At 47.0% G+C, this 69313-nt stretch overlaps 3 protein-coding genes across 4 annotated transcripts; all 3 read right to left on the bottom strand.

The window, feature by feature from the left end:
- Positions 1 to 15908: 15908 nt before the first annotated feature.
- On the bottom strand, positions 15909 to 25654 carry LOC119520959 (zinc finger protein 211-like). The gene is made up of 3 exons (XM_037818847.1): positions 25495 to 25654; positions 20640 to 20766; positions 15909 to 19352 (listed from the first exon to the last, which is right to left on the bottom strand). The coding sequence occupies exons 1-3, from the start codon at positions 25522 to 25524 to the stop codon at positions 18121 to 18123; spliced, it is 1389 nt and encodes a 462-aa protein (XP_037674775.1). The 5' UTR covers positions 25525 to 25654; the 3' UTR covers positions 15909 to 18120.
- Positions 25655 to 27972: 2318 nt separating this feature from the next.
- Positions 27973 to 30210, bottom strand: LOC119520962 (zinc finger and SCAN domain-containing protein 4-like). Its single transcript, XM_037818863.1, has 3 exons — positions 29815 to 30210; positions 28926 to 29091; positions 27973 to 28835 (listed from the first exon to the last, which is right to left on the bottom strand). The coding sequence occupies exons 1-3, from the start codon at positions 30208 to 30210 to the stop codon at positions 28084 to 28086; spliced, it is 1314 nt and encodes a 437-aa protein (XP_037674791.1). The 3' UTR covers positions 27973 to 28083.
- A 19810-nt stretch (positions 30211 to 50020) lies between these two features.
- On the bottom strand, positions 50021 to 60209 carry ZNF550 (zinc finger protein 550). 2 transcript variants are annotated; one of them, XM_037818865.1, is made up of 4 exons: positions 59810 to 60209; positions 58145 to 58271; positions 55754 to 55849; positions 50021 to 52031 (listed from the first exon to the last, which is right to left on the bottom strand). In XM_037818865.1, the coding sequence occupies exons 1-4, from the start codon at positions 59840 to 59842 to the stop codon at positions 51016 to 51018; spliced, it is 1272 nt and encodes a 423-aa protein (XP_037674793.1). In that variant the 5' UTR covers positions 59843 to 60209; the 3' UTR covers positions 50021 to 51015. The 2 variants fall into 2 exon arrangements, with proteins under 2 accessions (XP_037674793.1, XP_037674794.1); XM_037818866.1 differs by lacking the exons at positions 58145 to 58271; positions 59810 to 60209 and adding an exon at positions 53188 to 53295 and having other exon boundaries at positions 55754 to 55842.
- Between the last annotated feature and the right edge of the window lie 9104 nt (positions 60210 to 69313).

The following is a 69313-nucleotide window of genomic DNA, read 5'->3' as shown; positions in this document are numbered from 1 at the left end:
GACTGTGTAGCTATGTAGCTTACACAGTATGACTGTGTGATTTCAAAAACCTTGTGGCTCACATTCCTTCTATCCAATGTATAGTCAGATGAACAGAAAAATAGGAACAAAAATTAAATGAATAATGGGGAGATGTAATGTTTTGGGTGTTCTTCTTTGGTTGTGTTTTTATTCCTATTTTTATTTTTTGTTTTTTGGAGTAATGAAAATGTTAAAAAATTGATTTTGGTGGTGAATGTGCAACTATATGACGGTACTGTGAACAACTGATTGAACACTGTGGATGACTGTAGGGTATGTGAATATATCTCAATAAACTGAATTAAAAAAAAGATTCTAGTGATAGTGACTGTAAGGAAGACAACTAACTCCTTAGTGACTTCATCTGCAAATGACTCCATGCTAGTTTGGTCAGCAGGCCCTCCTGCCTTTCACCCTCCTTGTCAGACACCCACTTGTGTTCCCCTAAACCCTCCCCTGATCACATCACCCACTCACCCCAGGCCTTCATGAGTGGCTTCTAACTGGGTGATCCTTGTGGCATGTTATGACATCTGTCCCTAACTTTCAGTTCCGTAAACCCACCTGAGCCTGCAATCTTCCTGTTTTAAATAAACCAATCAGGTTGTGCCCCACCACTCCCACCCCCCACTAACTGCATAAAAACTCCTGCTTCTGTGAACTGCTTGCTCTCCTTTCATCCTCCTCCACCAAGTGGTATGAAGCCCGTTTTCTCTGGACAACCCATGATATGAATGAACCTTTACAGTACACATCTCTGTGCTGTAATGCTATTGGCCCAGCTATCCCATAAAGTCCTGGGTGGGTTGTAGTCAAAACTCCTCTGAAAGGGTGATCTCCTTTCAGTCACACATCACATACTACAGCTTTACTAGATGCTACCATTGGGGGAAACCGAATAAAGGGTTCAAACATTCTCTCTGTATTGTCTTACAAATGCATGTGAATCAACCATTACCTCCAAATAAAATTTCAATTTAAATGACTGCAAACAAACCAAACACTTTTCAGACATACAAAGGCTGAAAGAATTCATAACCAGAAGATGTGCACTGTAAGAAGTATAAAAGGAAGTTCTCCAAGTAGAAGTTAAATCACACTAAATGGAAAAATGGATTTATACAAAGAAATGAAGAGCAAGAGAAGTGATAAATATATGGGCAAGTACCTTTTCATTATTTAAATTATTATAAGATAATCAATTAAAGAAAAATAGTAACAGTGTACTATGGGATTTAAAGAAAGAAAAATGCAAAACAATAGTACAACGGTCTGGAGGTAAAAAAGAAGTACACTGTTGTAAGATTCTTAAACAGGAGGTGATATATTGGATAAACAGAAAACAAATAAAAACAAAAATTTTTAAAAAGTTTAAACCCAAACATATCAATAATTACATTAAATATAATTGGTATAACCACTCTAATTAAAAAGCAAAGATTGTCAGATTGCATTAAAAATAAAAAATCCACAAATATGCTACCTACAAGAAACTCATTTTAAACATAAAAACCCATATAGGTTAAAAGTCAAAATATGGAAAATAAATATACCATACCAACACTAAGCAAAAGAAACCTAGAATCGCTATACTAGTATCATATGAGGTAGCTTTCAGAGCAAAGGATATTACCAGAAATAAAGAGGTCATTTCATCATGATAAAGGGATCAACCAATTAAGAAGACATAACCTTATTAAATGTTTATTTACCTAATAACAGTGTGAAACTATATGAACCCAATGACATTCCACGACATACCTGTTTAAAGACTGATCTTACCAGTGTTGGCCAGGATGTGGAGAAGCTGGCATACCAAGGCTCTGCTGCTGGGAACGGAAGATGGTACCAACTCGTTAGAACAGTCTGACAGTTTAAGTTAGACATTCACCAACCATGTGACCCTGGTGTTGCATGCCTAGGTATTAAACAAAGCCAATCTATATATTAATCTTGAGGAAAATGTGTATCCATCATGGACATTATTTAATAATGCATAATACTTTAGGAAAATAATTTTTCACTTTCTTTTTGCATATACTCTTTATTTGATAATGGGAAGTTAGCTTTTAAAAGAAATAAACTATGTCCATAAACCTTTCTGTCCATTAGCCACATGTAAGATATAAAATGATTTCTGACCATATGTTTTTTAATTTAAAAATTCAATGCTTTGAATACAATCTGTAACATTTTTAAAAATACATTAAATAAAAATAAAATAAATTAAAAAATACACCCCCTACGTGGGATCAGTCACCCAGGGGAGTGAATCTCCCTGGCAATGTGGAATATGACTCCTGGGGAGGAATGTAGACCTGGCATCGTGGGACGGAGAACATCTTCTTGACCAAAAGGGGGATGTGAAACGAAATGAAATAAGCTTCAGTGGCAGAGAGATTCCAAAAGGAGCCAAGAGGTCACTCTGGTGGGCACTCTTATGCACGATTTAGACAACCCTTTTTACGTTCTAAAGAATTGGGGTAGCTGGTGGTGGATACCTGAAACTATCAAACTACAACCCAGAACCCATGAATCTCGAAGACAATTGTATAAAAATGTAGCTTCAATAAAATCGATGGACCACTGGCTAGGCTAACAAAAAAAAGAGAGAGAGCAGATGCAAATAAATGCAATCAGAAATGGGAAAGGAAATATAACTACCGACCCTGCAGAAATTAAGGAGATAATGAGAAGATACTATGAGCAACTATATGCTAATAAACTAGACAACTTAGATGAAACGGACAACTTCCTAGAAAAGCATAAACAACCAACATTAACTCAAGAAGAAATAGATGGGAGGGGCAAGATGGCGACATAGAGCGGAGTGGAAGCTAAGCAGTCCCCCTGAAACAACTACAAAAAACCAGAAACAAGTAGTAAATAATCCAGAATAACTGCGGGGGGACAAACGAGACATCCACTCATCATACACCAACCTGAATTGGGAGGAATGCCCGAGAACACAGCATAAAATCTGTAAGTAAAACCTGTGGAACCAGGTCGGGAGACCCCCTCCCCCACAGCCCGAGCTGCAAAGCCTCCTGGTGCCAGAGAGAAGTTCTCTCCCAGCAAGCGAATACAGCTCAGCTGAGCTCCAACTGGGGTTTTAAGTAGTGAGTGTGAACTGCTCACTACAGGTACACATCCCCAAAAAACAGACAGAGGCTTTGGGTGACGACTGACCTTGGAGAGACGGAGGGTCGCCTTGGACTGGGTCTGAAGGGGACTATCTGTTTCTTTTTCAGCTCAGTGGAGAAAGCCCCAGTCATTTTAAGTTTCCAGGGCTGTGACTCGGGGAAGGGCGGAGACAGCACAAGCAGAGAGAGAGACCATTGAAATGCTAATGACCTCCACCTGGGGGGTCTCTCTTCTCTAGGAGGAAAGGGGTGGGGCCCTTTCCATTCAGAACCAGACCCCAGAGCCTGGGGGAACACGGCCATACCTCCTCACACCAGTCAAGAATTACAGGCTAACAGGCATCACCTGCTGGGCAGAAAAGCACAGTGACCTGAGGCATCAAAGGGTGGAGCAATTTTCTAAGACGCACTTGCAGGGAAACCAGATACTGAATATTTCTTCCCTCTGGGACCTGAGCCTGTTCTGGTCTGAGAAAACCTGATTTGGATAACCAAGGAAACCATGCCTAGACAACAGAAAATTACAACCTACACTAAGAAAAACAGAGTTACGGCCCAGTCAAAGGAACAAACGTACACTTCAACTGAGATACAGGAATTTAAACAACTAATGCTAAATCAATTCAAAAAGTTTAGAGAAGATATTGCAAAAGAGATAGAGGCTGTAAAGGAAGCACTAGACATATATACGGCAGAAATCAAAAGTTCAAAAAAACAACTAGTAGAATCTATGGAAATGAAAGGCACAACACAAGAGATGAAAAACACAATGGAAACATACAACAGCAGATCTCAAGAGGCAGAAGAAAACACTCAGGAACTGGAGAACAAAACACCTGAAAGCCTACACGCAAAGGAGCAGATGGAGAAAAGAATGAAAAAATATGAGCAACGTCTCCGGGAACTCAAGGATGAAACAAAGTACAATAATGTACGTATCATTGGTGTCCCAGAAGGAGAAGAGAAGGGAAAGAGGGCAGAAGCAATAATAGAGGAAATAATTAATGAAAATTTCCCATCTCTTATGAAAGACATAAAATTACAGATCCAAGAAGCGCAGCGTACTCCAAACAGAAGAGATATGAATAGGCCTACGCCAAGACACTTAATAATCAGATTATCAAATGTCAAAGACAAAGAGAGAATCCTGAAAGCAGCAAGAGAAAAGCGATCCATTACATACAAAGGAAGCTTAATAAGACTATGTGCGGATCTCTCGGCAGAAACCATGGAGGCAAGAAGGAAGTGGTGTGATATATTTAAGATACTGAAAGAGAAAAACCACCAACCAAGAATCCTGTATCCAGCAAAGCTGTCCTTCAAATATGAGGGAGAGCTCAAAATATTTTCCAACAAACAGACAATGAGAGACTTTGTGAACAAGACACCTGCCCTACAGGAAATACTAAAGGGAGCACTACAGGGTGATAGAAGACAGGAGTGCATGGTTTGGAACACAATTTTGGGAGATGGTAGCACAACAATGTAAGTACACTGAACAAAGGTAACTATGAATACGGTTGAGAGAGGAAGGTGGGGAGCATGTGAGACACCACAAGAAAGGAGGAAAGATAAAGACTGGGACTGTGTAACTTGGTGAAATCTAGAGTATCCAACAATTGTGATAAAATGTACAAATATGTTGTTTTACGAGGGAGAACAAGCAAATGTCAACCTTGCAAGGTGTTAAAATGGGGAGGCATTGGGGGAGGGATGCAATCAGCATAAACTAGAGACTGTAACTAACAGAATCATTGTATTATGCTTCCTTTAATGTAACAAAGGTGATATACCAAGGTGAATGCAGATAAGAGTGGGGGACAGGGAAGGCATGTTAGACACTTGACATTGGTGGTGTTGTCTGATTCTTTATTCTACTTTAATTTAAGGTTATTTTTCCTTTTGCTGCTTCCTAGCTGTCATTTTTTTTTCCTCTTTCTTTTGCTTCTCTACCTTCTTTGACTCTCCCTCCTGCCTTGTGGAAGAAATGTAGATGCTCTTATATAGATAGTGGTGAAGGTGGTGAACACATAAATGTATGACCATGCAGAGAACCATCGATTATTTACTTGGGATGGAATGTATGGTGAGTGAACAAAACCATATTAAAAAAAAAAAAAATGGGTTGATGACAAAACCTCGAGGGCAATATACTGAGTGAAATAAGCCAGACACATAAGGACAATTATGGCAGGGGCTCACTTATAGGAACTAATTATAATATGTAAACTCATAGACATGAAATATAAGGTACCAAGATACAAGACGAGGCTTAAGAATGGGGAGTGGTTGCTTAGTACGAGCAGAATGTTCAATTAGGATGAACTTAAATGTTTGGAAATGAACAGGGGTGTTGGTAGCAAGATGTGAGAATAACTAACAGTGCCGAATGGTGTGTGAATGAGGTGGAAAGGGGAAGCTGAGAGTCATATATGTCACCAGAAGGAAAGTTGGAGGTCAAAAGATGGGAATGTATAAAACTGAATCCTATGGTGGGCAATGTCCATGATCAACTGTACAAATACTAGAAATCACTTCCATGAACCAAAACAAATGTATGACAATACAATTAGAAGTTAATATTAGAGGGGCACATAGGGAAGAAATATATACCTATTACAAATTATATACTACAGTTAATAGTATGTCAACATTTTTTGATAAACCGTAACAAATGTACTATACCAATACTACGAGTCAACAATTGAGGCGGGTTGGTTAGGGATAGGGGAGGATTAGAGTTTCCCTTTTTTTCTCTTTTCATCTTTCACTTTATTTCTTGTCTGGAGTAATGAAAAGTTTCTAAAAATTGAACAAAAATTAAGTGTGATGGATGCACAGCTGTATGAGGGTACCCAGGGGCAAGTGATTGTACACTTTGGATCTTTGGATAATTGTATGGTATCTGAACAATCTCAATAAAAATGAAAAAAAAAAAGATATTAGTAACCAATACTGACAAAAACCTAAAGAGCCATTATCAAACTGGTTGCTCCTGTTTCATTTTGTGTTAAATCTTGCTAATATGTTATTTATAGTATTTTTAGATTTTTTCCAGTCAACCTCTGTTAGGCTTCACATGGGGAAAACCACAATGGACATTTGCTGTGCTTCCACAAGGATACCTTCAAATGTGGAAACCTCCAGAAGAGCCTGATTACTCTATCAAGTTCTTGGGTTTTGTGTGGTTGGATAAAACTAAGGCTATTTCTTCAGCTGTTGTTGTTAAAATGCAAAGTTATCCCACATTACCTACTTCTGAACAGTTGATGGCTTTTCCTGGTTTGTTAAGTTATTGGGAAGTGTTTATGCTCTATGTAGTACGAATTTTAAAACCTTTGTATACCCTAATTAGAAAAGGAGAGGTGTGGGAATGGGATTTTCCACAGCAGGCTGTGTTTAAAAAGACTAAGTGAACTATTATGCAAGCACAGGCTTTAAGGGGGGTGGACCCCGATATACCCTGTGATTTCGATGTGGCCAGTGCCAATATTGGCTTTGGGTGGGGTCTGTGGCAAAGGCAACAAGCAAAATGTGTACCTGTTAGATTCTGGTCCCAACTACGGAAGGGCACAGAACTCAGATAGAGCCCTTTAGAAGAGCAGTTGTGCACAGTTTGTAATCCTCTGTTGTGAGTGTTGAAGGTCTAACTCAGGTGCCCGGTGACCTTACAGAAAACCATACCCATACAGGTATGCAGATACGGGACACTATAAATGAGCCCTGTTTGGGGAGTGCTCAGGTGAGCACACTGACAAAATGGAAAGTCTACCTCCTACGACGTGGCATCCTTGCCAACAGCTCTTTAAAAACAGAGATGCATGAAATCTTAGGGCCAGCCTCCTATGTGAGAGAGCAGCATGTCATTTCCTGTTTATCCTCCTGGGGTGGCTCCTCCCATGCCCACCATGACAGACAAGGAAATACACCTGACTGCATGGACTGGCACATGGGCAACCTGCTCCCTGGGCAGCCGTGACTGTCCAGCCCAGCGCTGACACCGTCTGGTGGGAAGACATCTGGACTGCCTGCCACAAATGCAAGGTAACCGTTTTTCATGTCTCTGCCCATAACACCAATTCATTACCAGGTAACATAGAAGCGGACGCCCTAGCGAAATTCCACAGCCTAACACCAATGATGCATGAAGTGGCTGAATGGCTGTGCTGGAAGACTGGGCACCAAGGACACCAGATTCCTGTCACCTGGTGGCAAATAAACTATATTGGCCCCTTTCCTCTGTCCAAAGGGACAAAATGTGCCTTCACCGCTGTGGATACGGCTCAACACTTAAAGGATGATAGAAACAATGGACTCGAGGACTATATCAGCAATAACTCCAGGTAAAGGGGCCGGCTACCTTCAAGCCACAACAGGGCAATGATAATAACTCTCTCTTGTCTATGCCACAAACACTAGAAATTGGGGAAAATAAGGTCAGTTTGCTCTGGTTCTGGCCCATGCAGCCACGCTGGTGGAGACTCCTAAGCCCATGGTTATCAGAATCACATAGGGGAGTTCTGACACTGAAGGGCTACCTGCAAGGGGAAGAAATATGGTATTTAAAACCCCCTCACCTGGAACCCTTCTATCTACTATGACGACTCAGTTTATATATATATATATATATATATATATATATATAGTTAAAACCTCTCAGCTGTCCAATTTAGTGCTTACATGTGTTGTTAATTCTTATTTAAAAAATGTGTTACTATTTCAATAATGCATTGACTAAAATATTTTTCAACATTTAGCCTAACAAGTGTAATATTATTTGTAATATGTTGTGAAATCCTTAAGAACAATTTCCAAAATTATTTTGATAACTTGAATGTAGAGGGTATGAGGGATGTCTTTTTTTTATCATTGAAGGAAAGGGAAGCCTTTTTTTCCTAAATAACTGGTTGTACCAGAATAAAAAAATAGGGGATATGGAACAAAACCTGAACGAATATAGAAAGTTGCAGAAAGTTGGTGGAAAGGGAAATTTATTTCTGTGACCAAGGTTGAAAAAAATGGTAAAAACTAGATATAGAATAAAGCAAAATGCCTGGTAGCATTATCCTTTAGCTATTTTAGCCCAGGCAGTACTTGTGCTAAATGGTAAAACTCATTAACCGAGCCACAGCACCACTTGCTAATAGGTTTATTATCTCTCTGTACCAGTGTATTATTACTATGTTGTTTATTGTATTGTTGTTGTGAATTATGGATGTAAAGTCTGTCCTATGGTCAATGCAAACTGTTGTGCAGGGATGGACTGTGGCAACCCATGGCCTGAGCAAAACAGGCCTGCAGATCCTTGGTGCACAGCAGACTGCATGACCTAGGAGCTAAATGTTTAACCTATTGTCTTTCTAAGCCAGTAAAGACAAAAGGGTAAAATTGACCTTAAAATGTAACTTTATGCAAGAGGCAGGAAGTGAGAGCTCTTAGTCTCACAAAAAGAGCAAAATGTAATTGTTCAAGTGTTATTCTAGTCCTTCCTGCACCACCCCCCAGGTCAGAGTGACCTGTTCCTGCATCTGTGCTCCCCCACCCTTAGGAACGTCTTTGTCTTAAGCCTTATAAAAGTCCTTCTATCCGCTTTGCATCACTCGGTCGTCTTCCCTGCGAATGCGATGCCTGCCCAGCCTGAGAGAACTGTCATGATCTCTACACGACTTCTCACCCTGTAAGTAAGCCCTGAATAAAAGTTCATGTATCAGAAAATGCTTGCGGTGTTCTTTGGCCTCTGGACTGGCATGGCCCTCTTGGGCTGCGACAACCTGCCACAGCAGCTGGCATTAACCCAGCCTATCTTAAACACAGAGGCACAAGATCATGCAACTTCCCCAGGGTCCCAAGGTGGAGAGAAGAAAAGCCAGGTGATCACACCTTAGTAGCAGTGAGGCAGGTGATGGGATGGGAGGACGGAGGGATCAGAGGTTGAAGGGCTCCACGGCCACCAGGGAGGTCACAACAAGAAGCTTCCCTGGAATTCCAGAGGCGGTGCTCCCTCCTGATCTGCAGTGACCCCCACCTGCCTGGCTCTCGGCCACCCACCTGGCCAGGTGCTTGGGGAGAGGCTGCTCTTCACCAACCAAGCTCTTGCCTGTGCCCCAGCAGGTAGGTCAGTTCAGGCACCGTGTTCACAGAGAAAGAGGACATGAGTGTTCTGGTGAAGACAAAGAAGAACCTCTCTCTGGAGGACGGTATTTGGAAGGAGTAAGGTTTCAGGGTGATGCTGTTCCCATGCACGCAAGGCAGGTGCTGCCCTGTAACCCGGGAACCAAGAGCACAAACAATTCCTGGGCCCCAGGCACAGCGGGCAGTGCTGCCTGCCCACACAGTGCCGTTGCCCTTCAACTCTGTCCTACAAAACCCAACACTGTGTGAGTGTACACCCCTTTCACACACAGCCATGGATCCTCAGACTTGTGCATTTTAGGAAACCCACACCGTGACTGGGATAAATGAGGACATTTACACAGACATCAGCTATCACTGATTCCCAGGCTTCTACCACCAAGGAAGGCAGAGGAAAGCACTATGCAATGAAGGCGCATCTTCAAAAGTCAGCTAATTTAGCTTCTTGAGAAACTCATTGCAATGGCCCTGTTTGCCTTATTCTGCTGGCGACTGGCGAACAGGGCTTCACTGGCGCGTGCTAATCAAAGACCAGTGTTTATAAACTGTCTCATGATTCCTCATGCAGCTTCGATCTGTGAAGGTGCAAACTGAGGTAAAGGTAACCTGTATAAGCTAAGCTAGGCTTGGGACAGAAATTGATCCTTGCACCGGGAACCTCACAAACATGATGTTGCACGAAGGCCACCGGGCACAAAGCAGTGCACAGCGGTTGATTCCGCTTAATGGATGTTCAAGGGGCCGATCCAGTCCATGGGTGGGGAACGCAGGAGAGCGGTGCCTCTGGGAGGCACTGATGGGGAGAGGGCGGGTGGGGCCTGTGGGGGGCTGAGGATGCTCCAGGCATTGGTCCAGGTGGAGTCAAACAAGCGGGGACACAGGTAAAACATGCACCAAGTTGGGTACTAGAGATTGCACCTTACTAAACATTAGTTATATCTCAGTGAGCAAGCAAATGAAAAAAGAAAGACTGTTGCTCCAAGAGGATGATGTTGTCTTTGGATAGCAGCCTCCTAGAGGGGTGAGACCTGGATTCAGAGCCAGGCACCTACGCAGGGGAAAAACCACAGGGGGGTGGTGAGGGCTAAGTGAGCCGAGCAGGGCGGTGCCTGGAAAAGACCTGATGAGGAGTCAGTGCTCAGGGGAAGTCAGGTGTGACCATTATTATAAACTACTGTTCCTTCAAATTCACCCATATTGTTTACTTAAATGAGTTTCCTCAAACAGGAGTCTTGTATCATTCCACTAAATGGGAAAACAAGTTCCACTTGCTACAAATTGATGGTTACCAACAAAATGCTACAATGCAATGCAAATAACAGGATCACAGCAAGCTCATGCTGCCTGCTCAGGGCTGGGGTGGCAGGTTGCTCCCTTTGTGGAAAAGAAAAATTAGTAGTCTGGGAGGGATGGGTGAAAAATGGCAGTAAACCTGGACCTTTTCCTGATGACAGTCAGGAGGCAGGACAGGGAAGAGGAGAAAGGAACAGCTTTCCCAGGGACCCACCCATGCTGGTCACCTCCCTCACCAGCAGAGAAGTGTGGCCTGGGCCTTGGGAAACAAGGGACCATCGCGTAGGCACCAAGGGCCAAAGAAACCTTTTAACTGAGATTGTGGGGACACCTGAGCCAACTAAGCTCAGCTCGTCAGCTTCCCTCTGGTGGGAACCAGAATGAGGACCTCAGGCTACAGCCAGGCTCGGTGCTGGGGTGAGTGGTCCCGGGAAGGGTGGGCTCAAGTAGCCATCTCCTGCCACAAGGAAGCCCAGCGGAAAATGCTGGCTGAAGGGAGAGAGAGAGAGATGAATCACCTACACAGACAAGAAGAGAGGAATCTGGGGGTCTCAGAGAATAAGGACTGGAGCAGCCACTTCCTACTATGAACTGAGACAGAAATGCCCTGATGAAAAGACAGTGATACACGCAGACCCAGAGAAAGAGAGAAATCAGGACAAGAGATGGAAAAGGTAGGACACAACTGTGCTTCCACACACATCCTAGGGTCAACTGCTCATGGGGCATGGCTGGACGTCCTACCCTTGGGCCCTGCGAGGCACCCCCATTTCCGTGCAACACATTCCCTTCACCTGGGTCTGAGCGTTACAAGAAGGACTATGTTTCGTGCCCAGTGAAACCTGATAGAGACAAAGGGAGAGGAAGCAGGAAGAGGTGAGACTGGAACAAGACAGGAGCCACAGGGACGAGGGAGAGCCGGTTCCAAAGGCCGCCGCCACCAGCCAGGCCTCGAGGGAGAGGCTGGGGCCAAGAGGGAGTCTGCAGGTCCTTTACACGAGAGAGGTGAGGCCTTAGCCAGTCACACCAGGAGCCCACAGGTCTCCAGCATCACCTCCCAGTACAGGGTCCTCTGGGCCAGGTCCGGCTGTCCCCACTCCTCCTGGGTAAAGGTCACGGCCACGTCCTTAAAAGATGACTGATGCCTGGAATGTCAGAGGCGGCCGCAACCTTGGGGCTGTAGGGTAGGCTTCTAAAGGCAACACACTATAGAGTGAGGAGAACCAGCAGTTTGGGGATTACTAGATGGGGCAATCAGAGAGGGCTCGTCTCAGGAGGGGACACTGGAGCAAGAATGGAATGAAGCCATGGAGGGTGCTACGTGGCAGCAAATGAATAAATAAGACAATGAGTGTAAACAGGGTGATGTGCTAGATAGAGGAAAACCCAGGACCTGCTGTGCTTTTGCATACAAAGGGACACCGGGCTCTTACACACTATTATTACTGGATATCTTATTGGACTCAAATTTCAAATACTAATAAATGTTAAACAAGTCAATGAATTCACTGCCAGCTCCACTTGCAGTAAACAGATGGCAAATGCAAAGACGAATCCAGTGAACTTCTTGGCTTCCAGCCTGCCCAGGAGGCCCACTCCATCCTAGCAGGAGAGCAGCAATTCTACAAACCTCCTGCCGGCCTTTGTCCCCGGGCGCTCACCTGAACAGAGCCGCAGCTCGGCACAGGGCCCGTGGCTGGACGTCAGACCAGGTGAGCGCTTAGGATGGAACCTCCCCGGAAACAGCTCCAGACAGATGCTCCCCGGGGTGTGCCCTCTCCTGGTACCCTCAGCCCGGGGGAGGAACTATTAAAGTTCCCATTTTATGTCCAGGAAAATGCAGGCCAAGTGCCGAGACAGCACTTGCTCAGGGTCACAGCCCAGGAAGGGGCACAGCTGGCAGGCACGCGGAGGTCTCCCGCCTCTGCAGCTCCGGCTCTCCCCGCGGACGGCTCCTCACGGTTCCTTGCGGGCCGCGCGGCGTGAGGCGGGTTCCGGGACGCCGGAGGTCACGCTCCCGCCCCGCGCCCCGCGCAGCTCCGCGTGTGACCCCTGGTGTGGCCGCCACCCCCACGGATTCGCAGGCCCCACAGCAGGGAGAAGGGAACGCAGAGTCCCGGGACACCGCCATCCCCCGTATCGGGGCTTCGGGCCCGTGTGGTGTGTGGGGGCGGGGAGGGGGTCCCAGCGGGTGACGACGAGGGTCCCTCCACCTACTGCACCGGGTCCCTGACGGCGCGGGTCGCACGAGGCGGGCGGCGGGGGGTCCCGTGGGCTCGGCCGAATCCTCCCCCAGGACCCACCCAGGCGCGGAGGCGGGTCCCGTCCTGCCTCCTGTCCCGCCCTGCTCGGTCCCGGAGAGCCGCCCGGAGAGACGCCGCCGCTCCGCGCTCACCTCAGAGCAGGTGCGGACCGAGCCGCAGCCACGTGACGCTCTAAGGCGCCGACGCCGGAGGTCTCGCCCGCCTACCTCGGCTCAGGAACGCGCTCCGTCCACGGCCTTCTGGGTAATGTAGTTTCGGTCCTGCATCCGCCAGGCGACGGGTATCCTTCCGGTTCGACCGTCACGTGGACAACAGACCTTTTGGAGTGGTCCTCCCGAGGCGTCAAGGAAGGGGGCGGGGCTTCGCTTCTTCTTAAAGGGCCAGCGCACAGATTTTCATGCAGTATGGTCGGCAACCTACCATAGAATTGTGGACCTATTATTTCAGACGCTCCTAAAAGTCTGCACATCCAAATCACACCATAACGACTCAAAGACACCACGAGCGTCCACTCGTAGTTGCAAGTTAACAATCTTACAGCTCTTCTAAAACTTGTAGACTGCAACTTCAGAGTCAATACTGTGAGAAAATTAAATGTAAGTGGTAATTGTACGCATTGCTGAATTACAAGGACAGTCGAATTCCCAGTCTCAGCAGATTTCTCATTTGAAAGGGCATTGATCTGGAAACATGCACATCACTTTGAGCCTCCTTTCTCAGTAGAAGTAGGTTGCCCAGCAGTGTTAGCTGATTTAATATTCCCAAAACAACCACTGCAGAGGAACCATTATTCCCATTTCTCAAAAAAGTAATCAGTGGCTCAGAGAGGGTTAATGACTTCCACAAGGGCACACAGCTGCCCAGCACTTGAGCTGGGAGCTCTACAGTGTCCTAAATTGGCTTGCCTGTTCCCTCCTGTCCTTCGTGAAGGGGGACTGCCAGATTCCTCCTCTCCAGACCGTCTCCTGAACACCAGACCTTCAATTTATCACACCCCAACACCTCAACAACTCCAGCAGGGGCCTCAAGCCCTGCTCCAGAGCTCTCCCGCAGCTCCCCGGCCCTGAGCTAAGACCCCCAGCGTGGACAGCATCCCCACTGCCTAGGCATCCGGACAGGGTCCTCAGTGTCATCCAGGCCGTCAGCCCTGCCCTTGCTGCCACGTGCACTGACTCATCCCAAGGGCCTGCTGGTCTCCCTCAGCACTGCTCAGTGTGCTCACTGGCGCTACTGTGGGTGGTGCGACTCTTCACAGTGACCTCGCATGTCCGGTCCCTGTGGCTCCTCCACCCCATCTCCTCTAGCAGGTGACTAACCCACTGTCCCCTCAGCCCTGTAGGGAAAATGCAAATCAGTGAGTGCCGCTGACTGCTAATCTCCAGAAACAAGTCCGTTTTCTGGGAGTCACACCTGGCCAATCTTATCCTAAACTGGTGGCACATGGGCTCACCTCTCCTGTAAAGCAGGTAAACAGTCTGCCCCCTGCTCTGGTCAGACAGCTGCTCACAGGTACATCTCCAACGCTGAGCACCTGGCTCCCTGTCCTGACTCCCATCAGGGCCTCCTCAAACCTGCAGGGTGGCAGAAGGGGTGTTCTTGCCAAGCCAGGAGGGGCCTGCCTCCTCATTTTTAGTCCACCAGGACCATGACTGTGTATATATGGGGCCCAACACCAGGCCTTGGGCGTCCCTATTACATGCCTGTCCTGTCACACCTGCTGTGGTACGTCACTAACTCACTTCTGTCTCAAAGATCTTGATGTACTTTGCATACACAAATTGTCGGCCCCATGTGACACATCTCTTCTGTTGTGGCTGTGGTGTGTGTGTGTGTCCTGACTGTGCTGAGTTGTGTCACTATGATACATACACCTGTGCATGTCTCTGGGCTGTGCTGCAGTGTCATCATCACACATTTGGCATCCACAATTCTTGTAATGTTTGTTTCCAGGCTGCATTGCGGTGTGCTAGCCAAACAGTCAGTTTCCGGATGTGTCATCATCACACACTTGTCACTAGGACCAGACTCCAATCACACATCTTATCAATATCCAGAGTTCAGGAAATATGGGGGAAGAGTGAGCAGCTAAACAGCATCAGGGAGATGCAGTAAGTCAAATCTAAAATGCGGCAAATTTGAATGGAAAAAATGGCTTAGCAACTTCAAGTAATAAAAATTTAAAGAGGCCAACAGTACCGATACATTAACAGATTTACAAAATACACCCATGAAGAGCCTAAAGGATACACTTTCGACACTGATTGCGAATGAATCTGCCTGAAAGAACATATTTTTGAGGCACTTGAGAAAATTGAGGATTAACATATTTATCATTTTACAATATTTTGTCATTGGAGTTACGAAAGAGCCCCTCCGCTTTAGAAATGCATTCTGAAGAGAAGTTTGTGCATAAAAAACATAAGGTCAAGCTTTCAAAGGAAAACCCAGTAAATGTGCACAGGGAGAGACGAAACAAGAATGGCCATATCAATGATGGAAGATTCAGGAAGAACTCATGGGGCTTCATAACAAGTCTTTTCCAGTATTTTATGTAAGTGGAAAGAGCCACTACAATAGGTAGAATCTGTTCTTTTATATACTGAGTTGCATGAATTAAGGACATGCAACTTTTGTTTCAGGGGCGTCAGCAGTATCAAAACATCACAATGTAAATTTTAAATATTTGCGGTTTAAGTCAATTATGCATCAATTAAACTTAAAGAAAAACAGCTAACTACTCAAAACTTGTCATTTCCTAATTGTTTCACTACACTTCTGTGTTCTTGTGATAATTTGCAGCTACTGCATCAGTCTGGTAGAAATAGAATTGCGTGCTCCTGACAATCTCCCCAGCTCTGTGTTCAGTGACTTCATTTTGAAATTTGCCACAGTGAGAATATTTACATGAAGGAAATTAACAAAACTACAAACCAGAGCTTGATTTATTGTATTATTAAATATCTACCCTTAAGAAAGTGATGGTGAATGTTAAAATAATGCAGATTAAACTTAAAAGTGCATGGTGTCTGTGGGCAGTACACTGCACGTACTCTCCAGTATTCAAAAACAGCTATTCCACACGCCAAATACTGACACATGAGGGAAGCTCCCACAGATGTCTGTCTTACCTGTTAACAAAAAGGGATAATCAGACAAAATTCATTTTAAAAAGGAAAAATATATAAACATTTTTTAATTAAAAAGGTATACAAGTAGCAAATAAACACACAAAACAGCTCAATGTCATGAATCATTAGGGAAATGCAATTAAAACTCCAGTGAGATACTGCTCCACACTTGTTAAAATGGCTACAATACCAAGTGCTGGCAAGGATGAGGGATTGCATTGCTGAAGGGAATGCAAAAGGGAACAACCATTTTAGATAGCAGTTTGGTAGTTTCTTAAAAAGTTAAACATACACCTACCTTGTGAGTCAGCATTGCACTCTGAGGTAATAGCACCAGATATATGGAATATGTATCAATGGAAAGAATTGTACACAAATGTTTGTAGGAGCTTTATTTGCTATAGCCAATAACTGGAAACCACCCAAATATCCATAGATGAATGGGTAAACAAATAAAGGTTTATGCATACAACAGCATACTATACAGCAAGGTAAAAAGAATGAATTACTCATATAAGCACCATTGATGAATCTCAAAATAATTATGCAGTATGAGAAGAACCAGAAGTAAGAGTAAAGGATTACAATTACATAAAATTCTGGAAAATGGACACTCATCTATTGTAAAGAAATAAAGATTAAAACAGAGCATGAGGCAAATATAGGGGCGACAGATATATTCATTATCAGGATTACGATGGTTTCACAGGTTTACACCTGTGTCAAAACTTAAATTGTACACTTCGAATAGTGTAGTTTATTGCATGTCAGTTACACCCTAATAAAGCTTTAAATTAGCTCTCCCACTCTCTGGAAATACAGGTTTGAAAACTCCATATTGACTCTGCCATCTCTCCCCTCACGGGAGGGGCAGCCTTGCCTTAGGAGCAGAAAATATTGCCAAACAGTGAAGGCCATTTCCACCTGGGCCACCGGGAACGCGGCTGGGGCACAGGAGCCACACCCCGGACTGCGCCGTCTCTCTCCTCTCTCTTTCTCTGACAAAGACCTTAGCTAGAAAGACCCACAGACCTGGGGGTCCTGAGAATTCATATACACTCATCCCGCACACCTCACTGGCATATTTGTGGATGCACTTTTAGAAAAGGCACATCCCAACTATGCTGCAGTCTCCTCTACTCTCTCATAATCCAGTGTTTCTGCACCAATTGCAGTTCCCCTGCCTCTCTAACTTCACAACCAGGGACACTAGCTTACTCAGTTCTGGACGTCAGGGCACGTGGCTCCACTGAAGGACCTACGGGGTAAGAGTTCCCTCAGCAATGCTGGGCATTACGTGATATCCCAGTCAGGCTGCTCCCAGAAGCACTGGACACACAATTGCCACTCCTCAGGGTGGCCTCTGAGTGCACAACAAATCTGGCAACCAGGCCACAAATTAGAGCCACAAAGCCCTGCAGTCTTTCCTAGGAGGCCTAGGGCAGCAATGCAAACCAGGCCCAACTGGAGAGGCATTTCCTGCCCTCCTACTGTCCCCTGAGGCACTTTGGGATGTGCACAGAAACCACGCACTCCTTCAAGCCGACAGAATACAATTCTGTCTTCAACCCAACCCACACAATGAATAAAACCCTCAAGATTAAAGGTGGCTTAAGCAAACCAGAGTGAGGTGAGGTAGGTATTTCCCACATTGATCACTTGGAGGCTGGAAAATTCCATCACAAGCATCACTTGAGACCATCAATGTCCCTGAAAATGGTTGTCCTTCTCTGCAGGCACCAGCAGAACAAAGATCAGGTCCTCTAAGCCAAAAGTGAGTGAAATCTATGCCCCACCTTGTCACAGGGAAAGAAACAAGATTCCTTAAGGGCTCAGGCTACTCATGATTTCCTCCAGTGATTGAGATAGAGCACAGAAGCCTGCTTTCCTGATCACGTTAGGGAGACAGAAGTGAAAAGGCTGCTGCCACAGCAAACGGCAGCGACAGAAATCAAAAGACAAGGGCCCTGGGCAGGTTAGAGTGCAACACAGCTCCTTGAAGCTTCCCATGGACCTGGAGCTTCTGGGGGATCTCCCCACTGTGAGTGTTTCCCTATGACATTAAATTCAGACAGATGATTCCGTCACAAAGATTCTCTTCCAACGTTATAATGAATAAATAGGACAGTCCCCAAACATCTAAAGCCTTTCTCCTGTGTGAAGTTTCTGGTGCCCAGTGAGGTAAGACCTTCGACTGAAGGCCTTCCCACATTCCCTGCAGGCATAAGGCCTTTCCCCAGTGTGAGCCCTCCGATGTTGAATGAGACTAGAACTTTGGCTGAAAGATTTCCCACATTCACCACACTCAAAAGGCCTTGCTCCAGTGTGAACTGTCTGGTGTTGAATGAGGTGTGATTTGCGACTGAAGGATTTCCCACACTCACTGCATTCATAAGGCCTTGCTCCTGTGTGAACTCTCCGGTGTTGAATTAGACCAGAGCTTTGGCAAAAGGATTTCCCACATTGACCGCACTCATAAGGCCTTGCTCCACTGTGAACTCTCCAATGTGTGATGAGGCCAGAGCTTTGGCTAAAGGATTTCCCACATTCACTGCACTCATAAGGCCTTTCATTAGTATGAACTGTCCTATGATGAATGAGGCCAGAGCTCTGGCTAAAGGATTTCCCACATTTGCTGCACCTATAAGGCCTTGCGCCAGTATGAACTCTCTGGTGTTGAATGAACCGGGAGTTGTGGGTAAAGAATTTTCCACATTCATTGCATTCAAAAGGCCTTTCTCCAGTGTGGATTTTCTGGTGCTGAATGAGGTTAGATCTTCGTTTGCAGGTTTTCCCACATTTGCTGCACTCATAGAGCCTGTCTCCAGCATGGACTCTCTGATGCTGAACAAGTGCATGTTCGTGGCTGAAGGCTTTCTTGTACTCTGTATACCTGCAATCACTTTCTCCGCCATGAAAGGCCACTCCACACTCGGTGCCATAGTTTGGGTTCTCCCTGGTGTGGCTGGCCTGTTGCTGAAGAAGTCCCGAACTAGTCAAGAAGCTCTTCCCTACCTCCCTGCAGGTAATGGGCTTCTCTGACTCATGGAATTCACAGTTCTTCTCAAACAAGGTCCTGTCCACATAAGTTCTGAAGGGTTTCTCTGCAATGTGCTGGTTCTGCTGCTGGTAAAAGTTTGCACTTAAGTGAAATTGTTTGCCACATGCCCCACACATGAACGATTTCTCTCTGGGATAAGTTCCTTGGTGCTCAGCCAAGTGCAAAATGTCTTTCAATAGTGGGACACACATGTCACAGGGTTGTGTTTTCTGAGTATAAAGATCTTCCTGGGGAGTCCTGACCTGTGATACTCCTTCTACAAACACACTCTCTTCAGACACTTCCTCATCCTCTGCTCCATGCCAGCCACCTGAAAGCAAAGAAGTGATGGTGAAGTACGTACTGACTTTATTGGTAGGGGCAATTACATCACAAATGTGCATCTTGGAGATCAAGAGGTGAGTCCATGGGATTATTTTAAGGGCAAGGGAGTTGGGGTCAGATTGAGGAAGTGGCTGCTGTGTAGTGCTGGCCCCTAAGGTCACATAATGGGGAAGGCCTCACCAGGCAAAGGACACAGGGAGAAAGTTTGGCTCAGGGAGGGAAGGCAGGGTCTACAGCTCACTCCTCTGCCAGTGGCTTTCAGCAGGACCTACCTGCTGGTGATATACCATGCTGCGCAGAAGGGTTTCTCCGGGGCCAATAAAATCTGATTACAGCAGCTGATGTTCAAGGACCATTTAAGGATATGTGCACCCCTCATGACACAGCAATGCTGGAGAGCACTGCGGAGGGAGCAGAGGAGGAAGAGTAAGGCGTGGCATCCAAAGAAATGGGGATTAGCCCTAGGCTGGAGGTTAGAGCAGAATATAAATAGCAGAAATGACAAGCCAGCAAAGTGTCAAGAATGGGAAGGAAAGGTAGAAATAACGTATAGCCACTGCTCCAGAACAGTGGTTGAACAGGACAGGTTCCCAGTAACGATCTGAACACAGCCCTGACATCATCCCCCAGCTGACATTCACCAGGCCCCTTCTGAGCCCATCTTGCCATGGCTAGAACTGTGTCTGTCCTCTGAAGGAACTAGAATCTATTCCCACCCCCAGCTGACAACAACATAGGACCTGGATAATGCAAATCTAAAAGGAAAGACAGACAGGTGAGAGGCCAGCACTGGCTGACAACAACTCTGCACACAACAGACCACAGGAAGAAAATTAACATTACAAGAACTAACTGCAGAGGAGGGTCTTTCGGGAACAGCCCATGGTCCATATAAGTAGTGACCATGTCAGTGCCTGCAATTCCTGGCAGAGCAGTCATGAGTGACAGTCAGGTACAGGAAGGGGGCAGAAGCTGGGGTCAGAGGAGCTATAGATCTGGACACAGTCACCTGGCCAGGGAGAGGGCAAGCCAGAAGGGAACGGTTAGGCTGTCAAAACTCCTGACCCCAAATCCTTCCCCACAATGGTTGGGGCTTCAAGAGGAAAGAAGAGGGCAGTGCATTCAGTCAAACCCTGGCAAAAACTGCACCGACTCCAGGGAACTGGGGAAGGAAGATGTGCCCATGGACATGATGTGAGACGGACAGAGCTGCCTAAAACAGGGGAAAGGCAAGCTTAGCCCAGGACAGTGGAGTGGGGTGTCAGGGCCTTACCTGGTGAGGCCACAAGTGCAAGGTTCTCCTGCATCACATCGTGGTACAGGCGTCTCTGAGCCTCATCAAGGAGCCCCCACTCTTCCCAGGAGAAGTACACAGCCACATCCTCAAAAGTCACGCTGCCCTGCCATGATGGGGACAAATGAAACCACGAACAGCCTCTCTCCTGAGGACCCACAGTCCATCTCCCCACATATCTACCCCATGGTCCTCCCCAGCTCCCTGACTCAGGTCCTGGGGCCATGGGTGCTGCTCCTTCCTCATGGCCCCATCAATCCCTGGGTCCAGCCCCAGCAACAACAGGCAATAGGCAGAAAGACATCGTTTAAGTTTTGGGCCTGACAAACAGGGTTCCATCACTTCCTGCCAAGCATTTCCCCTGGTTTTCTCCACATACAACCAAACTTGGATTCATCCTCCACTCTTAAATCCCCAAAACCAGGGTCCTGGGACCATCAGTTCATATTCCTTCTCCACATGCACATCATTCTTTAGATTGCGCCTCTCCCACATCTCTGGACCCCACGGCCGCACCCCCACAGACACCATCAACTCCCTGCCGCATACCACAGGCACTTCCCTGATTCCCCACTTGTTGTCACATGGCATCAAGACAGTCCTTGGCAGAAAACTACAAAACATTGCTAAAAGAAATAAAGGAAGACCTAAATAAATGGAAGGACATACTGTTTTCATGAATTGGAAGACTAAATATAGTTAAGATGTCAATTCTACCTAAAATGATTTACAGATTCAACACAATACCAATCAAAATCCCAACGACTTACTTGGCACAAATAGAAAAACCAATAATCAAATTTATTTGGAAGGGCAGGCTGCCCCAAATAGCTGAAAACATCTTGAGAAAGAAAAATGAAGTTGAAGGTCCACACTTTCTGATTTTAAGGCATATTCCAAAGCAACAGTGGTCAAAAAAGCGTGACACTGGCATAAAGATAGCTATACTGACCAATGGAATCGAACTGAGAGTTCAGAAATAGACCCTCACATCTAAAGACAGTTGATTTTTGAGAAGGCAGCCAAATCCACTCAACTGGGACAGAGCAGCCTCTTCAACAAATGGCGCTTGGAGAACGGGATATCCATATGCAAAAGAATGAAAGAGGATCCCTATCTTACACCTTATACAAAAATTTAAGAATCCATCAGAATGGATCAAAGACTTAAACGTTAGAGCTAAGACCATAAAACTCTTAGAAGAAAATGTAGGGAAATATCTTAAAGATCTTGAGGTAGGAAATGGTTTCCTAGACCTTATACCCAAAGTGCAAGCAACGAAAGAAGAAATAAATAAACAGAGTCTCCTCAAAACTGAATACTTTTGCATGTCAGAGGACTTTGTCAAGAAAATAAAAAGGCAGCCTACTCAATGGGAGACAATATTCGGAAACCACATATCCAATAAGTGTTTACTATCCAGAATATATAAAGAGATCCTACAACTCAACAACAAAAAGACAACCCAATTTAAAAATGGGCAAAAGACATGGACAGACACTCTTTCAAAGAGGAAACACAATGGCTCAAAAGCATAAGAAAAGATGCTCAACTTTATTAGCTGTTAGGGAAATGCAAATCAAAACCACAACGAGATACTACCTTACACCTACCAGAATGGTCATTATAAAAAAATAATAATAATTTAAAAAAAAACAGAAAACTACAAGTGTTGGAGAGGATGTGGGGAAACAGGTACACTTATTTCAGTAGAAATGCAGAATGGTGCAGCTGCTCTGGAAGGCAGTTTGGGGTTCCTCAGGAAGCTAAGGATACAATTGCCATATGATCCAGCAATCTCATTACTAGGCATATACTCAGAAGAACTGAAAGCAGAGACACGAACAGACATTTACACATTGATGTTTACAGTGGCATTATTCAAGATTGCCAATAGATGGAAACAACCCAAATGTCCATCAACTAATGAGTAGAGAAACAAACTGTGTTTCCATAATAAGATGGAATATTATGCAGCTCTAAGACAGAATAAAGTCACAATGCATGCAACAGTGTAGATGATCCTTGAGGACATTATGCTGAGCGAAATAAGCCAGAGACAAAAGGACAAATACTGTATGGTCTCACTAATATAAACTAACTATAATGAGCAAACTCTGAGAGTTAAATTTGAGAACACAGGTTATCAGGAGAAAGAAAGAGGGGAGAGATAGGGCATTTGATGCTTAAGGAGTAAGAATGCTTAACAAAATTGACTGTAAAGGTTCCGAAATGGATAGCACAATACTGTATGATGCTAACACAATACTGTAAGTATAATGAACAAAGCTGAGTCTGAGTATGGTTGAAGGAGGAAGGCTGGCGCATGTATGTCATCAAAAGGCAATATAAAGGATAAAAACTGAGACTGTATAATTTAGCAAAACCTAGAATGGACAATGATGGTGGTTAATTGTACAAATAAAAGAAAGTTTTTACATGAACTAGAACAAACATATGTCACTATTACAAGGTGTTAATAATAGGGTGTTATATGGGGAAAAAAACAATTAATGTAAGCTAAAGTCTATAGTTAACAATCTGTTTCATTAATAGTAACAAAGACACTATACCAAAGCTAAATGTCCATAAAATAGGGGGATATAAAGGGTATGGGGTTCTCATATTGTCTGTAGTAGTGAATGAATGTGATCATACCAAGAGCCACTGACTGAACACTTAGGATGGACTGTATGGCATGTGAATAAAACTGTTATAAAAAATAAACAAACACTATACTCTTCCGGTTCTGTGTGATACTTGCTGTCTCTTTGTAACAATCTCCCTCCCTCCACATAACCATCATTCAAAGCCCAGCCCCAGTGCCCCAGATGACATCCCAGGCCTAGTGACACTCAGATGACCACATTTGCCCCTGACCTGATGCACTGATCGGACTGAAACATCGCAGGCTCACCAAAGGTCACCTCAAATTCCTGGTGACTCAGTAGTGCCGTGAATATGCACTAGTCCCAGACTCCATACCACCTTGTTTTAACTACTCCCGTGTCTCTGCATCCATTGCATCGCTACTCTTTCCACTGAAAGTCTTGGCCACCTGCTGGACCACCCTCTCCTGCACACCCCTCTTCATGGCCACTTCTCTCCTTCATCTGTTTGTGACGCCCCATCACTCCCAACCAGACGCTCATGCAAGAGACCCAGCCCTCAGCCCCCACCCTCTTCTTCCCAGCCCACTGACAGCATTATCACCAAGACCTGAAGATCCCCCCTTCTCAAAGTGACTCTCAGCTCCACCCAGGTTCACACACTAGCCACCACTTTTTAGATGTCTCCATCCTGAACCCCTCTCCAGACTTCCAGAGTTGTGTGTTCAGCTGCCCACTTATGTCTCTACTCAGTGTTCTCCAAAATATCTCAGACACTTAACATTTCCAAAACAAAGCTCCTAATAGTCCCACTTAAAATTACTCCTACTACTCACTTCCCCGTATCAGTGAACGGAGCTTCCAGCATTCCAGCTGCTGAGACCAAATCTCCCGGGGTCACCCCTGACTCCTCCCTTTCTTCCCTCACCCATTATATCAGAGAATCCAGTTGACCCTTCCTAAAAAATGGATCCAAAATCCAGGAGATTCAGAATCCAACCACTTTTCCCACATCCACTACTCTGATCCATCAACATTCACGTGGACTATTGCATTGCCCTCTCCCTGGTCTGCCTGCCTCCTCCCTATCCCCCCAACCCCAGTCTGTTCTACCCTCTGCAGTCACACTGAGCCTATGAAGACCTGGGTAAAAAAACAAACCTGGGTAAAAGACCTTGCACCTCTAATCCAAACTTCCCATTATCACCAGAATATAGGTCCAACCGCTCAGGCAGCCATTCCAGGCCTGACTCCTGCCCCTGCTCTTTGTTCCCACCAGAAAGAAAGGAGACAGCCACTACTTCCAGCTCAACCTCACCTCAAACCATCTGTATGTACGGGTATCTGTTGCAGGAACAACCTTCCACCCCTCTTTCCACTAGTGGTCAGAAATGGGAGCCCCTACATATGATCCACAGTGTGGACTCAGGCCCTTCTCCAGGGTCCCCAGAGCTAAGGGCTGGGAGAAGGGTGGGTGAAGAGCTGCAAGATATGCCCCAGATACCATTCCAGGCCCAGTGACTCTCAGATGACCACAAAAGCAAAGAACATGTGGGTGGGAGTCAGGATGAGTGAGGCACTATGATACCCTCCATTTCCCCGCGCAAGTTCCATACGTGTTTCTGCAGCTCTGCAAACCCCCGGGAACAAAGCCATGGAGACAGGCGACCATGTCAGAAGCACATGGGCTCAGCTCTGCAGTTAGGTGACCTTGTTGACTGTCCAACCACCTGCGTCTCCCTCCTCCGGGCTGCCTCTTACCAGCTGTGTGGCCCTGCACAAGGATTCAACCTCCCTGGGCCTCAGTGGCCTTATTACTCCCTCCAGTCAGTACTTCCTTTGAACAGCTAATGGAAACTTCTGAAATCAACTCTGATCGTTTCCCTCCTTTGTTCAAAACTCTCCATGGATACCAGAACCCTGAAAATGAAAGCAGAACTCCTCAGCCTGCCCTTCCAGGAGCGACCCCGCCTCACAATCTGCTTCCTGCAGAGACGAGATGGACCCAGGTTTCCCGAATGCTCCCGGCTCAGTCACATTTCCAAGTCTTCACTTCTAACAGCCCCTACACCTCATCACACCGGCTGTCAGAATCACGGACCCAACGACGAGCACCTCACCGTCTGGACGCCGCGGCCTGGGCTGCCGCGCCCGGAGCAGGAGCCCCTCCGGCGCGGGCGAGGAGGGGAGAGGGCGGGTGAGGGCCTGGAGGAAGCAGCGCTTACCTGGGCCGGGGTCGTGGGCGCGGCCGCCATGGCAGGCTGAGGGCGGGGCGGGCCGGGGGCTCGGGCACCGGCTTCCCGAGCCCGACCCGGACGGCGCCGCCAGCCCCGGGGCCCGCCTCTGTGCGGTGGGGACGACGGCTCCCCTTGGCCTCCCGGATCCCGTCACCTCGATCACCTGGGCCGGGAACCAGCGAACCCAGCACCTCTGACGCGGCGGGACCGCCCAAGACAAGCTAAAATGACCGCCACGACAGGGCCACCGGAAGTCCCGCCAGTCGCGAAGCGCAAGTACGGAAATGCCCCACCCTGGGCGTTCATTGGCCCATCGCCGCGGCCGCTCGGCGCAGTGCCCACTGGGTAATGTAGTTCCCATCTCTCCATAAACTACAACTTCTTCTCTGATCTCCCGCGGTGATCTGAGGACCACAGCACCAGAGTGTGAGGGGCTCGTTCCTTCCTCGAAGGGCAGCTCCCGGGTTTCTGGGGAGAGTTGTCTTCAACTGCTGAGTGAAGTCCTTAGAGACATTGTTTCAGACTGTATGACACCCGGCTTCCTCTCAGAGGCTAAACGTATTATCTACCTTCGTAGGCTACAAATCCAAATGGACATACCGTTCCACCGGGTATTTTGCCACAAGATGTTTCCCCTCGTAGCTGGAAGCTAATAAACATTATGTTATTGCTCTTCAAATGCTTGTAGCCTGAACAGAGAAAAAGACCCCAGAGAGGGCCATACCATGAGGCTAGAGGAGGGAAATGGGGCCGCCCTGCACACCAGCTGGGCAAGGATGGCACGCTGCTTCTGGTTCCCTCAGAAAATGTCTTTCCTGCCTGTAGAGTCAGTGATTGTATCCTACACAGTCAACGCTGTTTTATTCCTATAATATTTCTTACTTTGGGTCCTGAACATACACTTAATTCTTTTTAGGGAACTGACAATTATTTTGAATGTCAAATGCCATTCTGGGACAGGACAGTATCCACAAATGCTCATGATCAAAGCAGGTGAGCAAAGGAGACAACTGAACCCAGAGAAAAAGGTTTTGAACACCAAATCTCATTTCTTTGATGGACTGCGATTATCATTTCTACTGTTCTTTTACTAAGAGGGTAATCTCTGTTGAGATTATCTCACAGAAATAGTTGTGGAATGTAAATTACAAAAGTCAATAATGATTATGTAGTAATTCAAAGGTAGTGGCAGGAAAACCTCTGGAGAAACATCAGTGAAAGGTGAAAAAAAAAATCTCAGCCAAGTTTGAGCAGAAGACACACGTCTGAGAAGAGAAAGAATTAAGCTGAACATGTGACTATGCTCAAATTTTGGCCATTCTAAGGGTTTTGCCTTCAAATTTGATTATTTTAACCACATGCAAACATACAATTCTGTGCAAATATGAGATTTTATATAAGTGTCTCACGCAACTGTGGAGATGCATGAGTCCATATTCTTTAGGGCAGGATACACCAAGTCCAAATTCCGCAGGGCAGGCAGCAAGCTGGCAACTCTGATGAAGGTCCTCGATGAACTCCCCAGGAGAGGCTGGCTTAAAAGCCTTCAAATGATGGGATAAATCCAGCTGATTGGATTCCCTCATTGTGGAAGACACTTCCTTAGTTGATCATAGATGTAATCAGCCACAGATGCAAACAATTGACTGATGATTTAATAAACCAGCCTTCTGGTTTAATAACCAGCTACAAAATGTCCTTGTAGTAACAGGCCAGTGCTTGCCTGACCAGACAACTGGGCACCTTCACCTGACCAAGTTGACACATGAACCTAACCATCACAATGTGCTTGCATCTATTCAAACATATTCTATGCAAGATGCTTTTTCTTAATAAAAACACAACTATAAATTTCATACCAATCTTCAGTTTGCTTTTCTCAATATATTGTGGACAACCTAAAGCTGCCACCTCATTATATGCCCAGTTCCTCCTTATCCATGACTGGTACCCCTGAAGCCATCTCCTTCTTTTAAATGTTGAACTGCCTCCCATTATTTCATGTGCTACAGCTGCCCTGCCTGATGGGCGGAGTCTGGGTTGGGGTCATCCCCAAATACCAAAAGAAAACAGGGCTTCTAAAAGAAATTGTTAAATCCATATTCAGGGCAGAAGTGACAGAACAAAAACTCAGAATCACTTATTATGCAGAAAGCAATGGAGCCATGAAAATCCACTGGGGTAATGCCAACAGAAAACAAGTGCTAATATGAAGGGTCTCAATGGTCAAGAGAGAAACATTTTCAGCAGCAAAATAATATTTGCAATGGATTAAAAGAGTAAAAGTCCTATGTTTTTAATACTACTAAAATAAAATACTCATACATTTGGTTAATGGTAAAACAGCAAAACAACACATTGAAAAGAGGAAAATAAAAAGGAAAAACACAAGTTTGATTTGCTTCATTTTATTTCTCTTTCTATCTGAAGTCTTCCTCAGTAAAATTTAATCTTTGAATAAGGGTATCACACAATAAAGGAAGGTGGAGAACAAAATAATTCTATCTGATCTCATAACTAAAATAATTACCACTTTGTAAGAAATATTAGGCACACCAGATAATTATAAAATACATCTTATGCGGGGACAGTAGCTTCTGATGTGGCAGGATCACTTTTGAGATTAATCTTCTGGTGGTTCCGCACGTGGCGGTGGTACGTGGATGACTGGCGGTAGCTTCTCTTGCAAAGGGAGCACATGTAGGGCTTCTCTCCGGTGTGGATTCTCTCGTGAGCCCGCAGGTTGGTTTTGTGGCTGAAGGACTTTTCACATGTGCTGCACTTGAAGGGCTTCTCCACTGCGTGAATCTTCTGGTGCACATGTAGGTCTGATATCTGGAAGAAACCTCTGTGACACTCGGCACAAACAAATGGCCTCTCGTTCCTGTGTCTTCTCTGGTGGGCGTCCAGCTGAGAGGGATACCTAAAGACCCTGGAGCAGTCCTCACATCTGTATGGCTTGGGAGAACCGTGGACTCTTTCTTGATTTGCCCCACACCTGGATGTTACATCAGTGCTTTGGTCAGTAGGGACAGGCTTGGGGGTAGCTTGGGGAGGGACAGGTTCAGGAGTGGCCTGGTCTGGCCTGGGGAGAAACTGTGGATCCACTTCCATAGGGACATCTTCATAAGAGGGGCCTCCCGGCGATCCTTCCTGGGATCTGGAGGAGCCAAACCCCGCTCTTCCGGAGTTCTGCATATCTTCAGGTTCATGGCTATCCTCTTCCTGAGGAATAACTAGGGAAGGTACTCGATTGCTTCGACTAGTGATGCTGTCATTTACTTGGTTGGTTTTCACGGAAATGTTGCTGCCGACTCTACATCCATCTCCTGTGAAAATACAGAGAGGACTTACTGAAGCTGAAGTCCGGAAGGCGTCCACAGGAAACACCCCTCTGGTGCCCAGGCCCCTTCACCCACCTTGTCCTGTTTGAAGGGGAGTACCTTGGGGACCCCGAAAGGGTGCCCTCATGCTCTCTCCTCTTGGGGTTCCTGCTGGTATTTGTTCCATGAGATGGAAAACGACTTCTCTTAAGGGCATGTTCTCCGAGAAGAGGCCCTCCTGCCCCTGCATGTGGACGTGGACCTGGAACAAAGAGCGACCGGTTTCCTCTCTGGAGCTGCTGGTGGCCGAAGCCTTGGGGGGTGGGGACACCCGCCCTCGTCAGATTTCACCAGACTCCTCGGCTGTGGGCTCTCGCGCCTCCAGCTCCTGCTGGCCTCGGTATGTCTCTCCTGAAGGAAGAGCCAGCACTTACCAAGGCCTTTATGCCTCACACTCGAGAATTCAGCTCCAATGTCCATTTCTTCGAGTCCTCCTTCCCTTGCTCACCTCACCAGCTAGAACGACTCCCTTGGAGATTCCCACTGACCACCAGGTCTGTTTCCTCCTGGCACTTTACATTCTGAAATCCTCCTGTTTCTGCGTGGCTCACTCATTTCCTTTCCATCTGCCTCACTCGTCTTACTAGCCCCCCAAGCACACGTGCTGCAAACCTCTCGGCAGACAGTAAGTGTCCAGTAAACACCTGCTCAATGTCCTTCACCCCGTTTCTGCCATCTAGGCAGAGACTTTGTCCGTCTCTCTCTGAGCTGGGTTAAAGTTTGGGGGGACAGACCCACTAGTCTCTTATCTCTGGCATTAACGAATGAACTTGACACATTTAACTAAATTGCCTGTACCTTTGTTTACACATTTTTTAAATGGGTCAATAATCTCTTCTTTCTCCACTTCCAGGCAACTCCACCTGACTGTACTTGTTTCTTACTCCCCTCTGCCCCGTACCCCAGGTCAGGACCCACTACTCACAAGGCTAGGTGACCTCACGCAATCATCGGTGAGATCTTCCATGAGTTTCTCCAGGTTTCTTCCACTTGAATTCCATCTCTCTATCAAAGTGGACTTGTTTCTGCAGTGTCCGGTCATCACAAACTGTTCCAGGATCAATTGAGAAATCATTTCTTCCTTGCTGCGTTTTTCTGGCTGTAGCCACAAATGAAACACCTTACGGAGTCTTTGTAATTCCTGCCTTGCAAACGAGCCATTGCTGGTTCGATACAAGCTGAGCTGAGGGCCCTGGAACTCAGAGGTTCCCTCTCCCTCCTGGACACCAGGACCTTGGCTGGGTTCAGATTCTAGATTTTCTGACCCAGGATCACTCCTGGATGTGTCACGTTGAAAGCAGGTTCTGAGGTCTAAAGCCATGCTTTGCAAGACTTCTCAGAAATGCAGCTTTGAGGATTCAGGCTCTGCTGACTTGTATCTCTGGAATCTTCTCAGCAACTGTATCAGCAAACTTCAAGACCGAAAGCTAGAAATATAAAAGATAGGTAATTAATTATAACACTGCCATTACTACAAACAAACACACACAAATTTCAGGTCCAGGTGGCTTCATGTGTCAATTTTACCAGTTATTTAAGAAAGAAAACAAATCAAATACAAATGAGCCTAGACAAAGGGAGACCACACTCGTACATTACCTCCCTGACAGCAAAATCTGACAAGTACATTAAATAAAGAAACAATACAGACCACTATCTCTCACGAATATAGGTGAGAAAATCCTAAACAAAATATTTGCAAATATAAGGAGAATAGCATATCACAACCAACTGGGTTTTATTTTGTAAAGGCAAAATTGGCTTAAAATTTAAAAAGTTGCACAGTAATTTACCACATTAGTAGAACATAGAAAAAAACTTGGTTTAATCATTTCAGTAGATACATTTGAAATAGTGAATACAAGTCAGTACTCGTTCATGAAAAAGACAGTTAGTAATCTATAAACAGAAGAAAATTTCCTTAATGTGATAAAGCAATTCAAAAATTGCTACAGTAAAAATTATTCTTAAAACTTTTCTCTTTAAGATTAAGAGGTAGGTGGATTCCCACTTTCATCTCTATGCAACATTGGAGTGGTTTCTATACAGTGAGTTAAGAAAGTTATCAAATGGCATTATTTATAGATATGATTGGATTTACAGAAAAAAAACACCAAAATATTCTGTAAATATTAGACTAGGTGAATTTTTTTTATTTTTTTAATTCAATTTTATTGAGATATCTTCACATACCATGCAGTCATACAAAGTGTACATTCAGTTGCTCACAGTACCATTATATAGTTGTGTGTTCATCATCAAAATTAAATTTTGAACATTTTCATTACCACACACACAAAAATAATAAGAATAAAATTTAAAGCGAAAAAGAACAATTAAAGTAAAAAAGAACACTGGGTGCCTTTTTTTTTTTTTTGTCCCCATTTTTCTACTCATCCATGCATACACTTTACAAAGGGGAATGTGGTCCATATGGCTTTTTCAAGTACATTGTCATCCCACATGAGCTACATTTTTCTACAATCGTCTTCAAGGTTCAAGGGTTCTGGGTTGTGGTTTGATAGTTTCAGGTATTTACTGCTAGCTACTCCGATTCATTAGAACCTAAAAAGGGTTGTCTATATTGTGTGTATGAGTGCCCACCAGAGTGACCTCTAGGCTCCTTTTGGAAGACTAGGTGAATTTAACAAGGCCAATGTGCAAAAAGCATCTTAATTGTACCATATCAAAAAAGTAGCCAAAAATTAAATTAAATTTAAGAAAACTTCACTGCTTATCAATAGCATTAAATATCAAATATCTAAGAACAAGTCTAATGAAAGATGGCCAAGAGAACACTGAGAACTACAACTTATTTAGGGAAAATAAGGGATAAGCCATGTTCTTGGTTTGCAAGGGTCAATATTATAAAAATGTCAGTTCTCCTCAAATTTCTTTATACATTCAATGCAATTCTAAGGAAAATTCAGTAAGTTGTGAGTGTGCACGTGAGAGTGAAAATTGAAAAACTGATTCTAAAATTATATGGACATCAAAGGGCCAAAACAGCAAAGACAATTCTGAAGAAAAAACGTAGACAGATTTATGCAACCAGATAACATCATTTGATTATAAGACTACACGACAGCAGTAGTGGCACAAAGATAAAGAAATAGAGCAATGGAAAAGCAAAGTGTCCCTACACAGAAAAAAACCTATCGAGCCATTTGATTTGTAAAAAAGATAACACTGAAGTACAGTGGGTAAAGGATTTTGTCTCAATAATTGGTGCTGGGAAAACTGAATTTCAAATGGGGAAAAAAAATGACCCCACATTACACCATTTACTAAAATTTAATTCTGGGTGGGTTTTCAAAAATATGTGAAATGTAAAACAATAAAGCTTCTAGAAGATTACATGGAATAATATGTTTAAATCTTGTTGTAGGAAAAGATATCTTTAATCTTACATGAAAAAGCACATGGTACAAAGGAAAAGATTGATACATTGGACTACATTAAAAGGAGAACTTTATTCCTAAATTAAATAATTAAGACTTCGGAAAGGTTACGTACAGAGACTAGGAGAAGATACTTGCAATAAATACACAAAACGTTTTTTATATATAAAGAACTCCTTCAAACTACAGGTAGATACTAATAGAAACCTAGCCAAAGGAACCAACCAAAAGTGGTTATCTCAGTGTCTAAAACAATATGGAAGGAGGACCAACCTCATTAGTATTCAGAAATAAAATTAAAGCCACAAAGAGATGCTAACAAAACACCCACCAGAATGACTAAAATCATATGGACTGAGGATGCTGAGTGTCCCCCAACAATTTCCCTTGCTCGCAAACATCTGTCTCTACTTCGCTGCTCTTACCGAACCTAAAACTGTATGTTTATCTGGGTTTCTAACCCCTGTCCTTTCCCACTGGAGTCTAGGATCCAGTAAACATGAAATTGAGTTTACATTACTCAGAATGGATTTCTGACTGCCAGCCACATTACCCGGCAACTAGAGGCATACAATTCAGAAGATCAAATGGGGAAAAGAAGATTTAATCACTTTTCTATGTCCTTATCTACCTTTGTGTCCTTTTCCTATTTTATAGACGATTAACATTTCAAGGATTTGCATTTTTTAAAAAGCAAATTTCATGCCACAAAGTCAGAAAATGTGGGTGTTTGGTGAGCAGGTTAGTGGGCATGCAAATCCTAATCGATTTTTTTCAGTTGATGGAATTTCATAGTGCCATCCTCACCTGGCTGTGCGATCAGATTAACCGCCCAGATCCCATCAAGAAATGAAGCCAAGAGGAGTCCTGAGGAGCCCATAGGAGAAAATTGAACACATTCTTGCCTTTTCCTAATCCATTTCTCACAAAGCTTCCAGGCAACTTTATAAAAGGCTAATCTGCTCAGAGCGCACCCTCCTTCCTCCCCCACGGCACCCCCTGCCCTGAGGAGCGGACCAAGGCCTTGCCTGGGCAGCTTCTCACCCCCCACCCAGCCCCATGTTAGGTGTGGGGCGGCTCTGTGGCCAGGGACAATGGCCTCCTTTTACTTTTCTTTGGAACCTACACCCTCTCCTCTCTCTGGGCCTCCCCACAAGCTCCCTCTTCCTGGACTCCCCAGGTGCGCGTTCCATCCCAGGCAGGCCCGGGACTCCGATCCGGATCCCACCCGGACCGGCTGTGTGTCCCCAGGGGCGGTTCCCATCAGGCCGCGACCGTGTCACGGGGCTGTAATGCGTCCAACTCCTCAAACTTTGTCAGGGGAGTTAAACGAGCCCACAGATGTGAAGAATTTAGAGCAGTTGCTGGCACATGGTAAGCAGTGAAGGGTCTTTAAATCTCAGTTCCGAGTGGGAAAAATAATTCAGTTCCAATGGAATTTCCCAGGGGAAGTGTCTTCCAATCAAGCCGGGCCTTGGCACAGATTAAGGGATCCACACATGAAGCCCTTCCGCGCCCGAGAGCAGCTGTCACCCCCGAGGAACCCCGGTTCCCGGGAAGCCCCTGTCTCCCAGAGGGCACGCACACATCCCGCACACCCCAAAGCGGAGGTTTCCTCGCGTGCTGGAGACTCACCGCTTCCTGGGCTGACGCTCCAAACTGGGACCTCGGCCTGGACGCTGGGCAGAGTCCGGGTTCCTCTGACGGGACTCCCCACAGCCCGTCCCTTTTATAGGGTCGGATCGAGTGATTGGGTTAATGACGCGGTGGAGGGACCCGCCCGCTGCTTAAATCAAGGGCCTGGCCGGGCAGTGGCGCCGGGACCCTCCGCGTGCTCACGCGCCAGTCCCGCGGGTCCCCGCCCTGCGCCCGCGCGGCCTTCACCGTACATGAAGGTTATCACTAGTTTCACATGAAGTCTGGTCAAGTTTTATCAAAAGGGACGTACACAATTAGAAAACAAAATACTTTAAAATTAATTTTCTGAACGTCATGGATTTCAAGCGTCAAAGCTAACACCGCGGGTCCTCCCCAGGCCCGGGGGTCCCTGACAGCGGAGGCGCGCGGGGCCGGGGCGGGGGGAGACCTCCGCGTCTGAGGGATCCGCTGGGGGGAGAAAGGAGGCTTCGGGTTCGAACCCCAGATTGGCGGTGGGGGGTCCTCACTGAGGAGGGGGCGGCAGCTGGGAGGGGAAGAGGCGTTTCCTGCTCCCTGTGGGGTGCGCGGCCGAGCTGGTGGACGGCGGGAGCCGGGGAGCGGAGGGGCTCTGTTTCAGGAGGGAAGGGGTGCGCACAGCAGCCAACCGCAACCCTGTCATCCACTTCCCGGTTTTATCATAATCGCATCATTTTCCACCACGTCCACTGCTAGGGCCCCCACCCCGGCCGCCGCCAGCTCCTCCCTGGGTTTCCAGGGCGGGGGGCTTCTAACCGGCCTCCCCTCCGTTCCCGCCGCCCGGGGGGACCCCGTTAGGTCTGACTGTCCCTTCTCTGCTGGCAGCTTCTCAACCGCTTCAGGAATCCAACTGCCTCTGGTGAGAGTCCTTCCGCGCCCCCTTCCCCACCCCCAGTCTCTCAAAACTCACACTTTCCCAAAATGCAGTAAAAGCGGATTAATAGAAGCATGAAGCTAACGGGAAAATGCAAGGCCTTTTTGTATCAACACATTCAGCAGACGCAGCAGCAGAGACTGAAGGCACCGGCCGCCTCCCCGACGGGCCCGGGGACCCGGTAGATCGCTGCGGGGCTGCGGGCGCCTCCCCCCGGCCCCTGCCCGCCCCCTGCTCCGGAACCGGCAGCCTCGCTCCCGCCCCTGGCCTTGGCCCCCTCCGTCTGCTGGGGACCCCTCCCTGCATTCCCCCAGGTCTCGGCTGAGATGGCTCCTTCTCAGCGGGGCCTGCCGTGGAGACCCCTCCACAATGCGCCCCAACCCCCCAAACCCCCCGAGTCCCTCTTCACTTTCTCTGCTTTGTTTCTCCTGAGCACGTAGCACCACTGGACAAGCTCTGTGTCCTATCTACGTGTCTGGTTTATTGTCTGTCACTCCCACAGAAGTAACCAACTCAGAGTCAGGGATTTTTGTGTTTTACTCCCCACTGGATCCCCAGCAGTTACTCAGAAGCCGGCACTTGGCAAATGCCTTTAAATGCGTGAGAGACTGAATGAGTGGAAGCTTCGAGATAGCTTCAGGGTCCTGCTGAACCGATGACCCCAGAAAACGCTGCTGGCGACGCCCCAAAGCCACCGAGAGAAACCAGAGGGAACCGATTCCAGCAACCCGGGGCCGTCGAGGCTGGACCCAGCCGGGCGCGAGGGGCCGAGGCCACCGGACTCGCCCCGGAGCCGTCCCTGCACCGCGCCCGGGGCGGGAACCAACGGTCTTTTCAGGGCGGTGGTTTTCAGCAAAGCGGTTCACACTACCCCGCTGCCCTCGGGCGGTCACACCAGCCCTGTCCGTCCTCAGCCCCGAGGACGTGCTGGAGGAAGGGGCAGATGGGCAGGACCCGCAGGCGGGGGCCCCCTTGTCCCGTCGTTGGGGCCACCGTCGGGCCCTGGGGGAGAGAACAGAGAGCCTGGGAGGAGAGGAAAGAGAGAAGCCAGCGGGAAAGGCCAGGGGAGCCGTGCGAGGAAGGCGCTCACGCAGAGCAAGTGGGAGTCGGAGCGTGGGAAAGGCCAGGCCGGGGTGAAGAGGTTTGGCGGGGAAGGGGACTCACTTTGGCAGAGACCAGGTGTGATGTGCAAGCTCCCCTCTCCCAGCGGCCCTTCAGCCCTCACCTGTTTCTGCAGTTCATACTGATCAATTCACCTTTAAATACTTTTATCAGATTAAATACTGGACATTCAGTTAAATTGCAAATAAAAAATAACGAGTTTTTTTAATGTAAGTTTTTCCCTTAACTTGAACTAAAAATAAAAATCACTGTTGACCTCAAATTCACATTTATCTGGGCATTCCTTATTTTGTCCTAAATCTGGAAAACACACCCAGATTGGACTCCAAGATCCCGGCCTGGAGAGCCAAATCCCAGGCTTTCTCTTGTTGTCCCCCCACCCGGAGCTTGTCCACCAACCCCAGGAGGCCTCTCTATTTGGGCCAGATGTTCTGCAGCTCGGGTTTGAGGCCCGCCATCACGGAGCGTCTGAGGAACTGCGCGCAACCCTGGAAGAGGCTTCTGCAGAATCGCTGAAGCCTCCAGGGCCGGCCGGGAGGTCCAGAGCATCTGTTCCCGTGAGCTCCTGGCCGGGGTGGAGACGTCCCCTTCTCCCACTGGGGCAGAGTTCCAGATCTATCCGTCACACCAGCTCAAATGGCTCCAAACCTACTACTACCAAAGTATCTTCTCATTCCAAAATTACAAGCAACTTTTAAGTATTCGGATGAAATCTACTATAAGAAGAAATGCTGTGCTTCCATTTACTATCAGAGATTTCCTAATATCTAAATGTCTTACTTAAAAAAAAAAACTTTTTATTTTGAAATACTTTCAAATTTACAGTATAGTTACAAAAATAATACAAATCCCATATGCAGAATTCCAACATACCCCTGTCTCCCCAAATCCAGATCCACCAATTGGGACATTTTGCCACATTTGCCATGTCTATCTGTCACATCTCTCTCCCTCCCCCCCCCACTCTGTCTGTCTGTAAATGCCTTACTTTTTAACAGTTTAGCATAGCCATGGATGCAAATAATCACAACAAAGAATTTTTTTCCCTTTGCTTATATAACATTTTTCATGTGAAAAATACCCACTCCAATACTAAGGGTCAACAGTTAGGGGGAATAAGGGATATGGGATGTTTTGGGTTTTCTTTTATATTTTATTTTCTTTTTGGAGTAATGAAAACATTCTAAAATTGATTGTGGTGATTAATGCAAAATTATGTGATGATACTGTGAGCCATGGACTGAATACTTTGGATGGATTATATGGTTTGTGACTATAGCTCAGTAAAATTGCATTTAAAAAGCAATGTGCCGACTTGGATGTATTTTGTCCCCCAAAATGTCATGTTCCTTAATGTAATATTGTGGGGGCAGATGTATGAGTGTTGATTAGGTTGGAATCCTTTGATTGACTGTTTCCATGGAGACATGACTCAATCAACTGTGGGTGAATAGTTTGATTGAATTACTTCATGGAGATATGGACCCCGCCCATTCAGGGTGGATCTTGATTTAATCACTGCGGCCCTATAAAAGAGCTCACAAACAGAAGGACCTCAGAGCAGCTGAGAGGGACATTTTGGAGATGGCAACTCAAAGCAGACTTTTGCTGACACTTTGGAGATTCTAGTCCAGTGTTTGCTCTAGAGAAGAGAGGACAAAACACCCCAAGAGAAACATTTTGAGAAAGCACAGGAGCTGAGAGAGGAGCTGGAACACAATCTGGGATCAGCAGATGCCAGCCACATGCTTTCCCAGCTAACAGAGCTTTTCCAGACACCATTGGCCTTCCTTTGGTGAAGGTATACTCCTGTTGATGCCTTAATTTGGACATTTTTATGGCCTTCAGACTGTAAATTTGTAATCAAATAAAGCCCTATTATAAAAGCCAATCCATATCCAGTATTTTGCTTAATGGCAGCATTAGCAAACTGGAACAGATTTATTCTCTGGTGTTCAGCCAGGTAGAAAACGTCTTTCCAGGCAAGAACACATCTCACAGGGATGAACCTCCTGGCAGATGGACCTGGCTTTGTAGTCCTGCCCTGAGACACTCTTTCCACAGAAACATTCTGCTTTGAAGGTAGCTTCCTGGCTTCTCAGCTTCCACTCCACGGCAACAACCTGAAAGCAGAGAATTACTGGTGAAGAATATGGAGAATTTCGTGGGAGGAGGCAGCCCCTTGACTAATATGTGTCTGGCATCCCCAGAAATGAATCCACAGAATGGGTTTTGGGATGAAGGACCAGGGTTAGGCTGAGAAAGGGGCTGATGAGAATGGGGGAGGCAATGAGTTAATCATGGTTGGAGATGGGATCATTACATTCTAATATTTGTGTATATTTTGAAATATTTTGAAATAAAAAGTTTAAAAAAAAAACCCATGCAAATGTTAAAGCAAAACCAAAGTCTGGGAAGGAGGCGGGGCAAGATGGCAGACTGGTGAGCTGTAAGTTTTAGTTACTCCTCCAGGAAAGTAGGTAAAAAGCCAGGAACTGCGTGGACTGGACACCACAGAGCAATCTGTCTTTGGGCATACTTCATACAACACTCATGAAAATGTCGAACTGCTGAGATCAGCGAAATCTGTGTGGCCCTCTCTCTCTGGCTAAGCCAACTTGAAAGGTGGAGTCACTGCCCTCCCCCCTACGTGGGATCAGACACCCGGGGGAGTGAATCTCCCTGGCGGCGTGGAATATGATTCCCGGGGAGGAATGTAGACCCGGCATCGTGGGACAGAGAACATCTTCTTGACCAAAAGGGGGATGTGAAAGGAAATGAAGTGAGCTTCAGTGGCAGGGAGATTCCAAAACGAGCCGGGAGGTCACTCTGGTGGGCACTCTTATGCACACTTTAGACAACCCTTTTTGGGTTCTAAAGAATTGGGGTAGCTGGTGGTGGATACCTGAAACTATCAAACTACAACCCAGAACCCATGAATCTCGAAGACAGTTGTATAAAAATGTAGCTTATGAGGGGTGACAATGGGATTGGGAAAGCCATAAGGACCAAACTCCACTTTGTCTAGTTTATGGATGGATGTGTAGAAAAGTAGGGGAAGGAAACAAACAGACAAAGGTACCCAGTGTTCTTTTTTACTTCAATTGCTCTTTTTCACTCTAATTATTATTCTTGTTATTTTTGTGTGTGTGCTAATGAAGGTGTCAGGGATTGATTTAGGTGATGAATGTACAACTATGTAATGGTACTGTAAACAATCGAAAGTACAATTTGTTTTGTATGACTGCGTGGTATGTGAATATATCTCAATAAAATGATGATTAAAAAAAAAAAAAGACTGTAACTGAATAACCTAATAAACACCCTTTTATAAAAGCCAAAAAAAAAAAAACAAACAAACAAACAAACAAAAACCAAAGTCTGTACTTTGATCTCCCTCATCGTCCGAGCAGGAGGAATCTGTTGAGCCCTCATTCATTCATCCGGTCCCCTGGAGATGGGCATTGAGGCTGTTTCCAACAGGTCTTCTGGCCTTTGCACAAAAAGTAACAATTCTCAATGCCTGTATTAGTTAGGGTTCTCTAGGGAAACAAAATCAATACGAGGTATCTATAAATACAAGATTTTATAAAAGTGTCTCACGCAACTGTGGGTATGCATGAGTCCAAATTCCATAGGGCAGACCGTGACTTGGCAACTCCCACAAAGGTCTCTGATGAACTCCCCAGGAGAGTCTGGATGGTTGAAGAAATGAAAGTTCTCTCTCCTCTCCCTTACAAGTCTTCAACTGATTGGGTTAAATCCAGCTGGTTGAATTCTCTCATTGTGGAAGACACGCCCTTTGTTGATGTAATCAGCCAAGGATGCAATCAATTGACGGATGATTTAATAAACCAGTCTTCTGGTTTATTAACCAGCCACAAATGTCCTTGCAGTAATGGTTAGGCCAGTGCTTGCTTGACCAGACAACTGGGCACCATCACCTGGCCAAGTTGACATATGACCCTAACCATCACAGTATGTGTCTTACTTCATTTGTATGCTTGTGATTTTACTCATGTTTCACATGTACATCATCATTTTCAATTTTATATGGTATTCCATGCTATGAATTTGTGTATACATTGTTCTGTTGAAGGCTTTTGTTGTTCTTTACCTGTGTTTTGGGCAATTGTAAGCATTGCTACTTTAGACATACTTGTCATGTTCTGATGTATATAAAAACATATCTTCCTAAGTATATATCAAGGATGGGAATTTTTTTTCCACAAGTAGGCACAAGTTTAAATTTAATGCATAATGCCAAACTGTTCTTCAAAATGATTTTTCCAATCTAGACACCTACTAGTAGTTTAATGATATTTACGAATTTCTAAAGTGTCAAACTTCCTAGGTTTTGCCAGTGTAATGAGTTTTGTTTTAACTTGCATTTTCCTAAAACAGTAAGTTTATGCTTTTTTCTTTTCTTTTTTAAAGTGTCTATACAAGAGTTTTGCACTCTTTCTTTAGTTTGTAGGGCTTATTCATTAGATTTATTTAGCATTTATATACTCAATCTTTAACAAATTAGTGGATTTAAATAACTTCTAAGCTGTTCGGCTTGATTTCTTTTTGGTTAGACTATATTAAAACATACAAGGATATTTTGTTACCTTTACTTTCCATATATATTCCAAAATATTCCAACTTGATTCCTTTTCTTATTTGAATATTCCCTCCAAGATTTTCATCTAGGTGGGCTTTATGAAGGAAAAAGAAATTAAAGATTGTACTGAGGTTATTGCTTTATTCTCAGTCTTCTAATACTTGAAATATATTGACTATAATCCTTAATTTACTTTTAAGTTGGGTTATTCATTTTGCTTTATGTGTGGTAGACTTTTCTTGACTCCAGTTTAATGTACTTCTCTTTGTTCGGGGTTATTACGCTGCTACACAGGTGAAAGTACAGGTCTTCACATGGATACGTGTTTTATTTCTCTAGTGTAAATGCCTGGGAGGGCAGTGCTTTCCTCACAGGGTAGGGCTAGGTTTTACTCTTGAAGAAACCCTCAAACTGTCCCGTCACACCACAGCAGGGCAGAGAGACAGGCGCGCAAAGCAGGCAGCGTTCTCCACGCCAACACCCGCGCCCACAGCGTCCCCACGGCGCAGCCTGGCTTGGCCAGTCCCCAACCCTGCACATCGCCGGGGGTCACGACGGGGATCCGGGGTGCTCCGGGGCGCCGTCACCACCTCTTTGTGATCTGCGGGCTGTGCGGCCGGGGCGCCCTCTCTCCGGGCCTGGCGGGCCCCGCGGGCTCCTCGCTGGAGGTGACGTGTCCACGGCGGGGCGGCCGGGTGGTGGCCGCGGGAGGCCGCCGCGCAGGAGATCCAGGTGCTTCGCAGGGATTGACCCATTTACCGCTCACAACCCGCCGAGGAGGGGCTGTGGCCATAACCACCCTCAGGTCACGCGCTAGGGCGCCCGGCGCCGGGTCAGGAGGTGGCCGTGGAGCTGGGGTGCAGATCGCGAGCCCCACGCCGGGGACCCGGGGTTCCCGGGGGCGCGGCAGCTGAGCCCGAGGGCCGACGCGGAGCCCCTCTCGCCCTCGCCCTCATCCCGACCCCAAGATGCCCGCGCCGCCCGGGACACCCGACAGCCCAGCGCGGAGTCACCTCGGCTCCCCGGGCGGCGCTGGTGGCTCCCGGCCCCTCTGCCCATCTCGGGTCCTCTCCTCTCTCCCCGGCCCCGCATCCAGGGATTCTGGTAAAATCTTCATGGGACGACGTCACTCGCCCTCAGTCCCCAGCTCGCCCGCGCCCCTCGCCTCGGGTCCCTGAGGGCCCCTCCGGGCTCCTCCCGGGTCCTTTCCTCAGGGACGGCGTCCGTGATCCACCCCACCCAACACTGTCCCTGGCCCCAACCCTGGCACCGCCCTGGCCCCGTGGGTCGCGGCCGCGGGGAGCTGCGTGCGCGGACGTCGTGGAGCAGAGTCTCCCCCGGCCCGGCGCCCAGGCCTCCGCAGTGCCCGAGCGGCGATCGTGGAGGAGCCGAGGTGGCGAGCGGCGCCGTGACACCGGCCGGGGGCGCGCGGGACAGGCCGGGAGGCACAGGGGCCCGCGGGCTGACAGCTGCGGGCCGGGCGGGGAGGGAGGGCACAGGGGGCTGAACTCGAGCAGAGCCGGGACCGGGAGGGCCACCGCGGGCACTGTCAGCCCTTCAGCCTCGCTCACCGCGGCCACTGCAGCGGCGGTGAGAACTGCGGGGCACCGAGCTGGGGGCACCCCGCGGTGCCCTTTAGGAGGAACCCATAGCACCCAGGGGACAAATGACTGCCTGTGGCAGTCTGCAGTGACACCGCCACCCTGTCGGGAGTGCCCGGCTGCGGAGAGATGGAAGTGAGTTTTGGGGGAAAGCGATTCACACCGTGGGCGAGGGAGGGCCCCAGGGTGCAGCTTCCAGGCAGGGTGAGAGGACTGGCTGGGGCTCAGCCCGCTGCTGGGGCTGGGGGTGCCTGTGAGGCCGGACCCAGGTCCCCCAGTGCCAGTCGTGGGAGGGCAGGAGAGAGCTGGGCTGGACTGCTGGACAGCGGGGGCCCTGGTGGGAATCACTCCTGAAACTGCCGGCCTAATCGTTCCCCAGCCCTGGATGGTCTGGGGAGATTAAGGGGGCCATTTACAGACAGCCCCTCCAGCTTTGCTCTCTCAGATAAGATCCGAGTCAGCACCCAGGGAGGAAGGGTCTACAGGGCGCAGGAAGGATCCTTAGAGGGACCAGAGGGAACCAGATGGCCTCCGTGTGCAAAACCGGGACCGGCCCCCGGGCTGTTGGAGGGCTGTAAAAGATAGGGCACTGGACATCCCCTACCATGTTGACAGTCATCAGCTATTTCTGTTGTCGTTTTTCCCAGTGACTGGTGCAGCTACTCACCTTCCTGTAGCCCTCCTATGGGGACACGGTCTTTATCCAAGCTCTCTTTATCATAACACACTTCTCTATCTACCTGGTGTGTGGGTGGTAAAAGATTTCGGAGGTGGAAACTGGGCTAAGAAACAAAGTGGACTCAGGGGTAGGTCCTTAAATCTATCAGGAATTCATCCACGACTGAAGAATTTGTGCCCCCAGCCCTCTTGGGAGGGAAATCCAGCTAATGAAGCGAACCACCCTCTACAAGGTCATCTCCACCCTCTTCCTGGAGTCTATTTGAGTGAGGAAGGGATAAAGAAATGCAGGGGAAGGAAAGGAGCACAGACAGCAGAGAAAGCAGGAGGGTTCTAAGAAAGAGAAAGTGTCTTTAATTCTTTTATTTCCTCCTCTATTTTTCTCAATCTTTTCCTCTGGCTATCCAAATCATTTTTTAATTTTTTCCTTAAAATTAAACTCATCCTATTTGCTTAGAATGAAAAAGGGGTCTAAGAACCAAGGAAGGAGGTTCATTTATCCAAATCCAAAGAGCCAATTTCAAGCAACTCCAAGACTGGATTTTCATACACCCATTCCTAATATGAGAGAGAGGCATTAACCCTTTAAGAGAAAGATCTGCAGGCAAAATACCTGCCTTCCCATATTTTCCCACCATCAAAGCCAATGATAATCCTGTTGGGATTTTAGAGCCCATATTAGCCAGGCTTATTCAATAGTAAAATACTGACTTGGAGAGGGTAGTTTGGCTAGTATTCCAAGAGAGCAGAGAGCTAGCTGGGAGACTTTTTTATAATTCGGGGTCTCTTACCTGACTATTGGGTAGTCATAAGATGTTCAGCTGATCCACTCAATTCAGGAACTGCCCAACTTATCCCATCCTCATCAGATTTGTTGGGGAAATACAATTAGAAACAAAAACTGCCAACCCAGAAAATCTCTCCACAAAACTAGAAGAGAAAGATAGTTTTATAATTGAATAAGTATTGCATTAGGATGTGATGTATCATAGGCAACACACTAAAGAGACTGCAAAATCAGAAAGAAATCTGACCCCTTTATATAGCCAGGCAATACCTGCAGACTTGTTCTTAAGACAAACAATCACTAGTCCTCAAGTAAGAAATCTTGACATTACCATTTGTCACATATAGTTCATCCTAAATTCACCTGCTAATTGTGGTAGCCATCAATGTAAGCTAATTGCCTTCATCCAAAGGAAAAATCAACTTCTCCTATCTTTACGACAGGAGGTGATTTTGCAATTTGGAGCCTGGCTGCTACCAAAGTTAGGTTCCTTCCCTACCAGAGAAACTAGGAGACAGGGGCGCTATGCTTGCTAATGAATGCGTTTCAAAGGGATGGCTCCCGGATCTTTGCAAAAGACATTCCTGAGTTGTAAAGGTGGTTACGAGACCTATTTAGCTTTTAAAAATATTTCTATACATCTCAAAAGGTCAGAAAAAGACTAAATGCTATAAGTGAGGGGATAGAGAGGAATAGTCTCTTTCCCTTAGTGCACCAGTGAATTTTTCCCCCCAATATGTATCTACCCTTACAAATGGCCAAGTCTCCACTTGGAGTTGAGATTTCTAATGGTTACAGAACTGTGAACTGTTTAAATTACTGAAAGTTATTAATAATAATTCTGTGGTTATTCAAAACAAAGACAGAAATAGTTCGGGGTGGTGGTGGGGAACAAACCTGTAACAAATCTCTAGCCTCGGGCTAAAAGCCTTCCCACATTTGCTGCACCTTCAAGTCCATTTACCAGGATGAAATTTCCAACGTGTAATGAGGTTGGAGTTGTCACTGAAGACTTTCAATCACATGTTGCACTCACAAGGCTTTCCTGGGTTGTGCAGTCTCAGGTGCTAACTCAGAGCTCATGTCTTTACATTTGCTGCACTCCTAAGGCCTTTCTCTTGTGTGAAATGTTTGGTGCCAAATGACATGGTCACGTGGGCTGAAGGCTTTCCCATATTCACCATGCTGGTAATCCTTTGCACTGTCTGTGGCTTTTCTGTGACTTCCCCCTGGTGAGTGACATGATGCTGGAAAAAGCCTGCTTTGTTCAGGAAGTCTTTTCCACCCTCCCTGCATTTGAAAGGCAATCTTTTATAAACAGGTCCTGCTCTCCTGTCTTTTTATTATTCTTCTCTCCACTCTGATGCATCTGTTGATGGTGAAGGTTTGCACTGAACCGGAACCTCTTTCCACGTGCCCCAAACATGTACAGATTCTACCTGGGATATGCTGCTTGGTATTCAGCCAGGTACAAAATGTCTTTCAAGAGTAGGCCACATATACATGTCACTGGGTAGGCTTTCTGGGTGGACAGAAGTGCCCTGGGATTCCCACAAAAACACTATGCTCAGAAGGTGACTCATCACTATCTGTTCCACCCCAAAAACCTAAAAGCAGAAAATGCTGGTGAAATTCAGGTCAACTTTGGTAGAAGGAATGTCATTCTCAAAGACCTGAGGGCCATCTCTTTTAAATGTACTCAGAAATGACGATCCTGCCCCCATATCCCAGTTTCCACTGGAGAGGAAGAGCCTAACTTTGGCAGGCACCTGACTCCAAATTGCAAAACCACCTCCTGCCATAAAAATATGAGTTTACTTTCCTTTGGATAAAAAAGATTAGCTTACACAGATGGCCACCTCCACCCCCAATTACCAGGTGAATTTAGGATAATTATGTGTACGAAACGGTGCTGTCAAGTTATATTGAGGACTACCTATGATTTATCTTGAGAATATATACGTAATGGGTTATATCTGCTTGGCTATATAAAGAGTAAGATTTCTTTCAGTCTTTGCAATCTCTTTAGCTGACTGCCTACAATGCGATTCTGGTTTAATGCCTCCTCAATAATACAACTTTTCTTTCTCTTCTAATTTGTGGAAGCTTTCTGGTTTGGTAGGAAATTTTGTTATTAGTTATATTTGCCCAACAACACTTTACTCTTTCATCAGTCACATTTATTCAAAAACCAAATAAATCCTCTGACCCTCTCCTCCCACCCACCCCAGTCCTAGCAACTCTCAAGCTGATCCCATTTGCCCTGAGCTAATCCACCAGCCTGACTGAAAATCTCCAGGCCCCACCATGGGTCACCACAGAGGCCTGGTAGGAACTTACAGGTGTGAATAAGCATCGCATAGGCCTTATTGTACTCTTCCCTCTATTACTGCTCTAGACTCAGCATCCATCTCTATCTACTCCCCCCAGAAAAACTGCCACAGGCAACACCCTATTCTCCCCACAAACAGCCTCAGTTCCACAGCAGACATTACTCTTCCTTATTTGTCTTTCTGTGACCTACCACCCCCAAAAAGGTGCCCAAGCAATATATCCAGCCTCAAGGCCGACCCTTCCATTGCTTTCTCCCTAATGGCATTGCCAGCACATGCTGAAGATTCACTCACCTAAACCTGACCTACAGTTCCACCTTGCTCCACACTCCAGACATCACACTGTGGATGTCTGTAACTTGCCTGCCTCCCCAAGACCTCATAACTGTGAGTCTAATTGCCCACTCATCACCTCCATTTGGGGGTACCTGGAAAATCAGATAAATACATGGTCAAAACCTACTTCTGATACTTCCATTGAGAATTCCTCCCATAACCAACTTCCCTAGGTCAGTTGGTGGCACCACCAGCTGCTAAAGCCAAAAATCTTGCAGTTGTCCTTGTTTCTTCCTCTTCTTTTGCACATAATAAAGTCTGGTCAGCCAATTAGAAAACAAAAACAAACAAGAAACAAATAGATCCAGAATCCAGTCACTTCTACCTCCACAGCCACAAACCTGGTCCAGCCACCATCACCACTCACCAGGACTACAGCAGGAGGCTACTCCCTGGTCTCCTTGCCACCCCTCATCCCCACAGGCAGAAGGCCCCTGCAAGAACATGGTCAGATCACCTCCCTCCTTCCCTCTAAACTTCCAAGGCCTCCATCAACCGTGGATTAGAGGAACAGCTATTTAGCCTGTCATTCCAGGGCTGACTTCTGCCCACCACCTCTCTGATCACATGAGACCTGAAGTCCCCTGAGCACTCTCAGTTCAGTACCATTCCCAGAGATTTGAATGTGCTAGATCCAGGGCCTGTGAAACCCTCCCTCACTTCAACCCACTGGATTCCAGAAATGAGAAGGACTTCGTATCATCTCCGGCACGGATTCAGGATCTTTGGCAGAAAATGACTTCGCTGTAGACGCTCCAGACTAAAAGGCATAGAGCAGGAAAGGCTAAAGATCCGAGGATAACACCATCCTTTATTTCAGAGTGCCGAGAACAGGAGGGCAGGGATTCCAGCGGGTGAAGGCCTGAAGCCGCCTCCCTCATCTGCCGGGGCCATCAGCACCACCGCCATCGAACCCTGTGTGGGGAGCGGGGCGGTGAAATGCGGGTGACCCGGGCAGGTCCCGCGGCTTCAGCCGACTCGCCACCTTGTCCTTCTGTGGTCGGGGCGTGACTTCGGCCGATCGCACTGCGCGCCTCAGTCTCCCCCGCGTGAAAGGCGCAGGAAGCCCGGGCGCCACTTCCGGAGACCCGGGGAAGGAGGGCGGGGGCCGAGGCCCCGGGAAGCCCGTGCCCCTGTGCGCCTCTAAGGGACGCCCTCGTCACGAGTATTCTACGGATTGCACAGGGGCTCGAGAGGGAGGCGCATTCCCGTCCCCAGCCTTCCCTGCTGGGTCCGGAGGAGCCGCCCAGGACGCACCACCACCAGGGCGAACCCACCCACCCCAACCAAACCAACTGCCACTACGGCGTCGCCGGAAGTCCCGCCCTCTCCGCAGGGGACCCCAGGAAGCAGTCCTCTTCTGGGCCATCATTGGCCCAGTGCCGGTTGTGGACGCAGGGCACAGCCTTCTGGGTATCGTAGTTTCTATTACTCGCCCAGCATGAGAGAGGCCCTTCCGGTGCTCCGGGAAGGTGGCCAGGCAGCACCGCGGCTAGCGCTGGGAGATAATGTGCCAATGTTCCAAAGACGGGGAGGCGCTTTGCTTCCTCCTAAAGGGGCTGCGCCCTGATTTCTGGGGCCACCTTTGGCAAAGAACTCACCCTCAGAGGTCTCTAATAGGAGACCCTTTCCTTGATGTTCCTGCCAGTGCCTAACTAGGCCAGCCTCTTCACCTCTCAGACACCAAAATTCACCTTAATTGAAGTATCCTCACCAAAAGGTCTGACTGACAATGGGTTCACACCCACAGGAATGGATTAACTTTAAGAACATGTTTTCCTGGGGTACACACAGTTCCAGACCACCACACCCCATCATTCCAAATAGCCACACATCTTGTTGGCTCAGACCCAAGTATGTACTGTATCAATCATCTTCCCATCACCTCCAACATCACACTCCTGGAGAACACAGCGGCTTCCTCCCTGTCTCACCACATCAATTCTGGCCCCACCTCAGTCTGTCCTCCACATAACAAAGAAATTTAAAAATGAGTAAGATCATTTCACCCTCGTTAAGTCTCTTTTCAGTCTCCCAGAGCAGCTAGAATTTCCCATTTCTCATCATGGCCTACAAAGCTCTGTGCATCTGGCCCTGCCCCCAATCCACATCACTGCTGCCGCTATTTCCCCTCCAGATACACTGGTCTCCTCCTGGCTCCTTTATCAGGCAAAGATCTTGCCTGCCTTAGTGTCTCTCCACATGGTGTTCCTTTTGCTGGAAGAGCTCTTGCCCACCATTGAACTTGCCTAAGGTTTCTGCATTTAGGAGCCTGCATTTTATTTCATTTACTGTCTTTCCCTTCCCTGTACTTTACACCTTATTGCCCACCTTCCCAATTTTACAGCTAGGAACAATAAGGCTAAGAGAGGAGAATGGAAATATCTAAGGTCACTTGACTGGTAATGAGCACAGCTCAGATGCGCTGGAATCCCACTCTAGCCCCAGAACCAAGCTCTTAGCTGCCTCCATATAAGCCCACCCAATTCCAAGTTTTGACCCTTCTTCCACTTGTACTCCTGGGGTCCCCAGACACATTTCTGTCAAAGCAGCAGAGTTTTATTAGTGCACCTGTTTTCAGGTGTGTTTTCCACATTAGATGGTGAGCTCACTCCCTGCTCACAGGTGAGGCCCATGTCTTAGTCACCCCTGTGTTCACTCTACCCAGGAGACAAGGTGCCAATGTGTGGATAAAGGATGGGGCCTCAGGAGTCTTGCCCGTCAGAGCACAAACAGCTGACTCCTCTGACTTAACCACATAAGTGAAAACTGTATGGAAAAGAGCTGGATGACAAGGGAATGAATGCTCTGGAGCGCTTCATCCTCTGCAGAGCATGTCTCTCATGGTTTGGGAAAAAAACAGACAACATAGGCATAGAAAGCAGCACACTCAGCTGAGAGCCAAAGTGTTTTGAGAGGGGTTTCTACAACTCTCCTGGACCCAGGGGCTCAGCTAAGGTACAGCCACAGAGAGGACAGAGGAGGGTGCTGCCTTCAAGAAGCAACTCACTTCCCCAACAACAGAGCACTATATACACTGTCCTCAGAAGCATTATAAAGCCCCTCCTGACTCACTGCGAAGAGCATCCATGATAATATGTAGACAAAGCACCTCAAAGAGGTACATGCCCGTTATGGCGAAGTCAATATGTGGCCGTTTAAACAGCTGAGGAAGGCTCAAAAAGAGTATGTCATTGCTTTTATGTTTTTCTGTGAAATAAATGTTTTAACCTGATGTATCTCATATGGCTTGAAATCTAGACTGAAGGACAATTCCAGAAATGTCGAGATGTGCATCCAATGATGGCACCAAGGGACTAAGCCCATGGTGGTCACAGTGAAACCCAAGTAAAAATCCTGCATGTATGTATCTGATGTGCTTGGTAAAACCCCAGGATTTTATCTTGCAGAAAACACACAAGGTTATCTCATGGAGATTCCTCCTCAATGTTTGTTTTTTGAGTTTAATATGACTTTTCCTGAGCTGTGTATTTTACTTCTTTTTTTAAGCTACAATTCAACCCCTAGAAAACTGCCGAGGACTTGGAAATGCCCCTCAGCAGAGGATTGAAGAACCTGAGAAGCATCAGGGAAAGAATTAGGATTCACCTGGGAAGGAGGCACAGTGGCACAATCATCCCCATGCCACAGAATAAACTAACAGGCAGAATGGGATTCAAGAAAATGTGAGAGCATTGCACATTTGATACCACATGAAGAAAGTATTTTGTGGTTTGTTTTTAATAAAAACCAAGCCTTAAACAATCTTAAGTGGCACAGTAAAATCTGACCATCCATAGGTGGATCCTCTCTACTTAGATATAAAATAGGAGCTAAGTGTCACATGATGGCATTTTCAGTACTCTACTTTCTTATGGGTTCAAATACTTCATGACTCAAGTCTTCATATCTCTCACAAAGAACTGTGCTCCTTGTGGTTAATGATGTTTGGAACAAAGAAGACTTTCAACAAATGTTGAAAGTTGAGCTGTCCAACTCCCCTGACAGAGTAGGAGTGAAGGTATATAAAAGTCAAACAAAGGTGTTGAGAATCCTTCATGACAGCATTTATTTTACTTTTTTTCTTCTATACTATCACTGCGTCCTCTCTCTCTCTTTTTAAAAAATATTCCTGAGTTGGCTTTCCAGTATAAACCAAGGAGAGATCAGTGGCTGGAGGTGTTTATGAGTTCATAATAACCAGGGGGTATGTCTCTGTATGCTTTCTCACAGGTAGAACAAAGCCCAAGTGGGGTCAGATTCTAATATGACTCTTCAGATGACAAGTCATGATCACAGAAGGCTTTCTTACAGAGATGACATTCATGACTCTTCAATATGAATTCTCAGATGGCAAATAAGATTTTTCTTCTGGCTATAGGTTGTCCTCAGCAGTTATATTCAGAAATTTCCTCAGTATGAATTCACTGATGTTGACCGAAGTTGGCCGACTGGTAAAGGACCTCCCCACATTTCTCTCCAGTATGAGTCTTCCGAAGTTCCTTGAGGGCTGAACTGAGGCTGGAGGTTATCTCACATTCACATCTTTGCAGTGTGAATCCTCAATGGTCAGTTGAGAAAGAGCTGTGGCAAAAGGCTTTCCCACATTCTCTGCACTCAAAAGGGTTGGGCCCAGTGTGAAGCCTATTCTGGAAGACCAAAGCAGAGTGGCAGGTGAGGGTGTTTCCACATTACTGCACTCACAGGGCTCTTCTCAAGTGTGAACCTGACGGTGCTGTATGAGGTGTGACCTGCGCCTGAAGGCCTTCCCACACTCAATGCACTTGTAAGGCGTCTCCCCGGTATGGATGACAGAGTGTTGAATGAGGTTTGCACTCCGGTGAAAGGCTTTCCCACACTGGATGCATTCATAGGGCTTCTCTCCAGTGTGAATCCGCTGGTGCTGCATGAGTTCCGAACTGCATCTGAAGGCCTTCCCACACTCCCCGCAGTCGTAAGGCTTTTCTCCAGTGTGGATGATGTAGTGCTGAATTAGGTATTCCCTGTTGCTAAAAGCTTTCTCACATTCTTTGCATTCGAAGGGTTTTTCTCCGGTGTGGGTCCTATTATGCCGAATAAAAGTAGAGCGATGGGCGAAGGCCATTTTGCATTCACTGCACTCATAGGGCTTCTCACCGGTGTGAACCGGAAGGTGCTGCATGAGGTATGACCTGCGTTTGAAGGTCTTCCCACACTCGGTGCACTTGTATGGCTTCTCTCCGGTATGAATAACATAGTGCCGAATGAGGGTTGAGCTTTGGCTAAAGACCTTCCCACACTCATTGCATTCATAGGGCTTCGTTCCAGTGTGAATCCGCTGGTGTCGAACAAGGTTCCACTTCCTGTTAAAACCTTTCCTGCATTCCTTGCATTCATAGGGGCTCTTCCCTTCACGGATCACGGAGTCTTTTCCTGGTCCGTATGAGTCACAGGCATGGAGAACATCTCCTGGAGGGACTCGCTCCTGTAATACCCTGGGGAGCAGAGTATCATCTCTTCCCAAACCATCGTCCTCACAGCTCATTTTCCCAGGAAGAGTATCCTCGTGGGAGTCTGTCTCTGGCTTTAAGTGCCTTTTCTGCATTTCCCAAAGTCCTTCCCGACCCCTGGCTTGCCCCAACCTGGAGATCCTTGAAGATTCCTGAGTTAGGCTTCCCTGGAACATGGCTCCCTTTGACAAGACCAACTGAGAAGGGGCTGGTTCTCCGGTCTGATGTTTTTCTCTTTCACCTGAGGGGAATCCAGTACACAAAGTGGTCTATTAGTGATGTGACACAAAAGAAACAAAATCATCACTTCACCAGGAAAATGAGGATGAAAATAGTTACCTCTGGTGCCTGCTGTGTTTTGATAACTCTGAAAGCCAGGTTTTACAATTACTTTATTTTAAGGTCCTTGTACCCTTGCCACCATTAAAGGGAAAACTGGAGGAGGGGATGGGATAGGGGAAAGAGGACAGAGATGGAGAAGAGACTCCATCTTACATTCCAGAGTAGGGGAGGAAGCCCAGAGTAATAATGGCACTGTGTGTAGGCATTTGCTCTTAGAACTGGCATCTCTTGGTACTGAAAGAGTATAGGAGAGTGGCACCTGACTGGAAGGGGCAGAGAAAGCAATCATGGAAGGCTCTTAGAGGGGATGCCCCTTGAGCTGGGTCCTAATGGATAAACAGTTGTCAGATAAAGGAGGTGGAAAGATGTATTGGGTTGACGTAGAAGGAGAAGGCATTAGTAGATTCACCCTGGAAGAGAAACTAAGAGTTAAAAGAAGAAAAGACCACAGATGATGGTGACGCTAACACTGAAGGGACGATTACAGTAAAGAAACTAAGAAAGAGAATGAAGTTCTCAGCCATAGAAGGGTAGAGGCACAAATGGTACAAAAGTTGAAGCTCGATAAGATTTAATAAGCTTCTCCTGTGTGAAGAGGCAAATCGCAAGCAGGTTATGAATGAGGGCTCTGAAGCCTCAGTTCAAATCCTGCCACTATCAAGTTAGCAGATCATAGATGAAAAACTTCTTTTTTTCCCAAGTCTCAACTTCTTCATCTGAGAAACAAGGAGACTCTCAGTCTCTCAGGCTGTCATGAGAGTTAAATGACAAAAATGCCCACAAAGCACTCGCCACAGTCTCAACATGGCATGGGTTCACTAAATTGTGGGTCATTATCCTTATTATTCTCATTGTTCCACTGGCAATTAGGAATGACAGCAATGACATCAGCAAGAAAATCCCAATGTGGTCACTCTGTGGAATCAAAGATTAAAGCTGTCAAAACCAAGTGCTGAGAATCTGGTGCAACAGCACATGGCTGGTGGGACTGTGAAATGGTGCAGTTGGTCTGGACTCCATTTCTAAGCTTGTCCTAAAGTTGAACAGAGACCTACCCCATGGCTCGGCCATTCCTCCCCTGAGAACACACTCAACAGGACGGAGAGCTTATATCCACCAACTGCTATGAACTGGAATAGTCACAGAGGTGTACTTCATAGTATCTGAACAACATAAACAATACAAATACCCATCAACAGGAGAAAGAATACATCGTGATATTTCCATACATTGTTATAACACGAACAGTATATAAAATGAACCAATTTCATGCACATAATGATGATCAAAAAAAATACACAAAAGAGAAAATACTTTGGGGATTCATTCAAATCCATTCAAGTATAGTCAAAATGAATCCATGGTGATATAGTCTAAATAGTGGTTACCATCGTAAGAGGAGGTATTGGAAAGAATGGGGCATCAGTAGACTCCAAAGGGTACTGAAAATAGTCTAAATCTTGACCTGGTGGAAGACACTTGAGTTCACATGCATGTAAAAATTTATGCTGAACACCAACATTTGTGCATATCACTACAGACTTCAAGGAAAGAAAACAGAAGAAATAAATTTTAAACAGAAGGTATGGAAGCCAAGTACATACATCTCTCTCAAAAATGACAAAAAATCCTTAAAGGTCCTTGGTTTTACAAGTAAAGCCAACACAAGTTAAAGGCCATTATAGACCAAAAAGCATTTTGTGTTTGTTTAATTTTTCCCCAAGTGTAAACAACTTGGGCACATTTTTACATTGAGTAGAGAGAGGATGAAGATGCAGAAGAGACAGGAAAGAAGTGAACTGAAGAGGTGAGTTCTCTGAGAAGGCAACAGAAGGTAAAATGTAGACTCTGGTGGAGGAACTGGCATTAGTCAGAGGCAAGACCTCCTTTGCAAAGGATAAGAAAGGAAGCCACAGGTATAAAAAAAAAATGCAGATAGGTCTTTAAAGACTGAGGGGAAAGTAGAGTTGCATACATGCGAAGACAGCAGCAGCTGGGGAGGTGGTGAAGATTTATAACAATGCTGGTGTGGCTACAAGAGCTGATGCAGAAAAAAGAACTGACCAGAGGCACCGAATGATGTGGGGAAACCTGACAGGAATCTCTGGCATCATCCAGGCAAAAAATGAGAGCTTAAACCAGGATGTTGCTGGTGGAGGCAACCAAGGTGGCAGAGGCGATGAATTCGGGAGATACAAGAATGTAAAATGGGTAGGACTTGGGGATGGATGGATATCGGCTTTGACGGAGACAGAAGTGTTGAGGGACTATCTGAGATAATTTCCGGCCTGCTGACCTGATGGAACGGCAGGACCATTCTCTGCAGATGGAAGAAACAGGTGTTCTGGCCACCTCCTATTCAACCTGCTAATGAAGGAGAGATCCCGCTGCCCCACCCCAAAACAGGACAAGATGCCCAAACACATGAGACCTGGCACTGGACAAATGAGTGTGACAGCGGTTTGTTAGTCACATACACTCACAGCCTGGGAAAGGCGGTCACCACATGCCACAGGGGGTGGCACTTGGGAGCAGAGTGTATCAGCAGGGGGTACGGGAGACAGGCTTAGCAGTGACAGGAGGGTGGGGTGCCCCCTGCTTCCTGCAGGAGGGTGTCATCAGCTTGTTTGAATAATTTTACAGGCTGCCTGTTAGGGTGTGAACTAGGTGGCTGAGAAGCCTGAGAGCCAACCAGTGGGGAAACCATGATTCCACGGGGTCATGCCAACTGACGTGGTGGATGGGCTCATCTGCCCTCCCCAGCACAGATGTGGGGCAGGCAAGGCCAATGTCACCTTGGTGTTTTTCATGACAAGAGGGACAGAGAGATAGACTGCAAGGGGCTGTTTTCAGGATCTGGTGGACAAACAGGATGGATGAATAGATGGAAAAGTTGGGAAAGGACGGGATACATGGCACAGTGTAGATAGTCATTTCAAGGGGAAGATCCCTTTACCTCTGAGTCCAGAAGGAAGTAACAAGACGATATTATTATCCACTATGATTAATGTTACTACATGGCTAATACTTCTGTTGACCCTTACTATGGGTCAGGCACTGTACTAAGAAGTTTCCCACATTATCTAATTATATCCTCAAACAACCCAAAGACATAGAAAATGGTTTCTATATCATTCATGACTCCGTCACTCATCACTTGGATATTTAAAGAGCAGGCTGAGTATCGCAGCCTGAGTTGATGTACAGCACATCCATTTGCTCTCCTTGGTCACACAGCTAAACCACAACTCCAAGTCCTGAGCACCTAGGTGTGGCCAAAGGCCTAGTTTTTGTCAAAGGAATGTGAGTGGGAGTGATGTGTGAGTCTGTGTAAGTGTGTACGGCTTCTGCCTCTCCTCTGTTTCCCCTCCCCCAGCTGGATTACACCAGGGCAAACTTAAAGCTTCATTCTGATGTCAGAAGGCACCTGCATCTCTGAATAAGTGTGTTGTATAGAGCGCCACCGCGGATGTGCACCATACCCCGATGTCAGCGAGAAACAACCCGACCCCTGGAAAGTTCATGAGGGGTTTCACAGAGAAGTTCAGAGGCAGCAATCCCCTGCAGTCTGAAGGTGGCCATGACCACCTGAGCAGCTCCTGGATGCCTTCCTGGACCTACCTGGACAGGTGCTTTGGGAGACGTGTCTCTTCACCATCCATAGTTCTTGGCCATGCTCCAAGAGATGGATCAAGTCTGGTCTGGGAACCAGATGCCCTGTGGAGAGAGAAACAGGACACAGGTATTTAGGTAAGAATGAAATCTGTCAATCATGTCTGGGACTTCAAGACAGAGAAGACTAAGAATAAAGCTACTCCCAACAAGGTAAACAAAATACTAATTTGTGACCTGGAAACCAAGAGCACAAACACCTTCCTTGGGCCCCAACTACTACAGAGGGTAGTCCTGGCTGTCAGTATAATCCTTGTTCCCCGTGGCTTCTATCGGTAGAGCCCGGCCTTGTTCAGGCTTTCACAGGCAGCCACGGGACACCAGGAGGATGAGCACCTCCTTCCAGAAGGCATTTTCTAATGAATCTAAGTCACTGGTTCTCAAACATCCTGTGCTTCAGAACCCCCTAGGGATGCCTAATTCTAACCTCAAACCAAATGAATCAAAATCTCCTGAGCCTGGGCATCAGTACTTTGAAAGCTCCCCAGGAGATTCTGGTGCTCAACAAGGGTAGAAATCAATTGGCAAATGACATCCTGCAACCATGAGCAGCAGGACTCGGGGAGGGGGGTGCCAGACAGGGCGATCCTCCAGCCCTGTCAGGAAGCTGAGCTCTCTGTCCCCGCAGGACCTTTGCACCTGGTGGTTCCTCTACATGGAACACTGCTCCCCTCCATACCTCCCCCATCTAACTCCACCTCCATCTTCCCGTCTCAGCTCACGACAACGATGATGGTGACGGCATCAACAACAGCAGTGATAACAGCAGGGATTATAACCACTGACCCTCACAGTCAGGGCACACCAGGCTCTGTTCTGTGCCCTTTTCACACATTACTAATTTACCCTCACAACAACCACATCATCCCATGTTACCAAGGAAGAAACTGAGGCACAAAGAGGTTCAGTAACATACCCAGGGCCACACAGCTGGTAAGCAGCAGAGCCAGGGCTCGACACCAGGTGGTCCACCCCAGGCTCCTGAGCACTGCACTAGGACACAGCTCCCAGCTGCTGTGTTGGCCCAACAGCCTTGAAGAAAGTGGGCCATGAAGGCGAGGGGGACGTGAACAGGAGATTTAACACTTAGAGAAGAGGGGCCTGTGGGAGTGGACAACTTGATGATTCCCAGATGAATCTGACAAACCAGTAAACAAAATTAAAATAAAAAAATCCACACTCTGATTTGTTCCAATGAAGATATTTCAGAGACATCAAATATCATCCATTCTTGCCCACACTTCACAAAAGAACTGACTTTTACAACCAAAGAAGGTAGAGGATGGCATCTCAAACACAGGCATGTCTCCTAAACTGAGTAAGTTGAGCTTGATGAGGGACTCAGTGCACTGGCCATACTTGCCCTACTCTGCCAAGGGTGGGATGTCGTGAGCATTAAACGACTGGAGCATGAACAGTGCCTGGAACAGGCCTGACACGGGTTTAGTGCTCAGGGGCAATAAGCTGTGACCACTGGGACTGACAGGCTTCTCCTTAAACTGACCCATTTTTATTTTATTTAAACAGTTTTAACCTAAAAGGGAATCTGGCATTGCTCTGGCAAATGAGAAAACCAATTTCACTTGCCATAAACGGAAGGTTACCCTCAAAACACAACAATGAAGTCACAATAATGCAATTAAGTCCCAGCAGACTCACGAAGCCTGCTCGGGGCTGTGAGTTGGGGACTACCCCCTCTGCTGAAAAGGGAAATGACTCATGCTGAGGGACTTTCAAGAGACAGCACTGAAATGAGACTTTCTCTTGACAATAATCAGCATGCTGGAAAGAGAAGGGGAAAGGAACACTTTTTGGGGGTGCCCACCCATACCCCTTGACAACATTTCTGGGCACCCTCTAAAAGCATCTCCCATACCAAGGGAGGCTCGTGGCCCTGCCGTAGGAAACGAGTGATGATCATGCAGACACCGGGCATCTTTCACCTTGATTGTGTTGTTTAGGGGACGCTGATGACAAATGCCCCCTGGGTATCTGCCTGACTCAGCCACTTCTAGGAGCTCAGCCCACCACTCCTGGCCTTGCTCACTGGGCTGAGGGACGCTTGCCAGACTGAGCAAATCTGCTTCCTTCTGGTGGAGTCTGGAATAAGGACCTCAGGCTGAGGCCAGAGTGTGCTGGACACTGGGTGAGGGTGTGTTTGGAAGGACTTTGTTTCTTGCCCATCAATACCTGATGCAGGCACAGGGAGACCAGGCAGGAGATGGGACCAGAAAACTGTAGGGGCTGTCAGGAGGGAAGGCGGCCCCCGTGGCCTTCTTGACCAGCCAGGAATCAAGAAGGAGGCTCAGTCCCTCACGTGGGAGAGAAGGGCAGCCTTACCTAGCGAGGCCAGGAGCCTGCAGGACTCCAGCATCACCTCCCGGTACAGGGTCCTCTGGGCCAGGTCCAGCAGTCCCCACTCCTCCTGGGTGAAGGTCACGGCCACGTCCTTAAAGGTCACCAGCACCTGGTAAGTCAAACAAAGGCAGCACATTGGCGTTGGTTTTGTTGGATGGGATTAGCCTGTCACTCGGTCGTTGGTGAAGACACACAAGGCTGGGATCGCCGAAGTCCCCGAGGGCCAAACTCTTGTGCCAGGCTCAGGGGACAGGAAGATGCTGCCTTTGGAGATCACGCAACCGTGTCTGAGAGAAAAACCTTCAATGGGAGAAGTCACTAGAGAGACACATGACAACCCCAGGTGGAATGGAGAGGTAGACAGTAAGTGTTCTGGAACAGTAAAAGGAACGGGGAAACATGATTCTAATGAGGAAGATAATACCAATAATGCTGGCAGAGACTGAGCCTCGGTGGCCTCACTGTGTGCCAACCTCGTGCTGCAGGCCTCTCTCTTTTCGTTAAAGAAGTGAAAAGTCCCCAGCTCTGGAGCCAGAATCAGGCCTCCTGAATCTGGCTCTTGCCAGCTGTGTGCCCAGGGGAGGGCATCACATCATGTCTCTGAGCCTTGATTTCCACATCGGTACAATATTCATGCCCACTTCACGGGCAGTTGTGAGAACTAAGAGGAAAATATTTGCAAAGCAAACACGAGAGTGCCTGGAGCATTAAAGTGCGTGCTGTGTCTCTGTGGCTTTAAAAATTCTTCCACAGCCCATGAGATAAACACCATCATCACCTCCATGTCATTGCCAGCCCTGAGACTCAGGGCAGCTAGCAGACTGGGGCAGATCCAGTAGGCAGGGTTTGGATTTATTTTAAGTGATGGGAGCCTGGAGGAGAGACCCATTCATTCATCCACCATGTAGGCAGTGCCTTTTACAGGCCCAGCAGTGGACAAGCACGTTGCAGGGTTAGAGAGAGATCCCCAATGAGCACAAGCAAGTGAATAAAAAAGCAAGACAATGTCAGATGGCCTAATGGATTCTAAAGTGTAAAGAAACCAGAGATTACAGGCGTCTGCATATGGGGCCACAGGGGAAGGCCGCCCTTAGGGGGGACGCCAAAGCAAATCTGAAATGAAGTGAGGGAGGGAGCCATCGGAACAACCCAAGCCCAGGAAAGCACCAGCACGGAAACACGGCTCAGAGCCAGGCTCCGTGGGCGGTGGCCGACCCCCGGGCACGCACTTCACACCCGAGCCCTCTCTAGATCGCTTAACACAGGGGCAAGGATTGTTCACATTCCCGTTTGACACCCGGAGAAATGGAGGCCACGGGCGCGAGGGGCCTCGCTCAAGATCATCCCCGCGGAAGGGAGCACCGCCAGCGGTCCCCGGACTCCGCCGCCCGCACTCCTCCCTGCGGGTCGGTACCAGAGGACGGCGCGGGGCTGGAGGACCGCAGGAGTCACAGCCACCCTTCCACACCGCCTCCCCCGGCAGCCAGGAATGGGAACCTCGCTCAGAAGCGGTGAACTGCATTCCGGACCCCATCCCAGGCCCCGAGAGCAACGGCAGGGCGCTGCGAAGGCCCCGCCACCCCCCACATCGGGGCGCCCGGACCACGCGGGTGGGGTCCCAGCGAGGCCGCGAACCCCGCCACTCACCTGCGCCGGGCCCAGCAGCGCGGCCGCGGCCATCGCACCAGGCCGGAGAGGCGGCGGCGGGGCTGTCGCGGGCCGGGCAGAAACCCCGCCAGGTCCTACGAGGGCGCGGGGGTGGGCCCCATCCTCCTGGCCGCCGTCCCCTGCGGCGAGCGGGGCAGCCCCCCGGCGCCCACCGCGCTGCGGACAATCCCCCGGAGTCCCAAACAAAACGCCCACCCTGGCGGCGCCGGAAGTCCCGCCCTGTCCAACGCATCCCGCAAGAAACGTCCCCTTCTTTTGCCGTCATTGGTCCAGCGCTTATCGCCGGCCCACGGAGCACAGCCTTCTGGGAAATGTAGTTTCTGGGCATCCGGCCCGGCCAGGGCCAGGCGGCACCGAGAAGAGCGCTGGGAATTGGTGTCCAAAGACTGTTGTGAAACGTCAGCGGATATCCTTAGAGAAAGCATATCCACATTTCCAGGTTGTGTTGTCTGCAACATATTTCAGACGCTCCCAGTGGAACAAGTTGGCACATGATGTCATAGTATCACTCAGACACAAAGTGTGTTCACCATAGCTGTATCTGTTCTTCAAAGACAGAAGCTTAATGGTCCATTTTGTGAGTTTCAGTATTGCTAAAAGAAAAAAAAGTTTTCATACCATTTAGGATCCCACAGCTTTATTGAGTGATTCCTGAGTAGGGGCCACATCCCATTCAGAAAGTGGAGGGGAACTCCACCCACGGAGTGGAAAGGGGACGCTATACAAACTGAACTCGGAAGCAAGCGAGGAATGTTTCCATTTTACCTGTCGTGGGGGGACGTCTTTCAGAGTGGGGAGCAGATATACATTGATGTGTACGGTATGCTTGTCCATTTTGATAATCTCGACTGGACAGAAACTGATTTATCACCAAGGGATGCTTAGCTGAAGTTTTGAAGGTTCCATTCCATTTTCGCTGTAAGCACCTGCAGGTCAATTATTTTTGTCTTTTGGAAAATCCTTTCTGAGAAAGAGATCTCTTCCCCTCAACACCTAAGGCAGGTGGCCATTTTATTTTAATTAACAGTATGTTAAATTAGGGTCACAAGAGAGAAAACTTCAGCAAGTCCATGATGGGGGTGTCTGGGGAAGGATGTTGGACATCCCTGAAGCAGCTGAACAAAAATGAAAATTTTTGGTTCTGTATACATTTTTAAATAAATATTAAGTTCATCAAAATTCTGTCTGGAATAGAGTGGAATTAATTTACATATTTTTTCCAGTCACAATGCACTAAATACTTATATAGTTTAATGTTGAAGGGTGGTCGACGAATCTGAGGTTTTAAGTCAATGAACAAATATAAAATCCTGCATCACAATTAGCTGTCAGGTTGTTTTATACTCCTGAGTCAGTGCCTCCATTTCATTGAGTCCTTTGTACTCATTATTTTAGAGTATTACAGGCCAACCATTTTATAAAATTTCTCTGATATTTCCTAGTGATCAAGCATTTGCTTTTTTTTGGGGGGGGGGGCAGGAAAACCACAGAAGTGGTATTATGTTTTTCTCAGTGCATCACAACAGGAGGAATACATGTTTCCCTTGTCGTGACCAACTTCCAGCCCTTGCTCACTCTCTCCCCAGATCATCCCTTCAGAGGAGTATTTCCTTTCATTTATGTAGGTCTTCCTTGATTTAGCAATTTCTTGTAGTTTTCTGTATATAGGTCTTTTATGTCCTTGGTTACATTTATTACTAAATAATTGATTCTTTTGGTTGCTATTATAAATGAAATTTTTTCCTTGATTTCTCCTCAGATTGCTCATTACTTGTGCATAGAAACACTACTGTTTTTTCCATGTTTATTCTGTATCCTGCCACTTAGCTCTAGTAGCTTTGCTAGAGATTTTTTGGGATTTTCTATATTTAAGATCATGTCATCTACAAACAGTGAAAGTTTTACTTTTTTTTTTTTATCTTCATTTTATTGAGATATATTCACATACCACGCAGTCATACAAAACAAATCGTACTTTCGATTGTTTACAGTACCATTACATAGTTGTACATTCTTCACCTAAATCAATCCCTGACACCTTCATTAGCACACACACAAAAATAACAAGAATAATAATTAAAGTGAAAAAGAACAATTGAAGTAAAAAAGAACACTGGGTACCTTTGTCTGTTTGTTTCCTTCCCCTATTTTTCTACTCATCCATTCATAAACTAGACAAAGTGGAGTGTGGTCCTTATGGCTTTCCCAATCCCATTGTCACCCCTCATAAGCTACATTTTTATACAACTGTCTTCGAGATTCATGGGTTCTGGGTTGTAGTTTGATAGTTTCAGGTATCCACCACCAGCTACCCCAATTCTTTGGAACCTAAAAAGAGTTGTCTAAAGTGTGCGTAAGAGTGCCCACCAGAGTGACCTCTCGGCTCCTTTTGGAATCTCTCTGCCACTGAAGCTTATTTCATTTCCTTTCACATCCCCCTTTTGGTCAAGAAGATGTTCTCCGTCCCACGATGCCAGGTCTACATTCCTCCCCGGGAGTCATATTCCACGTTGCCAGGGAGATTCACTCCCCTGGGTGTCTGATCCCATGTAGGGGGGAGGGCAGTGATTTCACCTGAAAGTTTTACTTTTTTTATTCCAATTTGAATTTTTTTTTCTTTTCTTGCCTAACTGCTCTAGCTAGAACTTGCAGCACAATGTCGAATAACAGTGGTGAGAGTGGGCATCCCTGTCTTGTTCCTGATCTTAGAGGAAAAGCTTTCAGTCTCTCCCCATTGAGTGTGATGTTAGCTGTGGGTTTTTCATATATTGCCTTTATCATATTGAAAAAGTTCCCTTCTATTCCTATCCTTTGAAGTGTTTTCATCAGGAAAGGATGTTGAATTTTGTCAAATGCCTTTTCTGCATCAATTGAGATGATCATGTGGTTCTTCTGCTTTGATTTATTGATGTGGTGTATTACATCAATTGATTTTCTTGTGTTAAACCATTCTTGCATACCTAGAATAAAACCCACTTGGTCATGGTGTATACTTCTTTTAATGTGCTTGGTGGATTCAATTTGCAAGTATTTTGTTGAGGACTTTTGCATCTATATTCATTAAAAGATTGGTCTGTAATTTTATTTCCTTGTAGTATCTTTAACTGCCTTTGGTATTAGGGTGATGTTGGTATCATAGAATGTTAGGCAGCTTTCCCTCCTCTTCAATTTTTTTGAAAAGTTTGAGCAGGATTAGTACTAATTCTTCCAATGCTTGGTAGAATTCACATGTGAAGCCATCTAGTCCTGGACTTTTCATTTTTGGGAGGTTTCTGATGACTGACTCAGTCTCTTTACTTGTTATTGATTTGTTTAGCTTTTCTTTTTCTTCTCAAGTCAGTGTTGATTGTTCATGCCTTTCAAGGAAATTTTCCATTTCGTCTAAGTTATCTAGTTTGACAATCCTCTCATTATTTCCTTTATTTCTGTGGGGTCAGTAGCCATGTCTCCCTTCCCACTCTCTCTCTCTCCCTCCCCCCGTCTCTCTCTTTCTCTCTCTCTCTGTCAGCCTAGCAAAAGGTCCATAGACTTTACTGATTTCCTCAAAGAAAAACCTTATGGTTTTGTTGATTCTCTCTATTGTTTTCATCTTCTCAATTTCACTTATTTCTCCTCAAATCTTTGTTATTCCTCTCCTGTTTGCTTTGGGGTTCGTTTGCTGTTCTTTCTCTAGTTCTTCCAGGTAAGCAGGTAATTCCTCAATTTTTGCTCTTTCTTCTTTTTTAAATATCAGTGTTCAGGGCAATAAAGTTCCCTCTCAGGACTGCCTTTGCTGCAACTGATAAGTTTTTACATGTTGTGTTCTCATTTTCCTCAAGATATTTACTGATTTCTCTTATAATTTCTGCCTTGACCACTGGTTGTTTAAGAATGTGTTGTTTAGCCTCCATATATTTGTGAAATTTCCAGCCTTCCGCCTTCATTCCATTATGATCTGAGAAAGTGTTTTGTATAACTTTGATTTTTTTTAAGTTTATTGAGACTTTCTTTGTGACCCAACATGTGGACCATCCTAGAGAATGATCCAAGAGCACTTGAGAAAAATGTGTATTCTACTGTGGTGGGGTGAAATGTTCTGTAAACGTTCGTTAAGTTTAGCTCGTTTACCATACTATTGAAAATCTCTGTTTCTTTATTGATCCTCTATCTAGATGTTCTATCTGTTGATGAGAGTGGTGTATTGACGTCTCCAACTATTATTGTAGAGGTGTCTGCTTCTCCCAGAGCTTTGTGATTTGGGCAGTTAACCTAAACTTTGAGCAATAAATTCCTCTTCTGTAAAGCAGGATGAGAAAAGAAATTAATCTGAGGAGGATGGGATCAAGAATTGATATAGAGGAAACTGCAAGTGCAAAGGCTAGCATGTTCAGGCCAGCTTGGTTGGGGGCAGTGAGCAAGGGAAGGAAGCAGAAGTTCAAAAGGGATTGGCCGGAGATAATCGGGCAGGGCCTTGCAGGCCATGCCAGTGGGCTCGAATTCATTCAAAGTGTGTAGGGAGCACCAGAGGGGAAAATCATTCATTCTTCAACCACCTACTGAGCACCAGGTACAGGCCCCACACTCTTCTAGATGTGGGGAGTAGAGTGGGAAACAGGAGATCATGTTCCAGGGCCAGAGGCAGATCCCTAAGAAGGAATTAAATAAGTGAGGAAGATGATAGATGGGCCTCAGGGTTCTGAAGACAACAAATAGAGTGAGAAGACCAGAAAAATCAGCAGCAAAATCAGAAATGGGAATTGTGGAAAGCCTTTCACTGGAGGTGACACAGGAGAGAATCTGTAATGAAGTGATACTATGTGAAGTGGATCAGAAGACGCCTAGGAAAAGTGCCTAAGATCACCACCGGCCCAGAGGCACCCTTTTCTGCAAAAAGCATCCAGAGATGTTCCCATGGCCCTGCTGTATACTGGGGACATACCCAGCATATGCCCTCCCAAGTCCCCTCAAACTAGGTGAAGGAATTATTAATGCTCCCATTGCAGATGTGAAGAAACCGGGTCAAGGGCAGCGAAGGTCCTTGCTCAAGGTGACAGTCTCCTGAACGGGCATGGCTAGAACCACAGCTCCTTCCTCCAGGTCTGTCCATGCAGAAAGCAGGGGTTACGGGGATCCCAAGAAATCACTTTTCACCCTTCCACACCGCATTCCATTGGTTCCCAGAAATGGAGCCCTTCCCACTTATCCCTGGCCTTGGATTCAGAAGCCTGGGCCGGAAAAGGCCTTCCACTCCCTCTTCCCATGCACCCCAAACCCAGTGCCGGGCAGTAGGGAAGATGAATGATCCCAGGAGAACGCCATGCCCTATACCGAGGGGCAGGGCCATGGGACTGGGGTCCGAGCTGTTAAGGTGCAGGCACCCTCCGCTCACCTGCGCCGCGTCCACCGGTGCCGCCTTGGCCCAGAGGCTGGTGGGGAGAGCCGGCCGGGGCGGGAGGGCCTCAGTGTATCCCGAGGGCCCAGGCGAGGCCTATTTCAGCTCCCACAAAGGCACGGAGCTGGCCTCCGCGTCCGAGCACCCCTGGGAAACCGCCCCGGCCGAGCGCACCGCCGCCCGGGCTCCCCCGAGGAAGCCGGACTGTCACCGGCCCGCCGTCCGCCTCCGACGCGGGGGCTCGCACAGCCCTCGGGGGGACGCAGTGCGGGTTCCGCAGCCCGCGACCTGGGGGCGCCCCTCCCCGTCTCCAAGGCTAAGGCAGGCGCCCCGCCAAGGCGGCTGGGACAGTCCGCGGCGCTGCAGGAGGGGTGCTGGCCCGCGCACCTCCTCGAAGGACAAGCGCCCAGTTTCTGTGAGTTCTGAGTTTTACCGGAGAATGACCAAACCCCAGAAGATGGTGAGAAACCCCGAATTTGGAGCCAGTTTGTGGGAAGTGCGAGTGCCCTGAATCTAAAGACTGGTGTCTGAAAGGCCATCTTGTAGAGCACTGCTCTTAACCTGCTGAGTCTGCCTAACTCTGGGTAGTTAATCAAATTGAATTTAACCGGGTATTGCAGTATCTGCAGTTGCTGATAGTTGTTGCACCTTTATAAATGTTAATAGAAAAATGAGGTACATCAGAGGCATTTTAATATATGATTAAATACTGGGAGATGGCTGTAAACTGGAATTTTAAATTGGGGAACTTTTAACTCATACCTTACAATCAAAAAGATAATGAATGTATATGGAGGGCATTTTAAGCTTCTCCTTTCTGATCCAGACCACTAAGAACCAGAGTCGTACAGAACAGATGCAATCCATCAAACAGGTTTAGCCAAGGACTTCTGCAACTCCCTAGAGTTATGGCTTAATGCAATGAGTCACCACTCAGTAGTCTGGGAAACTTGGCTTTTCCTGGAGGTGGCCACCTGGCACCTCAGACAATGTCCTTGGACCCTTGAGGTTAGGAACCCTCCTTCAGCTAGAGTGCAACAGATAGATAACCTTCTCCATCTGAATCATGCTAGAGCACAGGGGGAAATAGAGATGAGGCTTAAAAGGGGGAATTAGGTGTGTGTCCCCCGGGAGAGTGAGGGCTGATGTTTCAGAGTGACCATTTCTGCTCCACTACAGGGAAGCAGTTCTATGACCTGGAATTGTCCGAATCCAGGCTTGCCCCTAAGAACATCATTCCATGTAGATGCTACCTGGAGCTCAGTGGGAACCAGGTAACCAAGCATCACCCATCACCCAACAGCATACCAGTCCTTCACCCCCACCTCACCCTCCCTGCTCCCTCAAGACCCCAGGGTTGAACCTTACCTGGAGTACCTTACTGCAGTGCACACTAAATCATCCCAACTTCATGGCAAATTCAGGAGAAAGTTATTTTCTCTGCACCTGTTACCAAATGAAAGTCACTCCTCCCAGACCAAACCTTGGAAACACTGATTTGCTTTTGAGCATTATGTTAAAGCCACATTCCTGGGAATTAGGTCTAGGATGTGGTGGGTGGGGGAGGTATGCCACAAATTTCTTAAAATGTGGCAGTGAAAATAATGAGGGAGAGAGAGAAAATGTGAGGGCATATAGGTTGAACTAAGGAAGGACAGGATTGGGCATGTTTGAGGACTGGTGGACAGGGCCCCATTAGATACGCCTGTCTCTGATGCTGGAAGAACCTCACCACAAAGCCTATAGTCCCTGTCTCCTGGCCCCCAATTGGGCTCCGTTTCTCTGTGTTCCAGTTAATAAAAATATGGGTACCTGTGCTGTCATTTTTTCACCTTACCTGAGGTTGTTGAAGCTAAGGCAGCACTGAAGTTTGTTTATTTACCATCACCACAGAAACCCCAGGCAGCAAACCGTGGGTCCTGCTTAGGAAGGCGAATCATCAGTACTAAGCCCAGCAGGAGGATGTCTCCCAACTCGCACAGTGACTCCAAGCAGCCCTTCTGCTGGGCATCCCAGATTTGAGCTTGTCTCTGGGCCCTGGGCTTCTTGGAATCCACAGCAGGCAGGATTGGAAGAGAGGGAGACAGGAAGAACTGCCATGTGATGAGTCATGCTGGGAAGGGAGTATAGGACCTAGCAGATCGAGAGCGCCTTCAGTAGATGGAGTCACTTGGGGAGACGAGGACAAGGAACACAACAGTGCAATCTGATGTGCCCGGAGCCTCAACTCGGTATGCCATAAGGGGTGGTGGTGAGCGTGTAGTAAAATCCAGGTCACCAGGGCCTGATAGGGAACAGTGTCAGGGCATCCAAAAGCTTTCTACTTCCTGCTCCTTCTGCTGGTCCTTTCCATCCTAAGGCCATTTAATGCTGCCTCTGCTAAGATGTCCACTCTGATCGTGTTTCCTCTTCAGAGTTTAATGCACAGATTCAGCTCTTGGGGTTTATATCCCTCATCTGCCATCCCCCACCTTGTCTACCCATGTCCCTCTAGGGTTGAGGCTGTCGTATCCCACATTCCTCTAACTGTTGCCCTGCCAGGTGTAAGACGCTGCTGTGGATTCCCGGAAAACACAGGAAAAACTAAACACCAGTGCTCTCAGGAGCACTCAGGCTACTGCTCCTACTTGTCTGGGAGAGTGGGTTCTGTACAAGCTGCCTGCTTGTTGCTGAAAATTGCTGCAAGGATGTCTTGTGTGTCTTGGTGTTTCCCTCAACTCTGCAGCCTGGAGCCACCTGAATGGCTCCTTTCCATATTTTCTCCCTTAGACCCAGACTACAGGTTCTCCCAGTTACTGCTGCCTGTTCCTGATGTTTGTAGACCCTAGCCACAGAGCCCCAGATCCTCATGTCCTAAATACCCAGCAAAGCCTCCCAAAACCTGGATGCCAATGGGCTCCATTTTTCAATGATCCAGTTGAGTAAATACACACATCTTCACTGTCAACTGTTATCACTTTACTTGTGGCTGTTGTGGCAAGGCAGCACTGATGCCTGTTCATGGTCACCAGGGAAACTACAGGCAGCAGGTGCTGGGTGCTGCTTTGGAAGGGCCATCATGAGAGTAAAGTGTGGAGACAGGGGAGTCTCTCTCCTCCCTGCAGTGATTCACAGCAGATGAGGGGGGATGACACAAGAGTTCCATTGTGATGGGTGGGATGCCTCCACCTGGATTTGACCAGGAAGGCAAAGTGCAAGGAAAAACGCCTGATTTTCCATGGTCCAAACTGTACAGTCTGGGCCCACTGAGGAGATTCTCCTGCTTCTGCGGCTCCCAGGAGGCCCCTCCTTCAGGCTGCCCTTCAATGCTGACTCTGCTAAGGAGTCCACTATTACCAGGAACCCTCTCCTGCATCTCAGGCAGAGTCCCAGGCACCTGCTTCCCAACCGTCCACCCCCTGCCCCCACTGTCCATCAGTTTCAACCCAGGGATGGGGCTACTTTGTCCAGCCCTCATCTAACTCATGCAGCTCCATCCTTAAGTGCAGATGCTCCTCTGGTCACCTGGAAAATCGTGTGGTCTAGGTAGCTTGGGTGGGGCTGGCTGCTTCAAGGACTGAAACCACTGCTGTGATCAAGGGTGCTGCCTGTCAACACCTCAGTGTTCAGTGTCAGGGACAACAGAGGACTGTATTCCAGTGGTCACTCCTGAGCTTCTGGAAAAATTACCGAAGACACATTCAAGAGCAGGATGCAAATACCAAAGATTTTGAACTGAAAACATGGAATGAAATATATGAAATCATTGCCTCACAGAGGAAAAAATGGAACCCAGAGAATGAAAATGTCCCAATCTGAAGACATCAGTATTCTGATGGAAAGATCTAGGCCTCTGCCCAAAAGTGGGATGCCACTTTATCAGAGGAAATGATCCAAATTGTCCAGTAATATATCCTACTGACAACCTGCCTGAATTAGTTCACCTGTGATGAAAAAGGCCCTGGCTCTCCTTAAGTGAGATATAGCCTTCTTGGTCATACTGGGACTACACACTTTAGGCTTTCCCACAGATCCCCAGCAGGATCTCCCCAACAGGATTTCCACTCCCTCCTGTCCCATTTGAACCACATTTCATCATTGCAGATCTCATCCATCTACACCACTCAGTGGTT

Source organism: Choloepus didactylus, chromosome 27 (genome assembly GCF_015220235.1).
Source record: "Choloepus didactylus isolate mChoDid1 chromosome 27, mChoDid1.pri, whole genome shotgun sequence".
Lineage (NCBI taxonomy): Eukaryota > Metazoa > Chordata > Mammalia > Pilosa > Megalonychidae > Choloepus > Choloepus didactylus.
This window is presented reverse-complemented; position numbering and strand designations above follow the sequence as displayed.

Coding starts and splice junctions, on each gene's coding strand:
- LOC119520959 (XM_037818847.1), bottom strand. CDS start 25,524: ATGGCGGCCGCGCCCACGACCCCGGCCCAG. Junction 20,767..25,494: donor CGCCCACGACCCCGGCCCAG/GTAAGCGCTGCT, acceptor CCATCATGGCAG/GGCAGCGTGACTTTTGAGGA. Junction 19,353..20,639: donor TGCACTTGTGGCCTCACCAG/GTAAGGCCCTGA, acceptor CTTTGCTTTCAG/GTGGCTGGCATGGAGCAGAG.
- LOC119520962 (XM_037818863.1), bottom strand. CDS start 30,210: ATGGCTTTAGACCTCAGAACCTGCTTTCAACGTGACACATCCAGGAGT. Junction 29,092..29,814: donor GCGTGAGGTCACCTAGCCTT/GTGAGTAGTGGG, acceptor TCTTTGTTCCAG/GTCCACGTCCACATGCAGGG. Junction 28,836..28,925: donor TCCCCTTCAAACAGGACAAG/GTGGGTGAAGGG, acceptor GTATTTTCACAG/GAGATGGATGTAGAGTCGGC.
- ZNF550 (XM_037818865.1), bottom strand. CDS start 59,842: ATGGCCGCGGCCGCGCTGCTGGGCCCGGCGCAG. Junction 55,850..58,144: donor CAGGCTCCTGGCCTCGCTAG/GTAAGGCTGCCC, acceptor CTCTCTCCACAG/GGCATCTGGTTCCCAGACCA. Junction 52,032..55,753: donor CTCCCAAAGCACCTGTCCAG/GTAGGTCCAGGA, acceptor GATTCCCCTCAG/GTGAAAGAGAAAAACATCAG.